At 34.5% G+C, this 60,948-nt stretch overlaps 1 protein-coding gene across 3 annotated transcripts; it reads right to left on the reverse strand.

Annotated features, from left to right (window-relative positions):
• Nucleotides 1-51,823: 51,823 nt before the first annotated feature.
• On the reverse strand, nt 51,824-60,293 carry ATP6AP1_1 (ATPase, H transporting, lysosomal accessory protein 1; the record flags this gene model as incomplete). 3 transcript variants are annotated; one of them, XM_012938614.3, is made up of 5 exons in its annotated part: nt 60,011-60,293; nt 59,644-59,865; nt 59,375-59,606; nt 58,107-58,162; nt 51,824-55,571 (listed from the first exon to the last, which is right to left on the reverse strand). In XM_012938614.3, the coding sequence occupies exons 1-5, from the start codon at nt 60,013-60,015 to the stop codon at nt 51,824-51,826; spliced, it is 4,263 nt and encodes a 1,420-aa protein (XP_012794068.2). In that variant the 5' UTR covers nt 60,016-60,293. The 3 variants fall into 3 exon arrangements, with proteins under 3 accessions (XP_012794068.2, XP_051065975.1, XP_051065976.1); XM_051215470.1 differs by lacking the exon at nt 51,824-55,571 and having other exon boundaries at nt 56,180-58,162; nt 59,901-60,293; XM_051215471.1 differs by lacking the exons at nt 51,824-55,571; nt 60,011-60,293 and adding an exon at nt 59,901-60,010 and having other exon boundaries at nt 57,714-58,162; nt 59,375-59,865.
• Nucleotides 60,294-60,948: the final 655 nt, after the last annotated feature.

Below are 60,948 nucleotides of genomic sequence, written 5' to 3' on the forward strand. Positions count from 1 at the left end.
CGAGCGGGGACTGTGGATGCCTACTTCTGGAGAGTCCCACAATAAAACAAAACGGTCGTCCAGTGCTTCCAGGTTTTCAATGCTGGTCTAATATCAATCGGTTCATGATCTCAATTAGTATGTTCAAAGTTGAATTCACGAGCCAATTTAAGTTAGACCCCCCCATTAAAAACCTAATAGCATTGGACATCTGTTTCTTCCTTGTATGGAACTTTTTAGAAGTAGGCATCCACGATTCTGTGTGCAGGACTTGAACCTAAGATCATTGATTTCAGATGCAAACGCTTAAACACTAGATCACTGATTCAGCATTCAATGATGTTAATGTCTAATCTTACAAACCCCTATTCTAAAAACTGAATAACAACAGTATGTTTAAAGTGTAAGCATAGTAGATGGGTTAGAAAGAAAAAACAACACAGTATATCTCTAATATACACAAAATATACAACAGGGGATAAAACTAGAAAATGGAAGAACGAAATAGAAATATAGACAATCATCAAAGAGTATGTACACACTAAACATATAGGGGTGGTAAATATGAAGTACAACACAAGTACTTTGATTGAGATTATTATCTCAATAGAATTTGATGAATCTAAATTTAATTATTATAATTTGAGACAGTATATTTCAAAACATTTATTTGTTATATGTTAAGTTAATTTGTAATGAATAAACAGTGAAATGAACTATCGAAATACTACAACTTCTGTGATGCGGGCTACTTATATCCAAATAAGTAGTATATAACGATAGTCAGACATAGAATTTATTTCAACAGATGATCGATAAGGAAAGAATGGAAACGGAACGCAATTGGTATGAAAATGCATGAACAATGAACTCTGAGACAATGAACTGATATTTGCAAAAGGAACAGTGAAGTTTGAAATGATGGATTGATATTTTGCAAGCTAACGATTTACTATATGGTTCTCACATTTTAATGAGCCGCACTGTAATTTAGTATCAAACATGTTCAATTGTCCCCACTTATGATTTGTTCACTACACTTCAAACTTGGTTGGTTTATATATATATAAACACTAATATTAACATTAACACCGTTGGATGCCGGCTCGGTGGTCTAATGGTTAAGTGCTTGTGTGCGAGACTGATACGTCTTGGGTTTCAATCTCGCGGGGGGCGGGGACGTCGGTGCACACTGCTGAGGAGTTTCATAGTAGGACGAATCAACCGTCCAGTTCTTCCAGTTTTTCCATGTTGGTCTACCTTCAATTGATGTATGATGTCAACCATTAAAATTACTATAATATTCACAAAACCCATCCTGAAAATAATAATTTTAGTTGAAAAACTAATTCATATAGCTTGGACTTTCATCTGGTCAATCAGTTTTTAGTAAGATCATATAAGAACTAAAATCACTGAAAGTGAGGAAAGATTATGCATTTATGTATTGATATTCATATCCATAATTCGACAATGAATTAAACCTTGACAACTCCATGTTTATTAGCAGAAACTAGCGCAAATAGGCAACTTTTAGCGGATTATCTAAGAGATAATTTCTAAGGCTTCGTATATCAATCACCGTGATAACCGTTAATAATTAATCCCAGTATCATATGAATTACAACACAAGCAACACAACTCACTGACTACAGTTAGTTTATTATTGAATAGTACAAATCACTAAGCCACAAAGACACCAAACGAATACGAGCTGAGAAGTTAATGCGAACGAACAACAGAATACAGATACAAATTAAAAGTCGAATCAATTATCAAAACTCAATCATATATATATGTGGCAAAGCTAATGATACGTCAGTCGATTTCAGCAAATGGCATTTAAGCTAATGAGTGGGATATGTGTGTAGGCTGTAACAGATGACCAAGCAAATACGTTCATTCAGATATGATAATAACATCAAGATGTACAATTTGTCAGTTTTAGTAACATAATCTGTTAAATAAGTCAACTGAAGGGCTTGACAAATCTAAACATATACAAGCTTAAGTGTAAGTAAGGTGTTGTCAACTAAGCTTTAATTCTATGGTCCTATTTGTTTAGATCACTGACCTGTAAAATATCAAAAGGTAGATTTTTACTTCAATTACTTTGGTGTTTTTAAAAAAAAGTAATTTCATAAACATCTGGGTATCGTTATATGTTGAGCCATATCATAAATCTAGTTAACAATGGAGTGATCTCCGTTGCTCACTTTGATGACATATTTATGAATTAATTACCTTCTTTAAAAACGATCATCTAATGGTTAAGCGATCACATGCAAGATCGAAGGTCCTGAGTTCGAATCCCGCATGCAGGATTGTGGATGTTCACTACTAAGGAGTCTCATACTGTGCCGAAACGGCTGTCTGGTACTTCCAGGTTTCCAATGGTAGTCTACCTTAGATCAATTACTACAATCTCCACAAATCCCTATTCCGATCAAAATCGTTGATACGAAATATTAGTGTTAATACAGTAACTTGCGAAAGATTAATATCAGGAACATTGTTGTTTCTGATTAATAACAATAAACTCATGGCATTTCATTGATTGCTGATGTATAGAGACAAAGATTATTTAGCATGATGATAGAAATGGGACTTGATTCAATTATCAATCCATTTCTCTCATGATTTTCAAACGTTCCATTATTCCCATTCTTTATTTTGACACTTCAACCAACACATTTTTCCCTGATCAAAATATTTCGTTGCATTAGCTTTTTAAGTTCTGTTGAATTGAAAATGATCAGTGTCAGAAAAATCAAAACATCGAGACATTCTACAAGATACCGTGGTGTATGCTACTTATATCGACGTAAGTAGTGTATAACACTAGTCAGGAATAGAATGTCTGGCAACAGATGCTCAAGATGATCGAGGAGGAAGGAGCTGGAACAGAAATCATTAGCTATGGAACTGTAGCAGCAATGAAGTCTGAGACAATTGATTGACATTTTGCAAATGAAATATTCACTGTATCCTTTTCAGATGTTCTGTAAGGTCTTGTTCAAATATATTCGATTGTCCCCACTTGTGTTCTCATTCACTACAATACTATCTTATGACTAACAAATGTTGAGTATACTAATCGCCATCTCACTCTGAGATACGAATATGAAAGAATGAAAACAATTGTGAGTTGCTGGTAGTTAATTCCAGATGGTTCAAAGTATTACTTATGTATCTTTAAACCACCTAGTAAATAATAATAAATTAATCCACATGGTACTGTGTGGAGATGCGAAATCAGTTAAAGAAGTTATTAATCTTTAGTGATTGAAGTAACTAAAGTTTGATCTGTTCATGATCATTCAATGTTTAACTGTACAAACTATGCTAGTGACGATGTATGGATGGTAGTATCTGTTCATTGATGTCATTAACGTTTGGTCTGCACTTTATAAAAGTTTACGATCTTCACGATTACTGACCATAAAATTAACTAGTCTATGTGTGGAAATTTCGGATGGAATCTTTCATACCTTGATTTTCTCCATTCTACCCGAATAATGATTTATATGTTTAAATGTTTCACTGTTGTTATAATTATCACTACTTTGATAATATAACCCACCACTTTTGTCAATAAAATCTTCTTTATGTTGATTTGGTATAAGAAAATTTGACATGATACAAACTTATGTTATATTCTAATATAACTATTCCCTTACTTACTTACTTACGCCTGTTACTCCCAGTGGAGCATAGGCCGCCGACCAGCATTCTCCAACCCACTCTGTCCTAGGCTTTCTTTTCTAGTTCCATTCAATTTTTGTTCATTTTTCTCATGTCTGTCTCCACTTCCCAGCGTAATGTGTTTTTTGGTCTTCTTCTTTTCCTTTGGCCATGAGGATTCCATGTGAGGGCTTGTCTTATGACGCAGTTGGGTGAGTTCCCCAATGTGTGTTCTATCCACTTCCAGTGACACTTCCTGATTTCTTCCTCCGCTTCAATCTGGTTTGTTCTTTCCCACAGTTGGTTGTTGCTAATAGTGTCCGACCAACGGGTCCGAAGTATTATATGTAGATAACTGTTAATAAACACCTGTATCTTCTGGATGATGGCTTTCGTAGTTCTGCAAGTTTCCGCCTCATACAGTAGGACTGTCTTGTCATTTGTATTGATAATCCTGACGTTGGTGTTGGTATAAAAATTATTCAACTATTCCCTACCTATATATTATTACTTTGAGTACACAAGTCACGACGGATGAGTGAAATCTGTATAAATATCAATATGGGGTTGTGGAGATTGGATAGATTTTGGTTCAGATCATGAAACGATTGGTGTTTGACCACCACTAAAAACCTGGAAGTAACAGAATGGCCGTATGGGACAACTCAGCAGTATGCATCCAAGATCTCACACGTGAGCCTTGAACCTAGGTCCTTCAGTCTCGCATGAGAACGCTTAACTTCTAGATCACTGAACAGGTAACCAAAAGTGTTAATATCTTACTTCAACCAATCCACAAAATTACGCGACCATCTTCCATCGTCTGAGATGGACACTTGTCTATAACCGGACATAGATTAGCTCCACTGATCACCAGAAATCCGAGGGAATTTTAACTTACAATTCAGACAGAGTTAATCATACAAGAACTAGTAAACAGATAGTATATATGATTACATGAGTTTGTATGCCTATATATATCACTAAATACTAACATCAATACATAGTATATTGTAACAGTTGAGATCATGAGTCAGTTGAAGCAAGATCACCATGGAAAACCTGGGAGCACTGGACAGTCGTTTCATCCTACTGTGGGACTCCTTATCAGTGCGCAACCACCATCCTGCCTCAGAAGATTTGAACCCAGAACCTATTAGTCTCACGCGTGAACGCTTGACCACTAGACCATCGAGGAGTTCCACAGTAGGACAAAATGACCGTCCAGTACTTCCAAGTTTTCCATGATAGTCTAGCTTCAATTGACTTATGATCTCAACTATTGAAATTACTATAATACGCACCAAAAAACCCCTTCTGAAATAATATGTAAATATTTATAATTATAAAAGAAAAAAGAAAGAAAACATGTTTCACAGCTGATTAGAAAATTTCCCTTTGATGTATCCTAGAAACAGTTAGAAATGGTAGTTCTCTGTTTCCTTTTTCTTTTTTTTTTGTTTTTTCTTTGGAAATCTCCAATTTTTTTTATTTAGGATAATACAAATAACTGAACAATATTGGGTGAGACTATAATTTATAGACGACCTTTGAGCGATGCTAGACTGACTTTCAGAGTGTGTATACCTAATAAGTAGGACCAAATGAGGGTTATAAACCAGTACGTGAGGAATTCGAATTATGATTTACAGTTGATGATTAAAGTTAGAAATTAGATTTAGGGTTTTCATCACAAGCTGACATCAGCTTTGATGCTAAAACGTATTCTAGCCAAAAGGATGAATGAATTTCGCGTCAAAATTCGAGACCTATTATCTTATACCTGATTGGTTCGTCTATAAATTATAGTCTCGCCCAATATTGTTTTCGATTACATCTTCATCAAGCTTTATTCTAAGATGCAGTAATGTATTTATTCACATATATGAAATCATTAAACCAATCAAAGTAGTTTATGAGTCAATGATGATAATAGTGGGATAGATTACACAAATAAGTGAAAAGTACAAATTGTATAGTGTGACCGAACTCACCAATGATCAAATGAAATGCCCACTATCACATTAAGTTCCATTGTCCTTGTATGACTATATCTTGTTTTGAAAAGAGCAATGAACAAACATTCTAACAGAATAGCATGAATTCACTTTTTATTTTGTTTAATTCTCATCAGTTGCTTACAATCTGTGATATTTAAGAATCATAATGAAATAGTCGGTTTAAATTACTTACATGAGACGGTTTGATTGGAAGTTATATTAAAGACATATTCATATAGTATAGCAAGGGTGTAAATAAATTGAATAGACTTAATATTGTAAATATACACACCTTATGTGATGAAAGAACATTGTGACAAACAGTCCAAACGGCTAGAAACAAGTGAACATTGATAGGAATAAAATGAGGAGAGTTCAGTTGATAAAATAAGATTACTGATTTGGAAGATAGTTGAAATAAAACTCAATGATGTGATAAGTGCAAAAGAAATAAAATTTTAAGATGCAGAGAAAGAATATTTGTCACCAAGGCAAGGAAAGATTAACAACCGTCTCCGTTTGAACACATAAATCAGGTTTTTGGCGTCTTATAGCATCTGTTTCAGTAAACTTCAGAAGACTGAAGTTTGGCTGCTTACTAATCACCTTGAATGATTGTAGGGTATCGACCTGATGTCCTGTATCAAGAAGATGTTTGGTGATTGCACTATTTAAAGTCATTCTTTCTCTTGTTCAGAGGCTTTTTGGAACATGTTCAAAAAATCTGAAATATGCCGTCCTTTCTGTTCGGCCAATGTAGCTGCTTTGACAGGTACATGTAAATTTATAAATACAATTGGCGGTAACATGAAAAGGATGCTTATCAACTTTTGATTGAGTTATTGAACATATTGTTTTATACACAATTAGAAGTTTGGCCGCCGGATAAGTTCTGGCTAGCGCAGTATTCAATCTCCTGTTGATTGTGTTTGCAACATCATCACCTTTGAAGTTAAGATTTATAGTAATTTTTTATTGATCATAATTACTTCAGTATTTTTTTCTTTACGCTTTTTATATTGGTCAATAAACTTTAGTGGGTAAAAGTTGTCTGGTAGGCGTTTTTCTACGTTCATTAATTCTTCTTCCAGTTTGTCAGTGGTACATATCCTTTCTGCCCTATAAAATAGTGTTTTAACTAATGCCTTCTTGTAACTGAGTGGACAAAAACTGTTGAAATTCAGGTAAAGGCCATTCCAAGTACTTTTTCGATAAAGTGAACGTTGGACTGTCCCGTCTCTCCTACGTTTTATAGCAACATCAAGAAAGTGGAACATGTCATTCTGTTCGTGTTCCATAGTAAATTGTATGTTGGGATGAGCGTTATTGAAACGTTTTAGCAGGCGGATTGCATACTGTTTATTGTTACAGATAATAAATATGTCGTCCACATACCTGGAATATTCTGTCATTTAGCTAATCGCCTGTTTAAGCACCATGTTTTCAAGATACCCCATAAAAATATCTGCCAGAATTGGACCTAGTGGGCTTCCCATTGTTACGCCGTTGAGTTGACGATATATGGTGTTATGTGTGTATTGGCTTGATGAAGAACTTTTCCTAAACGCACTTCTACTGATACAACAAAACGTCAAGGAAATGTAGTTTATTATCTAGTTCCTCTTCATATGTTAATTTAATCCCTGGATGTTTGTTGCTAAATATTTTAAATATAGTTCTTTTTTTCACTGTTCTGATCGACAATAGTGAAAGTATCATCAACGTAACGACAATATAAGTCAAGCTTATCAATAACATCTTTGAGAGTTCCGTTTTCTAGTTTCTCAAGGATAGGACCTAAAGGTGAACCCATAGCAATACCATCAATTTATCTATAATATGTGTTATTAAAGACAAAATAGACATTCATTGTACATTTCAGAAGTAATTCTTTGAGACGAACCTCGGGAATTCCAATATTGATAGAAAAAACCCAAGTGCATTTAAACTTCACCCCATTGCACAAGCAAGTGGTTATCAGGACATAGTAATTAAGTGGATAAAGAGATGGCCTCTGAAACGGATGCTACGTGGTTCGAGTCCAAGGGAGAATATCAACTCTAAGATTCAGGTACATCCAGTTGATGAATTCTAACTAGGGTGAAACGCGCATCATGGATTCCACTTTTAGCCACTATCCACTATAGCATGTATGTATATCTAAAAGAAGATTTCTTTATCATATTTTATTACATAAATCACGGAAATTATCAATGTAAAGTTCCTTTAAAGTTTTTGTTTGAGATCATCAACCAGTTAGTGTTAGTTCACCGTTGGAAACCTAGAAGCACCGGGCGACCGTTTCTTTCTATTGTGGGGCTCCTCAGCATTGAGCATACACGATCCCGCTCGCTGAGGAGTCTCGCAACAGGACGAAACGGCCGTCCAGTGCTTCCAACTTTCCAACGGTGGTCTAACATCAATCGGTTCATGATCTAAATTAAAAACTTAATAATCTCCATAACCCCTATACTGATAATATCTTTAAAGTAATGAATCCAACTTTTTTAATTCATTAAGAATTTCATATAATTACTAAATATTCCGTTATTATTAAAGTGTATAATGTATAACCTCGTTTGACCGCTCACTTTATCCATTGATAGTTTATTGTTCCTATGTAAGATTGACATTCTTCTTCTCCTTTTTCCTATTCTCTTTTTTCTTTTCTCTCTGTAAACTTTTCTCAAATTTCTGACAACGAATAGCAATCATTTATTTATATAAACAAAACAATTCATAAGGAAATTGTTTCATGAATGTTACAATTAACTTTTCTCCAAACTAAAATAAAAGAAAGAAGGAAAGAAACAAAGAAAGAAGAAGAAGAAGAAGAAGAAGAAGAAGATGATGAGATGATGATGATGATGATGATGATGATGATGATGATGATGATGATGATGATGATGATGATGATGATGATGATGATGATGATGATGATGATGATGATGATGATGATGATGATGATGATGATGATGATGATGATGATGATGATGATGATGATGATGATGATGATGATGATGATGATGATGATGATGATGATGATGATGATGATGATGATGATGATGATGATGATGATGATGATGATGATGATGATGATGATGATGATGATGATGATGATGATGATGATGATGATGATGATGATGATGATGATGATGATGATGATGATGATGATGATGATGATGATGATGATGATGATGATGATGATGATGATGATGATGATGATGATGATGATGATGATGATGATGATGATGATGATGATGATGATGATGATGATGATGATGATGATGATGATGATGATGATGATGATGATGATGATGATGATGATGATGATGATGATGATGATGATGATGATGATGATGATGATGATGATGATGATGATGATGATGATGATGATGATGATGATGATGATGATGATGATGATGATGATGATGATGATGATGATGATGATGATGATGATGATGATGATGATGATGATGATGATGATGATGATGATGATGATGATGATGATGATGATGATGATGATGATGATGATGATGATGATGATGATGATGATGATGATGATGATGATGATGATGATGATGATGATGATGATGATGATGATGATGATGATGATGATGATGATGATGATGATGATGATGATGATGATGATGATGATGATGATGATGATGATGATGATGATGATGATGATGATGATGATGATGATGATGATGATGATGATGATGATGATGATGATGATGATGATGATGATGATGATGATGATGATGATGATGATGATGATGATGATGATGATGATGATGATGATGATGATGATGATGATGATGATGATGATGATGATGATGATGATGATGATGATGATGATGATGATGATGATGATGATGATGATGATGATGATGATGATGATGATGATGATGATGATGATGATGATGATGATGATGATGATGATGATGATGATGATGATGATGATGATGATGATGATGATGATGATGATGATGATGATGATGATGATGATGATGATGATGATGATGATGATGATGATGATGATGATGATGATGATGATGATGATGATGATGATGATGATGATGATGATGATGATGATGATGATGATGATGATGATGATGATGATGATGATGATGATGATGATGATGATGATGATGATGATGATGATGATGATGATGATGATGATGATGATGATGATGATGATGATGATGATGATGATGATGATGATGATGATGATGATGATGATGATGATGATGATGATGATGATGATGATGATGATGATGATGATGATGATGATGATGATGATGATGATGATGATGATGATGATGATGATGATGATGATGATGATGATGATGATGATGATGATGATGATGATGATGATGATGATGATGATGATGATGATGATGATGATGATGATGATGATGATGATGATGATGATGATGATGATGATGATGATGATGATGATGATGATGATGATGATGATGATGATGATGATGATGATGATGATGATGATGATGATGATGATGATGATGATGATGAAACAGACTTTTAATATCTTTATTGAGGTATTAAACAACGACAACAATAATAATAATAATAAGCCATTATCACTGCATACTTATGATTTGTTTGTCTCCTGGTATATATGGATTTGATAATCTATATCTAAATCAATTGACTAGATTGAGTAGTTCATTATTATTATTATTATAGTCTACCTTCAATAGTTACGATAACATGCTTCATGTAAGTCATGTATAAGTAAAGCAAAATTTCATCGACTATCATATTGTTTAACTTTAAACTGCGGTAGATATGAAGATCTTTATTATTGTTGATGGATAATCGTTTGGTAGTCAATGAAGATTCAATCATCTCATTGGAAAACTTCACTGTTTATGAATGAAAATGATCAATTAGAAAACAAGATAAAATAAAAATTATGTAAATCATATCATACTGGATAATAAATCAATATTGCGAGGTAATAAAAGATGGGGAAAAAAACGTTTTTAAACATAGAAAGGGTATTTGAGTCTTCATATGGTTAAAGCTTTAATAAGTCTTAGTAGTTACCTTTGAGTATTCCTATACAAAATTTGACTTGATATTAACTTTACAGTCAGTTTCTATAAACGGCGAGACTCTAATTTATGGACGACCTTTGAACGAGTCTTAAGTGACCTTGAGAAATATTAGCCAATCAGCAAACAGTCAGTATAGAGTAAAACGATGTTATACAAAACCAAGGAAATAAAGTGGATTCACTTCTTATACGTGGTTCAAAAACTTGTCAAGGTTAGAAAGAGGTTCAGAGGTTCTAAAGTCGTAATGCATGCAGTAGAGGAAATCATTCACTCGGTTACAGAATAGTCGGCCTCTGTAGCCATGATAAAGTCTCAAAATCTCTTTCAGCCTCGACCATATAGCTTCAATATTGTTTATGTGCACTCCGGTTGTTCAGTGCACAAAATGCTACTTGGGGATAACGACATGATGCACACAACCAAGCCTATGTAGGAGTCTGTACGCTCTCCAAACATCCGTATATATTGTAGTATCTGGCTGCAGCCAGTGTTACTGGTGCTTTTATTATCCAGTCCTAATTTACCTTGGTTAGGTATTATATATAGGGTTTTCATCACGAACTGACATAAGCTACAATGCTAAAAATCTGTTTAGTCAAATGGATGAAAGGCTTTCGCGTTAAAATCCGAGATCTGTTATCTTATACCTGATTGATTCGTCCACAAATTATAGTCTCGCCGTTTTATTTGTTATAGCTTCTCAGTTATCACGTTTTGTACAAAATTCCCTGTGAACCGAACGTACGTTAGTATTAAGCACTGAAGTTGGCGCCGTAACCTTGAAATCTCGCCTCTGATTGGCTTGTCCATAAATTAGAGTCTCGCCCAATAAACTACTCTTCAATACAGTAAGATATTGTTTTGATTAGACTATTATAAGTCTTATCTTTGTAGTTCTGATGAACTCTATCTTTTTGTTGCATTATCCAAGTTGACCAAAAGAAAGTAACTTTTTTTCAACTTATTGTTTCTGATTCATAGTTTGAGTAAATTTTGTAGCTGTCATTTACTTCTCTCTTTGAAAACAGTCTCACTCCAATATGATAGAGCTTCGTATTATTGTCTTTACTCATCCTTCAACTGGCATGAATTTATAGTAACTATCCTACAATCAATTTTGATTATGGTTAACATTGGTTAAACCGTTTTAATAACTTACTTAATAGACAATGTTATTTGGATAGTAACAATTTGTATATTTCTTTGTACCGTTATGATCACTAGAGAGCATATGACAGACTCTAGCTAAAATGTTGATTGCTTAAATATCAGTCGATGATTCATCATCATCCTCCCCATGTATGTATGTACTCAAATCATCGTATAAGCTTTTGCTTTGCTTTACTGAGTCCTTATGCAGTTTGACTATAAATTTGCCCATGTAATTACTTGCATATACATATTCACCTCTCTGTTTCAAATTCGCTCGATGTGATTGTAGCATTGTGATCTCTGTACCATCCCCCAATAAAATGAAGTTGATGGACACATTCCGTCTATTCTATAGTAATCTATTAACCTCTCAGACATTTTGATGAATATTGACAGCCACAACGATGTCTCTGATTGTACTTTTTTGTAGACTAATTGAAAACTAAAGAATTAAATTTTTGATTGAAATCATGAACCGATTGATGTCAGACCACTGTTGGGAACTCGGAAGCACTGGACGGCTGTTTCATCTTAGTATGGGACTGCTCAGCAGTGCGCACCCACGATCCTTCTCGTGGGATTCGAACCCAGGGCCTTCAGTCTTGCACGCGAACGCTTAACCTACTGGATCACTGAGCCGGTATCCAATTGTGTTAGTGTCTAACATTAATCAATCCACGAAATTGCGCGACCACCTTCCATTGTACTGAGGTAGATACCTGTTTCTACCCGACACGGATTAGCTCCACTGGTCACGGCTTCTTACTAGAACTCCAAGAATTTCCTCACGAATCTAGTCACTAGTGAACACATGTTAATTATCAGTATTAAATACGGACCAAGAAATACATATATTGATTGTTACATAATTTTGTTGGAGTTTAGTTCTCTGAGCTAAATGATCGTTTGATCGTGAAACTTTTATCATTCTTCTGAATAACATCATCAAGAAAATCTTCAGATAGAATTGAACTATTCGAATTTCTCCATATATATAGTTCACAGCTTATCCTGTAAACCTTAATGTTCATTCGTCACCTTGTTGATCTTATAAACCATAATCAAACTATTCAGCTGACAAGACAAAATTTCATTCAAATCATTAATCTGAACCATAAATCATCTCTATCATCAGTTACTTAATATCAGAACCTGTTATCTATCTATCTATCTATCTATCTATCTATCTATCTATCTATCTATCTATCTATCTATCTATCTATCTATCTATCTATCTATCTATCTATCTATCTATCTATCTATCTATCTATCTATCTATCTATCTATCTATCTATCTATCTATCTATCTATCTATCTATCTATCTATCTATCTATCTATCTATCTATCTATCTATCTATCTATCTATCTATCTATCTATCTATCTATCTATCTATCTATCTATCTATCTATCTATCTATCTATCTATCTATCTATCTATCTATCTATCTATCTATCTATCTATCTATCTATCTATCTATCTATCTATCTATCTATCTATCTATCTATCTATCTATCTATCTATCTATCTATCTATCTATCTATCTATCTATCTATCTATCTATCTATCTATCTATCTATCTATCTATCTATCTATCTATCTATCTATCTATCTATCTATCTATCTATCTATCTATCTATCTATCTATCTATCTATCTATCTATCTATCTATCTATCTATCTATCTATCTATCTATCTATCTATCTATCTATCTATCTATCTATCTATCTATCTATCTATCTATCTATCTATCTATCTATCTATCTATCTATCTATCTATCTATCTATCTATCTATCTATCTATCTATCTATCTATCTATCTATCTATCTATCTATCTATCTATCTATCTATCTATCTATCTATCTATCTATCTATCTATCTATCTATCTATCTATCTATCTATCTATCTATCTATCTATCTATCTATCTATCTATCTATCTATCTATCTATCTATCTATCTATCTATCTATCTATCTATCTATCTATCTATCTATCTATCTATCTATCTATCTATCTATCTATCTATCTATCTATCTATCTATCTATCTATCTATCTATCTATCTATCTATCTATCTATCTATCTATCTATCTATCTATCTATCTATCTATCTATCTATCTATCTATCTATCTATCTATCTATCTATCTATCTATCTATCTATCTATCTATCTATCTATCTATCTATCTATCTATCTATCTATCTATCTATCTATCTATCTATCTATCTATCTATCTATCTATCTATCTATCTATCTATCTATCTATCTATCTATCTATCTATCTATCTATCTATCTATCTATCTATCTATCTATCTATCTATCTATCTATCTATCTATCTATCTATCTATCTATCTATCTATCTATCTATCTATCTATCTATCTATCTATCTATCTATCTATCTATCTATCTATCTATCTATCTATCTATCTATCTATCTATCTATCTATCTATCTATCTATCTATCTATCTATCTATCTATCTATCTATCTATCTATCTATCTATCTATCTATCTATCTATCTATCTATCTATCTATCTATCTATCTATCTATCTATCTATCTATCTATCTATCTATCTATCTATCTATCTATCTATCTATCTATCTATCTATCTATCTATCTATATATATATATATATATATATATATATATATATATAAATATATATATATATATATATATATATATATATATATATATATATAATAACGTAATAAATAAAATATATATCGGCATAAGTGTATTCTTCTTTCATTAAGAGGTTAGAATAACTTGACTTGTTTTCAATACAATCACTTGATTTACTTCAAACAGATGATTCCTTTGAGAAAAATGAAAAAAATGGTGAACAATCAATCAATATATCTTTTAAAAGTTTTGTTTCCATGTGTATTTATATTGTGTATCCAAGAGATTAGAATAGTTTAAATCTAATTAGTAACAAGTGGTTTCAGGTCATTGATTAAATTAAAATTAAATTTAAATATCTTAGATTAAATTTTCTTTTCTTTTTTAAAATTTTAATTGTTTATTTTTATTTAATGAAACTTTTATTAGTATTTATTCATTAAATATTCAGAATGGTTATGAACCAACAACTTTACCATATATAACTAGACCATCATGGGAAACCTGAAAGTACTGGACGAGCGTTTCATCTTAGTATGAAACTTCTCAGCAGTGAGCATCGAATATAATGCTTAACCCCGAGAGAACTAAGCCAGTCAGTCTGCATCGAACAATGTTATTGTCTAATTTCAACCAATCCACAAAATTGAGCGACATATTCGCCATTGTCTTCAGTGAGTTACTATCTTACAACAGATACGGTTGAACTCCAATGATCACAGCATTTCACTAGAACTCCAGGAAGTTCCTCTTATAGACAGTCACTAGTGAGCATATGATGATTATAAACAGAAAAAGATTTTATGGAGATTGTAATAATTTAATAATTGAATTCATAAGTCAGTTTAAGCTAGACCATCATCGAAAATCTGAAACCACTGGACGGCCGTTTTTGAGTTCTAGTGAGAAGCCGTGACCAATGAAGTTCAACTGGATCTGTTGTGAGATAATAAATCACTGAAGACAATGATGGACGGTGGCTGAATTTCGTGAATTAGTTGAAGTTAGATATTAACACCAGTGAATGCCGACCGGCTCATTTGTCTAGAGGTTAAGCATTCGTGCGCGAGACCGATAGGTCATGGGTTATAATCTCGCGAAGTATTATATTGGATGCTCACTGCTGAGAAGTCCCATACTAGAATGAAACTGTCGTCTAGTACTTTCAGGTTTTCCATGGTGGTCTAGCTTTAATTGAATCATAATCTTAACTTTTGAATTTATACTATCAGTCTATACATTATTTGAATTAAACTGGATACATGGAAAGTATCAATATTATAACGTGTTCAAATCTAAAAGAAGATACCATGAAAAACTTTAAATAATCAGACTTCTTTGAACAACGTTTTCATTGTTTCGATTATTTTGATATATAAACTTCTCATACGTAACGAAAAAAGTATAAATCATCCAAATCTGTTCTGGACAATCCTTTCAAGTTGTTTCAAGTTGCTGTTCATTCTTCTCATGTATGCATTCTATTGTCGACGCAGTGTGTTCTTCGGTCTTTCCCGTTTCCCTTCAGGATTTCAAGTTACCACTTGATTTGTGATGCAATTCTTCTGCATCAGTAGGCCTCAATATACACAAAGATAAAAGCAACATTCTCAAGTACAACATAGAGAACACCAACACAATCACAATTGATGGCGAAACTCTCTAAGATGTGGAATACTTCAAGTATCTTGGAAGCATCATCGATAAACAAGGAGGATCAGGTGCAGACGTAAAAGCGAGGGTTGGAAAAGAGAAGGCCACATTCTTACAATGAATGAACGTATGAAACTCAAAACAACTGCCTGTCAAGCAATATCTATATCAGAATGTTTATTACGAACATCAAGGTAGTTCTACTGTACCGAGCTGAAACGTGAAGAACTACTACAATCATCATCAAGAAGGTTTAACTATTTATGAACAAACGTCTACACATGATATTCAACGTCCATTGACCGGATAGTACCAGCGTCAACCTACTATTGAAGAGATAAAGAGGAAATTAGTGAAGACGTTGGAAGTGGATAGAACATTTATTTCCGAAATCATCAAACTCCATTACGATGAATGCTCCAACTTGGAATCATGAAGTTAAATGGAAACATTCAATACGAAAGAACATACTGTTTTGATAACGATAAGCAGATATAAAAACTATGAATTGCATTTGGAAACAACTGTCCAGGATAGAATTGGATAAAGGGTGTTGATAGTTGGCCAACTCTCTTCCATGAGAGGTAACTGATATAAGTAAGCAAGTACGTCATGATGCAATTTGGTATGTATATACATATATATGTTATCTTCATTTAGAAATTTATTCATATTGAATCTCATGCCAACATAATGTCATGGATTAACAAACCAATGACAACACATCCATACAATGAAAGAATATACATAAATATACTACTCAAAACAATTAACTGTCAACTAATATCAATGTCAACATTTTCAATCATATGAACATCAAAAACAATTAATTCTACAATATAACACTGAAATTTATTCATCCCGAATAAATCATCAATTGAAATTTCATAAAATTCCTTTTTCGAAAATAAAAAAAAAATAATAAAACGGGAAATGAATTTGAAAACATCAAATTTTCTAGGATAAAAATGAAAAAAAAATTTTTTTTCATTTTTTTGTCATAGCAACAAAATCGATTTTGTTTTAAATCTTTAAACATTAGATATGCAAATATTTCAATAAAAAAAAAACTTGTTTCGCCGAGATGAACATTGATTTTTTTAAAATTTTTTCGAATTTTTTTTTATATTTTTGTTTCATCAGCATACTGTTCTAAGATAAATTGATTAATTTTGTTACTATGAAAAATTATCACTCTTTGACTTGATGCCTTTTTCTTCCAATTTGGAAAAATGAAAAAAAATTTTTTAATGTCACCATGGTGAGTTGTCGTCATCCATGTTTTCTTTTCAATCCATTTGTTGTCTCTATGTCATGATGGTTGAGGAGTGTATTTTGTGTGTGTGTGTGTGTGTGTGTATGAAGAAACGAACAAACAAAATTTACCAAATGCTATTCATACATTTAACTATTCATTTGTGAATGATATTTTTTGAGAAAATTCCATTGTGAAATATTTTAGTTGCCGTTTTTTTTTGTCTTTTGTTTATTCGAAAATTAAATTACAAACAGATGCATAATATTTCTTAATTTCATGCAATTGGTTCCCTTTATGAATTTAACTTAGAGCAAGAACAAACATTGATGCAGAATAGTATGAATTCATATTATTTCGAGGTTTCTCGTCAGCGGCTTACAAACCCAAATTGTGATGGAATTTTTTACATGGAGATAGTGTGAAACAATTGACATAAATGAGTGTAAATAACTTGATTACAATAAGAACTATATATATATATGCTAGAAACAGGTCAGAGGTCAAAAGAGGGGGGTTAATCCAGGGTGGGTGGTGTAATAATTTAGTGAAGTTCATAAATTGTGTGATAATTGTAGAGATTAATGGAATTAAATAATGATAAGGTAGATTACGTAATAATAATTAAATAGGGTTTGGAAAGTTAAGATGATTTAAGAGGATCAGGTGTTGGAAATGTGTGAATAAAATTTTTGTTTAAGAATTAGGTAGTAAGGGGGGAGTATTAAAAATCTTAAAATAAGTAAATGAATAAAATAACCAAATAACCAAAACACAAAAAAACGGAAACAAAAGAGATTACCAGGGTAGTGATAAGTTTATTTAAGTCCCTTTTTGAATGCATAAATCCGGTTTCAGTTTCTTAATTGCAATGGCTTCAGCAAAGCGAAGAGTGGTAGAACTTTTTTGTCTATTGATAATTTTAAACGCGTGCAGAATATTGACGGTATTACGGTGTCAAGTAGATGCCGAGCTATTGCACTATTGAAAGCTTTAGTCCCTCACAGCGTCAAGTTCTTCGGAATATGCTAAAAAATGCGAACCTGTACTCTTCTCTCAGCTCTTCCAATGTATGTGCTACGGCACGTACATGTGAATTGGTAAATGCAGTTGGGGCAACTGAGGGGAAAGGACTTGTCGATTTTCGTTTGTTTCAGTGAGCAGTATGTTTTCCATAACGTAGTCAGTTTGGCTGCCAGGTAGGCCACTTTTAAAGCGGAATTTATTCTGTGATTGATAATTCCGGCCACTTCATCTCCTTTGAAGCGCAAGGATAGGAAGCAGGTTTTCTTTTCAACTGTATCATGCTTAATCGAAGGGTTTGTATTAGCATATTTGTGGATGAATTTCTCCGGATATGCATTTTCACGTAGGCATTTGGTGATTGTGGCAATTTCTTCTTCGAGGCTTTCTTTTGAGCAGATTTTGCGTGCGCAGTCAAAAAGGTTTCGCACAATACCCTTTTTATAACTCATTGGACAGAAGCTGTTGAAATTAAGATAAACTCCGCTCCAAGTATTTTTGCGGTGAATGTGACTTTTTAGTGTGCCATCTGATGTTCGCCTAATTCCTATATCTAGGAAATGGGATTTATCATCAACTTCATGTTCCATGGTAAATTCTATATCTTTGTGTACTTTACTGAACAGACTGAGTAGGTTCCCCAAATAATGTTGACTGATTGGTCCTGGGTTCGAATCTCGCCGGGTGTGGGATCGTGGATGCGCACTACTGAGGAGTCCCATACCAGGACGAAACGGCCGTCCAGAGCTTACAGGACTCATATTTCAATTAATGAAATTTCTTAAATCTCCACAGTACCCCTTCTGAAATACATAAGTTGTCAAAAATAAAGTTTATTATTTCTTTCCATATGGCCAGTTATAGAATTTCAACAATTTCACATTATGATTTTGAAATAGATGTTATCAGATTTCTATAAATCTGCTTTTTATTGATTAATATTAGTTAGTTTTCGATGTGATAAGGTTGCTAACCATATGGTTAACCATCCTCCTTCATTCGGTAGTAACCCCAGAGTGTTTTCAGGTGGATATATAAGATGAATGATAGTTGTCATTGTAATATTTTCAACCATCAATCTCTATTATTTGATATTATGTTGTATTTCAATAATAATACGATTGTAACCAGCTAATGAGAAGCCGCCCTCAAATGCCTTCGTACGATCGAGAGTGGCCACTTGCATACAAACACTACCAAGGAAGTTCTAGCCACTGACTTCTCGCGGCATTACTTCTGTTTAAGAAATTGAGTGTTGGAGTGATCCAGAAAATTGCTTGCAAAACACAAGCAAACATCAGGAAACACTAAGAAGCGTTTCGTCCAATCAGCGTTCACTTGAAGTCTTAGCCAAAAATATCAAGGAAGCGAAACGTCACATGCAGAGGCTCTGATTGGTTGGCTGCTACACTGCTACTATGTTTAGTAGCATTCCAGAATATTCTAGCAACCCAACGACATTTAAAATATTATAAAAACCCTGTATTTTCATTATTAGAAGGAACCTTGGAGTAAACTACTTCCCACATGCTCAGGTCGCTGTATATTTCTAGCTTGGGGGTTACAGAATAGCTTAGGAGACGAATATAGGCCTATGAGCGAATTATTGGTCACCGGTTACCATGGGACTGCATCTCCTTACGTTGCTCCACTGCCTTGTGGATCAGAGCTTTATACCGAAGGCTCCGTATGTGATCCCCTAAAGAAACCACCAGTTTCGGTTTGGGCACCCAGTCAGAATCTCAGCCCTCACACAAATCGAATGATTTATGTGGTGAATATCTATTTAATGCCTCCTTGTACCAATGTTTATATTTTTATACAAAATAAATAAATAAGAAACCAAAAAAACAATATAAGTTTCTATTATTCTACTACTTATTGTTACTATCATTCAAATTCATGAAGGAAATAGACTGTAAGGTAACACATCAAGTTAGACTATTGCTGAAAATGTTCAATGATACAATCCTCAAATGAATCAAAATGTTTACATTTCCAGTTAGAGCATGTCCTTCTAATACACGAAATATAAGTTGAGCAAAGCAATAATACTTTCCAAATCAGTTCTTGATCAAACATCTACATAAGGATATATGTTTCACAATAAATATAGAAATGAATAACAAGTGAATAGTAACCATTTCATATAATAACATATCTCTGTATCAGTTAATAATTAAGTGATTACTATCTTGCAAGGAATAATTTTTTCCTGGTTAGCGTTTATTTAGCGAGTTACTTTTCTACAGGATGAAGTCGCTAACCCCATGCACAACCCTTCTCCTTTATCCTGGCTTGCGACCGGCAGCAGCCCTAGAGGGACTCCAAGAGGAGCTGGTCAAACACTATCAGCAAAAACTTACTGTGGGAGAAAACAAGGCAGATTCCAGCGGAGAAAGAGATCAGGAAGAAGCGCTTAAAGTGGATAGAACACAAAATGAGGAAAGCACACAACTGCGTCACAGCGCAAGCTCTCACTTGGAATCCTCAGTGCCAAAGAAGGAGAAGAGGAAGATCAAAGAACACATTACTTGGGGAACTGAAGATAGACACGAGAAGAATGAACAAGAATTGGACAGAACTGGAAAGGAAGGCGGATGACAGAGTAGGTTGTAGAACGATGCTCGGCAGCCTATGCTCCATTAGGAGTAACAGGCATAAGTAAGTAAGTAAGTAATCCTCCAAGGAACTATTGAAATGTATTGGCAACTGAATGCACTATGATTTATTTGGTAGTGGCTTAATTCGTAAGTGAAAATCCTCTATGATTGTGTAGAGTGATGACCAGTAATGTTTTTTTGCTATGGGTTTTAATCGGGATACTCTTTTTATCTAGTATTGTTTGTTTGAATCTTCCCATTGATGTTTAGAACTGTGATTATTGAACTCACTGAATAAGCGAGTATCTATCAGGACTCAATAGCTAAGTAGAGAATGTGATGTCGTTTGAAGCAAACAGTTCTGGATTCGAGTCTCTGAGTGAACATCAACTCTAGGAGTCAGATATTTTTAATTGACGAGTCACAAATAGAACGAAATACTTATCCTAGGTTCCACTGCTAGTCACCATCCATCTTTGCTTACCACAGAATATTCTATATTCCACAGCACACAACACAGGACTTTAGCTTCACTGAATACTACTTAAGCTATAACAAAATAATCTCTGTAATGTAGATGTTCTCTACTTTTACAATTACCCATATCAGTAGTATTAAAAATACAGTAGATCGTCACATCTGTTAACAAAGTGATGAACTTGTGATTCTGTTTCCAGTGAATAGTAGGATCCGTTTTCGTTTACAAAAAAACACCCAATATTTATCAAATCCTATGAAATATAAATATTTAATCAATTCATGTCTGTAATTTTAAAAGTAAGTTTAGCTAGGGCAATGTAAAATTGCTGAATAGACTCAAGACACAAAATGATGGATTAGTCTTTAGATGCACTACGCTTATAGTACTCATCAAGTATCAGATATATCGAAATGGATTCGACCTATCAGTTATTAAGGAACTAAGACATAACTGAGGTCATCCAAGAGCGCACTGAAAGTCTATATCAACTTACTTACTTACTTACGCCTTTTACTCCTCATGAAGGAGCATAGGCCAACCACCAGCATTCGACATCCAACTCTGTCCCAAGCAATCCTTTCCAGCTCCTTCCAGTTCTTATTAAACCTTTTCATATCTACTTCTATTTACCGACGTATGTGTTCTTCGGCCTTCCTCCTTTCCGTTTGCCTTCAAGATTTCATGTGAGGGCTTGACTCGTGATGCAGGTTTATGATTTACATAATGTATGTCTTATCCATTTCCATCGTCTTTTCCTAATTTCTTCTTCAGCTGGAATCAGGTTTGCTCTCTCCCATAGAAGTTTGTTGCTGATGGTATCCGGACAATGGGTGTTGAGTATCTTGCGTAGACAACTGTTTATAAATACTTGCACCTTCCTGCTGGTGGTTGTTGTAGTTCTCTAAGTTTCAGCTGCGTACAGTAGGGCTGCCTTGACGTTCGTATTGAAGATTCTCACTTTGATATTGGTTGACTAACAGTTGTTTTGAGTTCCATATGTTCTTCAGTTGTAGGAATGCGGTCCTTGCTTTTCCAATACTCACCTTTACGTCTGCATCTGAACCTCATTGTTCATCGATATCATCTATATCAAGACAGTAATAAAACAATTACTGTCAACAACTAATCAAATCTTATTTCGGGAGGGGAAAGCTGTAAGCTACCAACAGAAAAGTTGTAATAGCATACTCTATTGAATAGTTTTTGCCTTTGATGTTTTTATGTGTTATGTCCCGATAAGCATAATAAATGGTAACTTTTGGGATCCATTTATGAACTAATGCTATGCGTATACTTATATCGTATAATTATTAAGTAACTAAACTATTCATATTCATGTCCCGCTTATTATCAGCTTTATTTTGACTTATGAATCATTATTATACGTTTTACCATTCATGTATTATGCCCTGTCTATTAATTACTACCTCCCACATTCACAGCCACATTTGATTAAATCTTCTACAAATGTTGTTGCCTATTTTATTGGTACGATGTGGTCTGTCTGGTTGGTATATAAACCCAGAATGTTTGAAATAAATGATTCATATTGCAGAGGTTGAGATTAGTGTTCTGGACTTAACTGGATATGCTATACAGTAAGCAAGATCGATAAGGACTCTAGACTGCTCGTACTTGTTTTAAGCGTCATTGATCCGATCGATAACTTACTGCTCTCTAATTGACGGTATCATTACTTATTCATTAACAGGGCACTTAGGCCACAAGTTATAACATTATGCAATAATAGTTAGTTCTGTCAAAATCACAACCGGCATTAATTCACATGGTAAAATTATCTAAGAGCTTGTATCTAAACAATTTTCAATCAACATGGATGAATGAATCAACCAGTAGAAATTAATTTATCATTATCTTTATGGAAGTATACGATTGGTCAATCAGTCTACTATAATCACTATAGTTCAATCATCAGCAATTTGTTATTATCTAACAGAATAGTTTCCATCCTAATATTTATCATCATTTACATTTCAAATGTAAAGGAAAAAATACAATATGAAGTAACATAAAAGAATGAAATGTTTGGCAACAAACTGTTGATTTGTATTGAACAAGAATGCACAAGTGGGCACAATTGAATGTCTTTGAATATATCAATTACAGAACATCAATGTAAAATCTGTGAATCATACAACGAATATTTCATTTGCAAAATATCAAACTTCATTGTTCCATCACTTCCACGGCAATCATTCTCTATTCTCATTCTGTTTTCTTTGATTTTCTTAGCCTTCTACTGTCAAGTATTTCATTTTCGATTGATGGATGATACATACTACTTATACATCTGTCGTCATCAGTAGCATACATCATGGGTTTATTATTTCTATTTTGTTGCTAAGAGGTTCTATTAGGAATTTATGTATTTCATCGCAAAACCATATACATAAATACATACATATATATCTATCCTCTTAGTATATATTCTCATTCACTATTTACATCAATAAACACTTCATTCCTTTTAATACATAATAGAATCATGATGATGACTTGCCTACACATAATCTAAAGTGGAATAATGACGCTTTAATTCATTATACCAAAGTGTAAAATATAATTGTCTATTCATATGTCTATTCATTTGATTAGATATTACTGTCTAATAACAATGTAGTCTTCATTATTCATCTTCAACTCTATTCATTAAACTATACAACTAAGTTTAAATTATGCCATTTTTTAGTTGCGTAATATGAAATAATATGACAATATATGAATGAATACAAAATAATTGAACTCATGAGTTCATTGAAGTAAGACTATTATAGAAAACCTGGAAATAATGGACGGCCAACTCGTTCACTAGTGACTGTCTCTAAGAGGTATATCCTGGAATTCTACTTAGTAGCTATGACTAGTGGAGACCAACCGGATCTATTATGAGATAGTAACTCAATGATAACAATGGTTGATGTGTGGCTCAATTTCGTGATTTATTTGAAATTATAAATTAACACTGTCGGATGCCGACTAGCTTAGCGTGAGACTGATAGGCTGGGTTCGAATCTGGAGAGGGGGGATCGTGGATGCGCACTGCTGAGGAGTCCCACGATAGGACCAGTCGGCTTTCCAATGCTTCCAGGTTTCTCGTGGTAGTCTAGCTTCAATTGACTCATGAATTCAATTGTTAAATGAATAAAAAATAATTCGCCGACGATATATTTGTCTTTTTTATAAATACAAAACTTTAGTCTCAAGAACAATTCACTCTAAAGATAAAGCGGTAAGATTACAATTTAAGGACGAACTTTGAGTGACGCTAGACTGACCTTGAAACAGCCTACCTAATACCTGGGATCAAATAAGGGTTATAAACCAATGTATGCAATTAGAATTATGATTGACGGTTGATGATAAGGGTTAGGAATTAGATATATGGTTTTCATCACAGATTGACATAAGCTATAATGCCGAAACTTTATATAACCAAATGGTTGAATACATTTCGTACCAAAATCGGAGACTTATTATCTTATACCTAATTGGTTCGTCCATAAATTATAGTCTCGCCGATAAAATTACTAATTCCTTTCACAATATTAAATATTAAATTCTACATTATGAGTTATGTAACTTATTTGCCATTAAGCTCAATTACCATGAGATTCTTTCAAACATTATAAATTATATTTGGACACCTAACATCCGTGGTCATACATCGAACTGTTGAGAAAAGTAGCTTCTGAAACAATACAGTCAGATAATCATTTCTCTCATGGTTGTATTATTATAATGTTATATCTAGAGCTCAGTGGTAACGTCTCTGACTGTCAAGCTGGGTGACACGATGATCGGATCCGTTAGGGAGCATCAGTTCCTTCAAGATTACAGGTACAACTTCCTGACGAATGCCAAATAGCAAGAAACCTGTCAACTGTCTTCAACCACCATCTTATCTCAACATAGTGCACGCAATGTCGAGTCATCTAGACTAGTGGCCGCATTGCAACTTGATCGATGGGATTCGATCTGCACTACGAAGGACCTGTCATACATGACATTCCTCACCCACCACCCGGTGGTCAATCAATTGTGAAGCAAGACTTATAACTGTTGAATCTGATGAGAACTTCTTGAAAAGAATAGTCTTTAATCATATATCTATGATGGGAATTCCTAAATAATCTGCTTTATTTTTAAACAAAGATGGATGGTGGCTAGCAGTGGAATCCAGGATGTGCGTTTCATTCTATTTAGGACTCGTCAGCTGGATGTACTTGCGTCATAAATTCCACTGCTAGCCACTATCTATCTTTGCTTATAAACCCTGTGATTTGAAGCAACATTAAGACAATGCGCATAGGATGCACATTTGCCGACAAAAGACTGATCAATTACAGTCCTAAACAACAATGGGAAGATTCACGTAAAACAACATTACATAAATTTAAACTTTACCCTATTTCATAAGCAGGTGACTATTAGGAGTCAGTAATTAAATAAATAACGCAATAGTGTTTGAAGTGAATGGTACTGGATTCGAGTTTCAAATTGAACACCAACTCTGGGATTCAGTTACACCCAGCTGACGAGTCCTAAATAGGATGAAACACTCGTCATAGATTCCACTACTAGCCACTATTCATCTATGACTTATAGAGTTACATTTAATTTTATGGGAATAACTAATTCTTATTATAAAAAAGGATAATTAGTTAACTTTATAAAGGAATCAAATGTATTTAAATGTTTAACTACACTAATTGAATTGGTTGCCTTGCATTATTAGTTTATCAATGAATTATTCATTAAATGAATTAGCATTATTATTACTATAATTTAAACAAGCCAAATGATACATTATAGATGAAATATTATATTATACTTAATGTATTGTATATACCCTTATGAATAAATAATATGAGTTTATAGGATGTACATTAGTTATTAGGTAGGATCATGAAGAAATTACATTCTTTAAACTAGATAATTTATTCATTCACATAAACTATAACTATGGTATTTAAATTCATTGAATATTGTTTGTTTGAAACTTCTTATTGATGTTTAGGATTGGAATTGATCAGTACAAGTCGAAGTTCATGAAGTCACTGACAAGTGGACTGAGTCATGTTGGAAGGTGTAGACTACCTGGTTGAGGATCGCGAGATGATAGCAACCGATGGTTAAAGACCCTGAATGACATGGCTCAAAATCGTTTGCAATGGCGCAGGTGTATACACTCTTTGTGTTCTCCCAAATTTTAACCTCCTGATTCCTTCTTGTCTCTTTTTTCTCTTCTCAAACTTATTTCACTGGATTATACTCCTGGAATAACATCTTCAAACACTAATCTTTCCGACTACTGCTTATACTTTTACCACCTCTATCACTACTGGATCTGAATCGACAACTGTATCTCTGTGCTAATGTGGTATGGCAATTCGAACTGATGTACGTACGTACGAAGTTCTACGTTGGTAATGACTGACTGACTGAATTGATATATATATATATATATACATCTGGTATATATACATCTTGTAAGAATCGTCTTGATATAGTCTGGATCTGAAAGTTGATGTTCAATCTGGGACTCGAATCCAGTATCGTTCAATTCAAATGACATCGTGTTATCCACTTAGCTACTAATTCCTAGTAGCTACTTGTTTGTACAATGAGGTGAAGTTTAAATTGACTTAGTATTGTTTCGGACTCGATTCTTAGAGTGAACAATAACTCTGAGATGCATGTACATCCAGTCGAAGAGTCCCAAATAGGATGAGACGCGCATCATGGATACCACGGCTAGACACTATCCATCTTTGCATATGGTATTCAAAGATTAGGTTTAGTATAAATACAATAGAATATGTATTCTATTGTATAATGCTTATACGAATATATTTAAGATAAGAACAAGATGTTTGATAAGTATAGTGTGGCTTGAACATGTCATCGAACCTGATAAAAGACAATGATAAAGTATGAACTCCATTCAGTAATATCTTAATGAGTAATATCTAATATCATATTGTTCAATCTTAATTGCTTATTGAGTTTTGTTTATTGGATTTCAATCTAGCCAACAAGTATCATGATGGTTGGGAGTAATTAAGTGAAGTTTAATTACGGAATAAATAGCTCAGTGTAGTAACATCTCTGGTTATAACATTATCTATTTCAATCAATCTTTCAAGATCGCTCACATATCAAACTAATTTATTATGTTTTAAAAGCTTATTAATTGTAACAGATTGAGAAGTGACTATTGCCGTGTTCATTCAGTCCTGTAGTTTTAATCGAATTCTGTTGTTATAATTACAAATTGGCTACTAGTCTGAGTGACTCCACTTCATATTCACTATATCGAGATACCACTCGATTAGAGATGGTCGACAAGGAACTCCAGACTTAATAGAGGTCAGCAAAGTTTACTGGTAATCTTGGGAATGCTCCCTTGATGCCCCCCGTGAGAGTAGAGGCTGAGCAGCAAATGTACCGCAAATTACCTGTTATAGATACTGAGAATTGACCAGTGTCAATTTTGCTTAATTCCTTAGTGTTGATTGAATTCTATCAATAAAACTGCAATATAAGTGATCCAACATCGCATACACTATTTTAAGATATTGGATAGTTGGTTGATTACTGTCGGTCACTTATGATGTACAATGAACAAAAGAAATTTTGTGTTATACCCCGATGAGAATAATGAATGGTAAGTTTTGGGATCCATTTCTGAACTAATAAGACACATGTATTGCATAATTGTTAAATAACTAAACTATTCATATTCATGTCTCTTGTAATATGAGCTTCATTTTGATCTATGAACTATTATTCTACGATTTGCCATTCCTGTATTATACCCTGTCTATTAATTACTACCTCCCACATTCACAGCCACTTTTGATTAAATATTGTACAAATGTTGTTTCCTATTTTATTGTTACGATGTGGTCTGTCTGGTTTGTATATAAACCCAGTATGTTTGAGATGAATGATTCATATCGCAGAGGTTGAGATTAGTGTTCTGGACTTAACTGGATGGGCTATACAGTAGGCAGGATCGATAAGGACTCTAGACTGCTCGTACTTGTTTTATGCGTCATTGATCCGGTCGATAACTCACTGTTCTCTAACTGGCAGTATCATCACATTATGCCTTAACAGGGCACATAGGCCACAAGTTTTAACATTTTGTTATTTTTAAAGTTATTCAAAAAAAAAAAATAAGTAGTATCATAATCAAACTCAATAAACTAACTGTTTCCATGCTACATTTTCCTCGGATTATTTCTAAGCAATCGTTTTTTGGATGATCGTTTAATCAACAACAAGAACAGATATCTGTTATTTCAAAGTGTTTTATCACAATTAATCGCATTGTTAGAATGAGAATAAATTCTTTCACAACATCAACAATATGTAAGTGATCTACATATTTCATTGTGTTTCTAGGCTTTTAGTATTGGTCTAACTTGAATCGCTTTATGATTTCAAATAAATTCAACAACCTTCACAATTCCATACCGTTATAATTTGTGTCCCGTGTCCTTATCATTGTATTACCTAATGATACCGCCAATTAGAGAAAAATGAAGTATCGACCAGAACAACGACGCATAAAAAATTTACGAGCAGTCTAGAGCATTATCGGTCCTGCTTCCCACCCAGACTTGCCTGTTAAGTCCAAAACACCAATCTCAACCTCTGCCATATGAATCATTTATTTCAAACATACTGGGTTTATATGCCCGACAGACAAACCACATCGTACCATGAAATAGGAAACAACATTTTACAAGAATTAGCCAAAAGTGGCTGTGAATGTGGGAGGTAGTAATTAATAGACAGGGCATAATACAGGAATGGTAAATCGTATAATAGTAGTTCATAGGTCGAAATAAAGCTCATAATAAGATGGACATGTATTTGCATGGTTTATTTACTTAACAATTATGCAATAGAAACTACATGTATCATATTAGTCCATAAATGGATCCCCAAAGTTACCATTCATTATTCTCATCGGGATATATCACCTACTGACAATAATCTACATATAAATATTGGATGTGGAAATAATGTTAATGATAACAAAAATTAAATGAAATTAAAAAAGTCGTTTGTTAAGTTATAACCGGCCACGGAATGGATAAGAGGGTTAGGAATTTCTTCTATACACACAAATCGGTGTTATATGTACAAATTCCTATGGTCGCAGCTATATGTAGGAGACGGGAACGAACTCCTTTGGGAAATGATGGAGGTATACGATAGACCATTTGAAATGCTTCCAATTTATCTACAGTATGATCGCTATCAATAAGATATGCCAAGATAGAACTGCGTATTGTTTTTATCTGGCCCTTTATAAACTAATCTAGTATATATTCACTCATTCGTTGGTTAAGTTGCCTGGTAGTACACCCGATATAGTTATCTCCACAGGAGCAGCTGAATTTGTAAATGCACATAGAGGATCTAAATATGTTGATATTACTTTGATTTTAAAGTATGATACGTTTACTGACATCTACTTAACTCATTGTTAACTAGTTACAGAACATAATCACTAATAAATGTGAGATTATTGAAGGCTTATGATATCATCATAGTTATAAATAGAATGATAAACTATATAACTAGAGAATAAGTAAACATATAAATTATAACTATTTTTAGGTAACTTCCCGACTAAACTAATCAATTGAGTACCTTATTAAGATAGATATTTCAAATGTAAGAACAAAATTCAAGTTATCCAATCACCTTATACAACGTCATAAACGTCCTATCTACAAAGTGTATACTAGAACATAAAAGTAATAGTAGATTTATCTATATTACATCATTTATGTATATCATTTTATCTAGATAGTCTTCATCGTTGAGCAGTTAGGCTTTTATGTTTCATTAGTATATATATATATATACATATGTATAATCAGAATGAAGGTTTGTAGAAATGCTAGAATGTTAACAGTTGAATTCATGATTTCATTTAAGCTGGAGTGCCATAGAAAACCTAGAAGCATTAGTTAGTCAACTCGTCCTAGTATAAAACTCTTCAGTAGTGTTCATTCACGATTCTGCACTTGGGATTCGAACCCAAAACTTTCAGTCTCATGAGAAAACGCCTATCCTATAGACCATTGAGCCGGCCGACCGGCCTGCCAGTATCCAACAGTGTCAATGTCTAATTTCAACCAATTCATGATATTGTGAGTCTGTTCTCTATTGTTATCAATGAATAACTACCGTATAACAGACATAGTTAAACTCGTTTGGTCACGATTGCTGACTAAAACAGAGATAAAGGTGAAAGTCATTAGTCTTTGTTCCATTTACAAATACTAAGTTAATTAAAATCTCTAAATAATGTACCTCATAGATACAACAAATATGATTGATCAATAAGAAGATAAATTATGTTTCTTTCATTCATAAATGGATTCAAATTTTATAGATTTTGTTTTTGGAAAGAGCTTAAATCAAACAATTGGTTGAAGCTTTAGAATGATATAATTTAATTATACAAATATATTGTAGTTAGGATAAAGGAGGAAGGCCCAAAGAATACATTATGTCGAGAAATGGAAACAGATAATGAAAAAGATGAATAACAACTAGAATGAACTGGAAAAGATTATCCAAGACAAAGTTGGATGGCGAATGCTGGTGTGCGGACTATGCTCCTTCATGAGGAGTAACAGTAGTAAGTAAGTATGATAAAAGATCAATTGAATACTGTAAAGATCATTAGTAATAGCTTAAATAGTGATGTTGGAATTATTATCCAACAATGTGAATCACTTCTAACCCAGAGCTCTAGGTACACTTATGATTTAAAGTTATTAATTTTACAGTACATTGGGTTTATAGTGGTTTCTTTTTCATTATTGATTTACCATTAATTAGGTCGAAATAGAAATCAAATACCCATTGGCTCTCAATTTGTTCTGAAATACATATCATATTGTGTATGAAACTCACTTCAAGTAATAAGAACCTCTCTATAAATCACCTTATTAAATTGAGTTTTTTATTACTATCATATATATTCAGATAGAGGGGTGGTGGATATTATAGTAATTTAATGGTTGGATTCATCAGTTGATTTGCGGTAGATATCCCTGGAAAACCTGGAAGCACTGGACGGCCGTTTCGTTCTAGTATGGGATTCCTCAGCAATGCGCATCCACGATCCCGCCCCTCGGGATTCGAGCCTAGAACCAATCTGTCTCGCGCTCAGGTGCTTAACCTCTAGACAGTGGCGCAATTTCGTGGATTAGTTGGAGTTAGACATTAACACAATTGGATGACGATCGGCTCAGTGGTCCAGAGGTTAAGCATTCGCGCGCGAAAGTGATAAGTCCTGTGGTGGAGCGGGGCGTGGATGTGCACTGCTGAGGAGTCCCATAGTAGGTTGAAACGGCCGTCTAATGCTTCCAGGTTTTACAGGGTGGTCTAGCATTAACTGACTAATGAATCCAACCATTAAATTATCATATATATGCTACTCTATTAAAACCGATACATGAGAAAGAATGAAGAACTTAGATTAAAGTAAATCCATTAGGAAAAACTGTGTGGTTTGTTAAAATGGATTCACAAGACAAGCACTCAATTGAGATCTTCAAGGCCAAAGAAGAAGACCAAAGTACAAATTACACCGAGAAATGCAGACAGACATGAGAAGAATGAACAACAATTGGATAGAACTAGAAAGGAAGACTCAAGACAGAGTAGGTTAGAGAATGCTGATCAGTGGTCTTGACTTCATTGAGAGTAACATGCGTGAGTAAATAAGTACCATGATAATCACTACTGGAGGGAACAATTATTAAAAGTTGTTGTGATCGTTTAGATAGGTTGCTAAGTGGCTTACTACTACTAAATTGTAACTTCGTACAAAGCACTAAGATTTTAGTCATGAGTTCATCTATCTACAATGTCGACTATTTCTATAAGCTAATGTAATTAAAATAAATTCAAAACGATTTTCATAGTTTGATAACCTTAGTTAGATAACTATTGGAAATCAAAGAACACTAGATATCTTTTTTGTTCTACTACAAGACTTCTACTCAGTATTCATCCACAACGTCATGAGATGTTGACTAAAAAGCCTCAGATCTCACAAAGAGCACTGGACCTTCATACTACTGAGTTGGCATCCGATAGGTTACATTTCCGATTTCAATTAATTAGCAAATATTTTCGCTACAAAAATAAGACAGCAGAAGTAAATTCTTCTAACTGACTAACTACTGTCCACCATATGAGTTTCTATGATCCTAGTCATATTTAAAATGGAAATTTCTCGAAGTATAAATGATGTAAGTTTTGATGAGATAATGCTTATATAACCCCTCCTTCTGTTTGCTGAATGTTAAATACAGCCTAGATGTACAAATATATTATTAGTGTACAATGGTTCTTTTTGATTTTCGACTGACTTGAAGATGTCAAGAGATTCTCTACTAGGTATCTGATCTAGAATTATGGTGATCCCACTGAACTAGTAGACACATCCGGTCCACTCACGACCAGAACACAAAAAGCAAACGACAAATATCATGATTTATGAACGAACGTTACTTGAAAATGTAAGCTGATTCTGGATAAAAATGAAAATGAATAATCTATTCACGTCAGCATGTGTAACATATGCACTAAAATTTCATTCATAATATAAGCACTTTTAATATGGCGAGCAATGTCATACAAATCAGATACTGTTACAAAGACACAATAAATGAGAAATGCACTTGTGGGCGGTCTAAATGTACCTAGAGCATGTGGTGGTCGGTATTTGATATAATCCTTAAACTTCGTATACAGTTCGTCGCGATAACCATTCTATATAACGTACCAACGGTATATTAATCAGAAGGCAAATACGAAGTGTCGATTACGTTTATTGCAAAACCACACACATATATCCAAATGTACAGATGTGTTAAACAAGCATAGGAGAGTCGTGCCGAAAGGCAAGCAAGCGAACGAGAGCCAGAGCAAGAGCGTGACGAGACCGTGCGAGCGAGTGAGCGATTGTGAGTCCAATATGAATAACATGGACATATATATACCATGTGAAATGAATGAGTAATCGAATAAGCGGTTAGTGGTAAGACTAGCAGAGTGAATAAATGCGTAGGCAGTAATCAATATTCAAGCATACGTATTTCATACAAGCTCAAAATAATAATAAGGATACAATAAATTGGTATAGCGCGGATGGCTTTGTCCGCTAAATAAGTTAACAAAAAGGGCTTAACTGGGTTAAATGAAAATAAACCCATTAGCACGTGAGTCGCTATAATAGCTCCCCCCTGCAAACAAAGATATATGGAAAATGTCTGTGTTTGCATAAAAAAAATAGAAGACTGAATAGGGTAGAAAAATGGCTTATACAAAATTAAGATGAAGTTGGTGTGTGCTGTACATTTGGCTTGCGCCCGTCCCTGAGGTTACATAAAATAATAGCAAGAAATAGAAGGAAAGCGGTATTGTCTTTACATTTTAAACAAAAATTATACGCATAAGTGTAAGGGTACATAAGATACGTTGAGTTTTATAACGTATAACATGAGCTTAATAATGCATGTGTATACGATGAGGTAGAAGTTATAATTAATATTCCAAATAGTAGATTATTATTAATAGAAAATTGTAGCGACATAATGTTGGGGCCATCTTACTCTGCGGCCGGATCTTGTTGTTATCGGAGTCTTGTCTTTTTGTTGAGTTAACGTTGTTGATTTTTGGGACTCGTGTTTCGCTGGTATGACCATCTTAGATGAGTCTGTACTTGTTGATTGATTATCGCTATCGATGAAAGCTGGCTTTACTCGATCGATGCTAATTACATCTGTCTTCCCAGCTTTTTCTATGGTAACCGTTTTATTTGTCCTCTCTATCACTTTAAATGGTCCGTCGTAACTCGGTTGAAGAGGTGGTTGTACTTTATCTCTTCTGATGAATACGTGAGAGCTGTTATGTAGTTCCTGTGGTATGAATATCCGTCGTTGTTGTAGTCTGGGAGGTGTTATTTTTAAATCGCTCATGTGCTTTCTCAGGCGTTGCACATAGCCGGTTACATCAGTCGGGACATTTTTACTTGAAGTGAAAAATTCTCCGGGTAATCGTAGAGTAGTTCCGTAAACCAACTCGGCTGGACAACATCCCATGTCTTGTTTAATTGTTGCTCTTAGAGCTAACATTACTAGGGGAAGTTTATTAGACCAATCGTTGTTAACGATGACGGCTGTAAGGGGCGCTTTTAATTGCCTATGTAGGCGTTCAACCATTCCGTTTGCCATTGGATGGTACGACGTCGTTCGGATTCGTTTAATACCGAGGAGTTCAGTAAGCTGCTGAAAGAGTCGACTTTCAAATTGTGCTCCTCTATCCGTTGTGATAATCGTTGGTACACCGTAGTAAGAAATCCAATTTTCAACTAGGGTTTTAGCTACCGTTTCAGCTGAGGTGTCTTTTATCGGCACTGCTACCGGCCATCGTGTAAACCTATCGATGCATGTAAAGATATAGTTGTATCCATTTGAAACGGGCAGTGGTCCTACAATATCGATGTGTATATGTTCAAATCTAGTGTCCGGGTGCGAAAACGGACCTACTGCAGAGCTAGTATGACGATGTACCTTCACTTTTTGGCACTTCATGCATGCTTGTGTCCAATTACGTACATCGTGATTCATGTTTGTCCATACGAATCGTTCACTAATCAGTTTTATCGTGGCTTTTATTCCTGGGTGCGACATGTTGTGCATGCTTTCGAATATTTTGTGTCGCAACGTTTTCGGGATAAATGGTCGCGGTCGGCCTGTTGATGTATCGCAAATTACTTTCGTGTTACCAAACCGCACCTCTTCGAGTACTAATGATGTTGAACCACCGGATCTGAGTTTATTTAGCTCGATGTCTCTCTCCTGCAACTTTGCTAGACCGTTATAATCAATTCCACTTGCCATAAGTGTGCTTATCGTTGCTCGTGACAATGCGTCGGCCACATCGTTTTCTTGTCCTTTAACGTACTGTATGTCGGATGTGAACTGTGAAATGAACTCTAGTTGTCGGATCTCTCTCGGGGAATAATTGTCTTGCTTTGCGCTTAATGCTTTCGTTAGCGGTTTGTGGTCTGTATAGACGGTAAAACTTATGCCTTCGACCATATGACGGAAGTGTTTTATTGCTAAGTAGATTGCTAATAATTCTCGTCCAAACGTACTATATCTCGTTTGGGTAGGATTTAATCTTTTCGAGAAAAATGAAAGTGGCTCCCATACACCGTTTACTAACTGCTGCAAAACGGCTCCTACTGCTAAGTTCGATGCGTCTGTCATTACTGCTAATGGTGCTTCGCTCTTTCGTCGTACCAACATCATCTCATTTAGCGCTCGCTTAGCGTTCTCGAAAGCCTGTATAGCGTCCGCTGAAAGACGGAATGTTCGAGTATGTCCTCGCAAGGCGTCCGTCAATGGCTGTAATATTGCTGCGCAGTTTGGGATAAATCGTCTATAATAGTTTATTAGCCCCAAGAATCTTCGTAATTTTCTTTGTGAATCGGGCAACGGATAATTACGAATAGCAGCAACTTCTGTCGGAACTAGCGTGATACCATGTGAATTTATCATATGACCTAGGAATTGCAATGATCCCTTTCCAAATTCACACTTTTCCACGTTAATAGTGACGCCATGTTCTTGAAGTCTCGTAAACAACTGTCGTAGATGCTGTAGATGTTCTTCCCTGGTAGAGCTAGCTACTAGTATAACATCGATATATGCATGAACTCCTGTCAAACCCCTGACGACCTGGTCGATGAATCTTTGGAAGGTTTGGGCTGCATTAGTTAATCCGAAGGGCATTCGCAAAAACTCGAATAACCCAAATGGAGTAATTATAGCCGTTTTAGATATATCTTCTGCCGCTACGGGAATATGGTAATAAGCTCGAACGAGATCGATTTTCGAAAATATCGTGGCACCTTCCATATTGGTAGTAATGTCGTGGATATGTGGTATCGGATATCTGTCTGCTATCGTTTGTTTGTTAAGGGCTCTATAGTCTCCGCATGGCCTGATTTCCCCATTCTTCTTCGAAACCATATGTAATGGGGACGCCCAGGGACTATTAGAAGGTCTTATGATACCAAGCTTCGTCAACTTTTCGAACTCTCGTTTCGCGACATTCAACCTTTTCGGGTCTAGCTTTCGTGGTCTTGATTTAGTCGGTGGACCTTTCGTTATAATATGGTGCTGTACCGTATGTTTAAGATCTCTGTTATCGTATGATACCTTCGTCAGATCGGCATATTCGTTTAGAAGCGATCTATATGGCTCGCTTTTGTCTTTTGACACTACTAAATTCATGGATGCGTGATCAGTCGTCACTCCTCTTATCACTACTGAATGGTCGCCGTTCACGAGCCGGTTTCGTCGGGTATCCACTAGTAAGTCAAAATTCTTTAAGAAATCAATACCAATTATAGGTACGGATACATCTGCGATAATGAATTCCCAGCGGAATGAGGTAGTACGACCGAAATTCAAGGTTACTTTTCGCTTGCCATATGTTTTTATATCGGATTTATTTGCTGCCTTAAGCGTTAGCGCTGTATCGATATTTCGTGTTTCGTTACTTACTGGAGGCACGACGCTTACTTCTGCTCCCGTATCCACTAAGAATTGAGCGCCTGTTACTCTATCCTGAACGTAAAATAAACGACTGTTTCTAGGAGCTGTTGTTGTTGCGGCAGTTATCGACAATCGGTGTGTTCGTTTGAATTTACATGGTGATCTACAGTTTCGAGCTTTATCGCCGAAAGTTTGATGGTACCAACATATTGTAGGAGCTGAGCGTCTCCTAGAACGTGATCGACTTCTTTCCCTTGATCTACTTCGTGACCATCCTCTTTGCCTATCGCTCTGATTTAGTTTCATCAGCTTGTGGCATAAAACATTAATCTCCTTTTGTAATGCATCGATTCGTCCATCTATTGTGGTACTATGCCCTTGCGGACTCGTTTGTTTCATTCTTTCATAAATCCTATCGGCTATTTTAGCAATGTTGTCTATATCGACATCGTTGTCCTCAACCGCAAGAATCTGCTGCACGTTCTCTGGGAGTCGTCGTAACCACAACTGATAAAATATGTTTTCATCTACTTTTCTGTCTTCCATTACGCTTCTCATATAGTTTTTTAACTGCGATGGAGTCTTATCTCCTATCTGCACTTGACTGAGAAGCTGTTCGATGGCTTGCCGGTCGCTTAATGAGACGGCTTTAATCACTGCCTGTTTTAATGCGTCGTATGGCTTTTCTATGTCTGGCTTGATTAAAATCTCTCGTACATTATCTGCTACTTCATCTGGAAGTAGCGAGCTCACGTGGCCAAATTTATCTCGCTGTGTATGAACACGATTAGCTACAAAGTAATGTTCAAGTCTGGTAAACCAAAGTTGAGGATCTGTGACCTTAAAAGGAGGAATAGTTACATTAATGGACCTCACGGACAGCGTTTGGGAAAGTTCTATTGTATCGTTGCTTAAAGACATATTCATAAAGATAAAAAAATTACACAAATATAATGAATGTCACAGAGAAAAGTGAGTCGATAAAAACAATGATAAAAACAAATGGTACAATTTATAACAAAGAACGGACTTACTAAATTGCACCAAAATATCAATTGTTTGTAAAAAATATCGCTGTTTACTATGAATATTATCGTTATGTTCAATAATGTTCGTGAGATAATGTACGTATAATTAAAATAATGAGATAATAAATCCACAGTTATAATTATAATCCAAATGATAGTTACAATTGTAATCGAGTACGTTGGATTTTAGAATTGGATTACGTCGTTCAAAATTGTTTCGTGTTCGCGCGTCGGGATCGCCAATTATGTGGTGGTCGGTATTTGATATAATCCTTAAACTTCGTATACAGTTCGTCGCGATAACCGTTCTATATAACGTACCAACGGTATATTAATCAGAAGGCAAATACGAAGTGTCGATTACGTTTATTGCAAAACCACACACATATATCCAAATGTACAGATGTGTTAAACAAGCATAGGAGAGTCGTGCCGAAAGGCAAGCAAGCGAACGAGAGCCAGAGCAAGAGCGTGACGAGACCGTGCGAGCGAGTGAGCGATTGTGAGTCCAATATGAATAACATGGACATATATATACCATGTGAAATGAATGAGTAATCGAATAAGCGGTTAGTGGTAAGACTAGCAGAGTGAATAAATGCGTAGGCAGTAATCAATATTCAAGCATACGTATTTCATACAAGCTCAAAATAATAATAAGGATACAATAAATTGGTATAGCGCGGATGGCTTTGTCCGCTAAATAAGTTAACAAAAAGGGCTTAACTGGGTTAAATGAAAATAAACCCATTAGCACGTGAGTCGCTATAAGCAAAACAGGTCCATATGTAAGAGGTAGTTATGTTATTCAGCTATTGACAATATAGTATTATTTTACTATGTAGCGTAGTGGATTAAATTAAAAGTCTAGCTATCATACGTTAGTCACTTACTTACTTAAGCCCGTCACCCGTCGTGGAGGAGCATATGCCAACCACCAGCATTCTCCGTCCAACTCTGTCCCGAACAATGTTTTCAAGTTGTTTCCAGTTGATAATCATCTTTTTCATGTCTGCTTGCAATTCCCGACACAGTGTGTTCTTTAACCTTTCGCTTTTCCATTTCCCTTCAGGATTTCAAGTTAGCGCTTACTTCACAATGGTGTTAGTCACCAAAAAGGATTATATATTTTCAGTCGATATATTAAAATTTATAGAAGGTCTATATATTGTTTTTCAATATTCATTCAACCGTAAAACGTTTGAAATAGTCTGAGGTAAGTAAATCAGTCCGTATGTGGAGAAAATATAAAGATTGAAGTGTAAGATATTCTCATATCTACTACCCATACTACTGATTGGTTCTTTTGTTTCCAGCCTCCAAGAATCAACAAAGCAGATGAGAATTAACATTTAACATGTTCTAACTTAATAAAAATAATGTTTCCCATATGACTTAGCCAAATTATATTCCTTTATAAATGTCGTGGTATTATTTCTCAATTAGAATGAAGTGATGTATCATGATATTGTTTAACGTGGTGATTTGAAGTAGTCTATAGGAAATATCTGAAACTAGATTTCATGCTACTTGATACTCATCATTAATGTGTGCCTGTAAGAAAGAACTAGAATTCATGATATTAGTTACTAGTCAGTGATCAATCCATTATCAACAGTATTGTTCATATGAACAATCCAACTTACTTTACTTATGCCTGTTACTCCACGTGAAAAAGCATAGGCCGCTCATCAGCATTCTCCATCCAACCCTGTCCCAAGCAATCCTTTCTAGCTCCGTCCAGTTGTAATTCATCGTTTTCATATCTGCTTCTATTATCCGACGCAATGTGTTCTTTGGCCTTCCTCTTTTTCGCTTCCCTTCAGGATTCCAAGTTAGGGCTTGCCTCGTGATTCAGTTTGACGATTTGCGTATTGTATGTCCTATCCATTTCCATCGTCTTTTCCTAATTTCTTCTTCAGCTGGAATCTGGTTTGTTCTCTCCCATAAAAGTCTGTTTCTGATGGTATCCGGCAAATAGATGTTGAGTATCTTGCGTAGACAACCATTTATAAATACTTGTACTTTCTTGATTGTGGTTGTTGTAGTTCTCCAAGTTTCAGCTCCATACAGTAGAACTGCCTTGACATTCGTATTGAAGATTCTTACTTTGATATTGGTTGACAAACAGTTGTTTTGAGTTCCATATATTCTTCAATTGTAGGAATGCGACCCTTGCTTTGCCAGTCCTCGCCTTTACGTCTGCATCTGAACCTCCTTGTTCATCGATGATGCTTCCCAGGTATGTGAAGGATTCTACATCTTCCAGAGTTTCGCCATCAAGTGTGATTGGATTGCTGTTCTCCGCTTTGAATTTGAGGACCTTAGTTTTCCCTTTGTGTATGCTGAGGCCTACTGATGCATAGACTGCTGCTACACTGGCTGTCTTCATCTGCATCAGTTCGTGTGTACGTGAAGCATATTTTTTTCTTCATGGCCACAGTAAAATAAAATTTCCCCTAAAGCTAGCCATTATTATCCAACTTGTGTCCAATATGTTTCGCTGATTCCAAGAACCTTCATTTCTGCAGCAATTTGGAAGGCTTTCTCGGTCTCCCACATTGCACCAGCATTCTATGTACCTAAAGGAATGATTGCTCTGGTTGTCAGAAGGGGTATCAGCCTCGTAACTTACAAAGAAACTCGACTTTCACCATGAGGCGTCGTAACTCTTCTAAATGTAGAACTTCTAACTCCCAGGGCAAAGTTTAAATGGTTTGAATTGTTTTTTTCTTGTCAGCGTTTTTTTAATGATTTAGTTTTCTACGGGATAGGGTTGCTAATCCTATGCCCAAACCTACTTCTTTATCTGGGCTTGGGACGGGCAGTAGCTTAAGAGGAGCTCCAGGCAGTGTTAATTAAGAAATACTTATCTAGAATCTGAATAATTTGTAAGACAGTTACTCATCAATTGATTGATGTTTCATGGAAAATTATTAATAACTATCTAAAAGTTAAACTAATTGCCTCATTTTATTCCTGATTCAAACTGACATTAATTTAATCAAAAAAGGCACCAGTTGAAGATTCATAAACATCATCTATTGAGTTCAACAAGTCATCTACATAGTCGTTTCATTCATATACAGAAATAATATTCTTTACAAGACATGGCGTCAGTCTTAAATGGTGTAATACATAAACATACCTAGATGAGTATAGACATTTTGAAAATAATGTGAGTTTATGACAAAAAATTCGTTGATTTCACTAAAACTGTGTATTTTCCCTGATTGTATTTAGGATAATAGACAATCCCTTTTTCCCCTATAACATTTTCGCCAGTGAATTCGTTAGAAAGTTGGGGAAATCAGATTATAACATAACGATAGGTGAAGCTAATGCTTAGAAAAAAAAATAGAACTTATTTCAAATTTAAGTGAAGTTTTGTTCTCTAAGCTGGATGGTCTAACTAGATCCTCCACCTGAGCTACAAATCTTCTCTACTTATTTCAGGTTCTATACGATATCAGACAATCACTAATAGTTTTTTGATTGAAATCATGAGTCAATTGAAGCTAAACCACCATGGAAAACCTGGAAGCACTGGATGGCCGTTTCGTCCTAGTATGGGACTCCTCAGCAGTGACCGGTGGAGCGAAACCGTTTTCGGTAGAAACAGGTGTCTATCTCAGTACAATGGAAGATGGTCGCGCAATTTCGTGGATTGGTTGAGGCTAGACACTATCAGTGGTCTAGTTGGTTAAGCGCCTGGCGCGAAACCAATAGGTCTTGAGTTCGAATCTCGCGGGGTGCAGTATCGTGGATGCTCACTACTGAAGGGTCCCATACTAGGACGAAACGGCCATCCAGTGCTTCCAGGTTCTCCATGGTGGTCTAGCTTCAACTGACTCATGATTTCAGTCAAAAACTTAACAATCGCCACAACACCTAACCTGATAATCACTAATATGATCATAATGATGAGAGTGAACCTATAACCACCTACAGAATCGAGTTGGAAGGCTTTGGTCTCCAAACAAACTCTCCATTTTCGAACCACCACCTTATAATTGAATGATTCATATATACAACTTCAGGCAATTTATGTTGTTGTGTCAGCGTTATCTGTTCTCCAAGGTGAAAACTGTCTCATTTCAGACATGGCCACAGTTTTTCCCTTTCAAAGAAGGATATTAGTAAGCTAAAGATTTGTGAATATTGTCCATCTGGAGAAATCTTGTACTTCGAGGTTTTCACTCGATGTCTGGTAAAAAATTATCCCTTTTTAAAACTATCTCCAAGTCAAACATATAAAGATACATATTTCAGTTCTGAAAAATACTTCCACGATCTATAGTTGTAGGCTTCCTCTATATAGAGAAAATTTGCACTTAATTCTGAACTTATTATTACCTTTAACATTCCATGAAATGGTAATTTTGGGAAGATTTAATCGGAATTTCCAACCTTTTCATACAAGAATACTACATAGATGTATTTATTTGCGTTATGACTTGGATAAACTGAACGTGAAACAACAAGAAACTGAAATTTTCACGAAACAAAAAAGAAGACAAAAGTAATGACAGGTAAAGATTTAATCAGCCCACTATTTATTATCAGTGGTATTTTAGTAATTTTATTAGTTGAATTCAATTGACTAATAATCAATTAAATCTAGACCACCCTGGAAAACCTGGAAGCATTGGGTGGCCGTTTTTTCCTAGTATGGGACTACTCAGTAGTGTGCATCTACGATCCTGCCTTGCGAGATTCGAACTCAGGACCTATCGTTCTTGGGCGCGAATGCTTAACCTCTAGACTACTCAACCGGCACCAGTTAGATAATCGCTGTCATATAAGTTGATCACTCACCTTATACCAGACTAATTAATGAAGTGAAACATGCAGCAATATTTCTAGTTAATTGATCCCTGTGAACGATTTAGTCATAACTCTACACATGATCCACTTGGTATTATTTATCTTGTATCTTCTCATTGAGGTTTAAGACTGCAATTGATCAGTCTGTTATTGGCACATGTGCATACTGTGCGTATGCCTCGATATTTCCTTAACTCACAAGGTTTTTATAAGTAATGATTGCACAAGCAAGTGGCTATCAGGATTCAGTAGCTAAGTGGATAACGCGATGGCGTTTGAAGCGAATGGTACTACTGAGTTCGAGTCCGAGAGTGAACATTAATCCTGAAGTGGGGGTACGTCCAGCTGACGAGTCTCAAATAGGACGAAACGCACGTCCTGGCTTCCACTGCTAGACACTATCCATCATTGTCTACACATGATCATTCGTACGATTTATATATTTACATTTGTTACAGTAATATATTTGTTTGTTTTTTTGTGAAAATGAGCTTCATCTTTTGATTTGATTAGCTGGATATAGTTATTAGTTCACATACATGATTATTGATAGTTAAGTGTATGGATTGACATTGGGTCAAAACATAGATATTTCCTTGGTAGTGAATCTTGCTTTTTTAATCATAAAATACAGAATATTTAACAATCTATACTATTTTAATGACCTGAACTGCATTGAAAATTGGAGGTAGACATCAAAATATTGAATAGCTGGAAACGTTTGTACAGGACACAGTTGGATGGAGAATGTTGGTGGACAGGCTATGCTCCTCCACAAGGGGTAAAAGGCTCAAACAATATATATATATATATACACCCACAATAATGAAGATAATAATAGTAATATATTTTTAGGAGTAATGATAAAATACACACCGCAATAGTCATAAATATTGTAAACACACTAAGAAGGTTGTTGTAATGGGTGAGACTGCAGATTTTGATAGCAGCGTATTATCGATCGATTACAGTGACACGGGAAACACGTAAGGACGGCCTAGGGTTCTGACTGGTCCCGCTTCGCTGTCTATCCCAGCCAGTTGAGTCCAGAACACAAGTCTTAGCCTCTGAGTTCTGAATCATTATATTTCAGACATGTTCTGTTTATATACTAATCAAACAAATCACATCGTACCATAGAATAGAAAACAACATTTGTACAATATTTAACAAGTGAAATAAATACTGACCAATAGGGAATGTCCGTTTAGAGTCCAAGGACACCATTAGACTTAACGTGATAATTATTGGTGTCTTTTTCTGCACATCCTAACAAAGGTGACATTGTAGTGTATGCTACTAATACCGATATAAGTAGTATATAACGCTAGTCAAGAATAGAATGTCTGGTAGCAGAAAGTCAAGAAGATCAAGGAGAAAAGAACGGGAACAGAAATTAATTGATGTGGAAATGCAGAAACAATATAGTCTGAGACAATTAATGGACATTTTTTGCAAATGAAGTATTTACTGTATTTTACTTAGGTTTTACTAAGATGTTCTATAACTTTGTATTCAACTACATTCGATTGTCTTTAATTGTATTCTTGTTCATTAAATGTAATGTCACTTCCAAGATTTGACTTTCAATTAATGATACATACTACTTAGATCTGTTGATACCAGTATGAAAAATGTAAACATACTAAGAAGTTAGCATAAATACAAAGAATGAATTAATATCGTAGAAGTATACTTACTTTACTTACGCCTGTTACTCCTCGTGAAGGAGCATAGGCTAACAACAAGCATTCGACATCCAACTCAGTCCCAAGCAATCCTTTCTAGCTCATTCCAGTTCTTATTCATTCATTTCATATCTGCTTCTATTTCCCAAAGTAATGTGTTCTTTGGCCTTCCTCTTTTCAGCTTCTATTCACGATTCCAAGTCAGGTCTTGCCTTGTGATGCAGTTTGATGATTTGCGTAATGTATGTCTTATCCATTTCCATCGTCTTTTTCTAATTTCCTCTTCAGCTGGAAGCTGGTTTGCTCTCTCCCACAGAAGGCTATTGCTGATGGTATCCGGCCAATGGATGTTGAGTATCTTGCGTAGACAGCTATTTATAAATACTTGTACTTTCTTGATTGTGGTTGTTGTAGTTCTGCAAGTTTCAGCTCCGTACAGTTGAACTGCCTCGAAATTCTTATTGAAGATTGTGACTTTGATATTGGTTGACAGACAGTTGTTTTGAGTTGCATATGTTCTTCAATTGTAGGAATGCTACCTTTTCTTTTAATATCCTCGCCTTTACGCCTGTATCTGAACCTCCTTGTTCATCTATGATGCTTCTCAGGTATGTGAAGGATTCTACATCTTCCAGAGTTTCGCCATCAAGAGTGAGTGGATTGCTGTTCTCCGCGTTGAATTTGAGGACCTTGGTTTTCCCCTTGTGTATGTTGAGGCTTACTGATGCAGAGGTTGCTGCATTATCTAATCTATAATATTGTTATTCATTAAGATATATATATTGTGAACATTATATTATGGTATTGATTAGTCGATAATATATCTGAAGCTCTCAGCATGAATTCCATAATTAATGGTACTTATTAGTTAAATACATTTGTAGACTTTAAGAATGTTGTACACTTGGATCATTCAGATTCATTGCACAGTGATTTATGTTGAAGATAAAGTTGTTCACAGGTTGATATCATCATCGTTCTTCTTAAAAATAAATTGAAGTATCAATTCTCTCATATTTGTAAATACTCATTTGTCAACATAGAAAAGGGTACAATAAACGTAGAAAGTTAAAACGTACTTAGTCCGATTTTAAAATATTGACTATTCTAACCAATGCCCCCAAATGTCTTGGTACGGTCAAGAATGGGAAGAGTTATCTTTCCCACTAGAAATGCTCTCATATGGCCACATGTATACAACCACAGTAAGGAAAGTCTTACTCACTGCCTTCTCGCGTCACAAGTGTTATTTACAAAATTAAGAGGATGAAAAGCGAATGTTAGGCTCTTTTACCGAGTTTGTGAATACGTCGATTCCACTTAGAGGACTTGTAAAATCCTAATTTCAAACCAGTGGTAAACATGGGCTACCAGAATCCTGAAAGAACAAATGGTATATGAACCAATTGTTGGTCACCGGCTACCATAAGACTGAATCTCCTGACGTTGCTCCACTGCCTTGTGGATTAGACGTTTAAGTTAAAGGCTCCGAGTGTGACCACTTGTTTCAGTTTGGGCACTCGAGCAGTATAATAGCAGACACACAAATCAAGTGATTTATATGACGCATATGCATTCAGTGCCCTTTTGTATCAATATTTATGTGTTCAAATAAATAATAAATACTCTAATCAATATTGTTAAAAAGTAAAGAGATGAGTATTATGTTTTGTAATATTCATGATTTCAATGAATCAGTAGGCCTGAACATACACAAGGAGAAAACCAAGGTCCTCAAATTCAAAACAGAGAACAACAGTCCAATAACTCTTGATGACGAAACTATGGAAGATGTATAATCCTTCACATGACTGGGAAGGATCATCGATGAATAAGGAGGTTCATATGCAGACGCAAAGACGAGGATCGGCAAAGCAAGGGTCGCATTCCTACAATTAAAGAACATATGCAACTCAAAACAACTATCTGTCAACCAATATCAGTCAAGGCAGTTCAACTGTACGGAGCTGAAACTTGCAGAACTACAACAACCACCATCAAGAAGGTACAAGTATTTATAGATGGTTATCTGCAGAAGATACTCAACATCTATTTGCGGGATACCATCAGCAACAGCCTTTTATGGGAGAGAACAAACCAGCATCCAGCTGAAGAAGATACGTAGCAGATATGAAAATGATTTCAATCAAAAATTCACTAATCACAACTCTATATTGATATTCTAATCACCTGGATAACATAAGTAATTCTTATATCCATCTATTGACTAAGTTTTCATCAATTAAATTGACGATATTCTTTAAATCAATCATTACCTAGTTACATGATATATAACTTAAAATATTGAAAATAAACTAATCCTTTTCTAATACCATAACTTTCTTCAAGAGTAAAATATCTCTCACAAGTAACCCTCTATCTTCAAATCCACTTGAAGGTGGGTTTTTCTAGATTATTTAGAATATTAATCAATAATCAATCAATAAACGAATTGGATTCCAACATTGATAGGATAATTTTTTTTGTTGTTTTCATATTGATTTTTAAAAAGAAAATTAATCCCCATGACTATTAAACACCATAGAGTTATATGGCCTTAGGATATTTATTTAATCATAATAATTAAACATATAAATTGTAGAAAGTAGGTAAGTTAATGGTAAGGAAGTAAATGATAGACTATCTATGTTGTTTTAATTTAAAAGGAATTAATAATCACAGTTTTTGAAATCATGAGTCAGTTGAAGCTAGACCACCATTGAAAACCTGGAAGCACTGGACGGCCGTTTCGTCCTGGTATGGGACTCCTCAGTAATGCGCATCCACGATCCCGCACCACACGGGGCTCGAACCCAGGACCTACTGGCTTCGCGCGCGAGCACTTAACCACTAGATAATTGAGCCGGCCGGCATCAAACGGTGTTAATGTCTAACTTCAACCAATCCACGAAGTTGCGCCACCGTACACCATTGTCTTCAGTGAGTTGTTATCTCACAACAGACCGGTTGAACTCCACTGGTAACGGCTTCTCACTAGAACTTCAGGAGTTTTTCCTGAAGTCAGTCACTAGTGAGCAGTTGATTATTATTATCAGAATGGGTTTTGTGGAGAATTTTAGAATTTTCACAGTTTTTGAAATCATGAGTCAGTGTTGTTGTGAGATAACAACTCACTGGAGACAATGGTGTACGGTGGCGCAACTTCGTGGATTGGTTGAAGTTAGACATTCACACCGTTGGATGCCGGCCGGCTCAATTATCTAGTGGTTAAGTGCTCGCGTGCGAAGCCAGTAGGTCCTGGGTTCGAGCCCCACGTGGTGCGGGATCGTGGATGCGCACTGCTAAGGAGTCCCGTACCAGGACGAAACGGCCGTCCAGTGCTTCCAGGTTTTCAATGGTGGTCTAGCTTCAACTGACTCATGGTTTCAAAAACTGTGAAAATTCTAAAATTCTCCACAAAACCCATTCTGATAGGAATTAATTATACCAAACAAATTGACTAAATAGAGTAAATATGATTGACATTTTTTTTGAAAAACAAAGGATCATTGAATGGTTGAATTATATTTTCTGGTTAGTATTTTAGTTTTCTAAGGGATGGGGTCGCTTAACTCATGCCAAACTCTCCTCCTTTATTCGGTTTTGGTATAAGCAGTAACTCTGGAAGAGCTACAGGTTAGGCTATATATTTAGTACTCGGCTAGGAGTGAAGTTCCTTACATTGATATATCTAGATCCTAGTTTAGGTGTTCAGGATGAAATGGAGAAACTCTGGAAGATGTGGAATCCTTCACGTATCTGGGATGGAGGAGGATCAAATGCAGAAGTAAAAGTGAGGATTGGCAAAGCAAGGGCCGCATTCCTACAATTGAATAACATATGCAACTCAACTACCTGTCAACCAATATCAAAGTCACAATCTTCAATACGAACATCAAAACAGTTCTTTTATATGGAGCTGAAACTTGCAGAGCTATTACAACCGTCATCAAGAAGGTATAAGTATTTATAAATAGTTTTCTATGCAATACACTCAACGTCCGTTGACCGTATACGATCAGCAACAGTTCACTGTGGGAAAGAACAAACCAGATTCCAGCTGAATAGGAAATTAGGAAAAGACAGTGGAGATGGATAGGGTACATATTGAGGAAATCATCAAACTACATGACGAGGTGAACACTAACTTTGAATTATGAAACGTAACGGAAAAGTGGAAGATCAAAGAACACGTGATGTCGAGAATGGTAAATAGACACAAATAGGATGAATAGTAACTGTAAACACGTGGAAAGGATTGTTCTGGACACAGTTGGATACTGTTAGTGAGTGTCCCATTCTCCTCAACGAGGGCTAACGGGTGTAAGTAAGTAAGTTTCATGTAAACGCAATCAGTGTTTAATATTTTTCAACACAACACTATCAAATGAAAACACCTGATGAGCAATTTTCCCCCTCCCATTTTAGTTTCTTCTGATACTGATCATTTCTACTCTGAATAACTCTTTTTCATCTAAATGATGATTGTAATTTCAATCACTGAACTGGCATGTAGTGGTTTTTAACCTCGATAAATCCATAACATTGTGTAACCATCTTATACTGTCTTCGATAGATAACTGGCTCATATCTGACATAGTTTAACTACACTGGTCATGGATTATAACGAGAACTCTAGAAATCGCCTCTCAAGTCAGTCACTGGTGAGCACAATATAATTGTGGAGATTATTGAATTTCATTAGGATCATAAATCAATCGGAGTTAGACTACCACAACCCTTATACTAACAATCGCTGACTTCATTAAATTATTGTTAACCATTCCTTTCATTTCAAACTGAATCAACTTTAGATTGATTTAGAAAATTGGAAAAAAAGAGAAACATTTCCTCCCACAAAATTGTTACCACAATTAAGTTATGATAACTTTTTTCCCCTAAATGAAACACAAAAAATTGATAAAACAAAATCTATTCAAATCAACCTAAACTAAAACTTCTTAGTTGAGAGCTAACAAAAAGCAGCGGTGAACTCCAAGTTGTCTAGCTGGGAAGCTGCACTTAGTGGAGTGTCTCAGGGTACAGTTTTGGGGCCATTGTTATTCCTCCTGTATGTAAACAACCTTCCTCGTCTCCTATGATCATCATCATCATGTCTTGCTATATGCTGACAATGTCAAGATATGGTGAGCGATACGAAGTAAGAGTGATAGCTTAGAACTTCAAAATGACCTGGAGTGGTCTCAAACCTGGCATTTTCCGGTTAATACTTCCAAGTGTACTGTGATGCATATCGGTCATCAAGGTACAGATACATACATGATTAATGACACTGGGCTATCTGTTGTCCAGACACACAATGATTTAGGAGTCATCGTTAGCCAAGACTTAAAGACTACTGCACTAGCCATGCAATAGCCGCCAAAAGTTTTAAAACTTTACGGTCAATACGTAGGACCTTTAGTCATGTCGATGCTAAAACGTTTTTGACTTTGCATACAGTGTTCGTATGTCCTAAACTTGAGTACTGCATACAAGCTGCTAGGCTCTGCTTAAAAAAAGACAGTGAGCTTTTGAAAAAGGTGCAGAGAACACCAACTAAGCTGATTCCCGGAAAAGCGAAGGTCCCATATGATGCTCAATTGGCTAAACTAAACCTATTCCCGTTATCGTATCAAAGAACTGGAGGTGACTTGATTACAGTTTTCAAATTACTTAGTAATAAATTTACACCTAATATGTCCTCATTTTTCTTGTCTTCCAAAACAGAGAATTTACGAAGATACTTCAAAAATAGTTCACAAGCCCAGAACAAATTACTTGTCAACTGACTATCAACTTTCTCATCAAATCATCAACGAATGCAATTCATTAATTCAACACGTGATTGAAGCTCCATCTGTCAACTTCTTCAAAAGAAAGCTGGATCAACTGACAGATCATCATTTCCAAGACTAATACAGACCATCAAACCTCCTATCTGTTATATCCCGATAAGAATAATCAATGATAATTTTTGGGATCCGTTTATGGACCAGTACTATGCGTATATTTTTATCGTATAATTGTTAAATAACTAAATCGTTCATATTCATGTCCCTCGTATTATGAATTTTATTTTGACCTATGAACTATTATTATAAGATCTACCATTCTTGAATTATGCCCTGTCTATTAATTACTACCTCCCACATTCACAGCCATTTTTGGTCAAATATTGTATAAATGTTATTTTCTATTTTATGGTACGTTGTAGTCTGTTTGATTGGTATATAAACCCCGTATGTTTGAAATAAATGATTCATATCACAGAGGTTGAGATTGGTATTCTGGACTTAACAGACAGGTCTAGGCGGGAATCAGTACCAATAAGGACTCCAGACTACTCGTACAAGTATTATGCATCATTGGTCCGATCGATAAATCGCTGCTCTCTGATTGGTGATATCATTGCGTTATACAATAAACAGAGCACACAGGTTCACAAATTATAAGACTATCTTTTCCAAATTGAAAATAAATAACAATTTCAATCGAAATCAAGAAAGAGAAAAACAAGAAGAAAAAAAACATTCTCCAAAATGTATATTTTCATTTCTTTTTCTTTTTTTTTAATCAAACATAAAAGAGAGAATAAAAGAAAGAAAAACAAAATGTATGTACATGATTTCATTAAAATAGTTTTAAGTGTTTACATAGTTACTAATTATAGAATTGTTTATTTAATAAATAACTTCTTTATTAATCGTTGTTTACTGATTTGCAATAAAAGTAGTATGGATTGTTCACATGTCAATACATTACTATTATTATTATTATTATTATTATTTAGAAAGAATATTATGAAAATTAATCTAATCTAATGTTGACAAGAAGAAAAACAAAAAAATCAATATCCCCCCTTGTTTAAATATAATAATAAGTACATGATAGCGAATGAAATTTAAAATGTGGCGGCAATTTTTTTTTAAAAAAAGACAATTATTAATTACATCATAAACATTTACATATATATATATTGGTATCCGGGGGGAATTCCCTATGTATATGTATATATAGGGAAATTTCCCCACCCCGGATACTAATACATTTTTTCTTTGTACATATTAAATAATAATCGATAAAAATCAATAAAATTAGAAATTATTTTCTTCTGATGTATTATTATTATTATTATTATTATCGGAATCACTTTCTGTATCTAATTTATGTTTAGAACCGGGACGTAGAATAGATTTTTGTAAAGATTTATTAAATTTATCTAAACTTTGTGTAGTAGATAAACATAAAGATGATGAATAATTTGATTGAATAGTATGTTGACTAGCGAATTTTCTAATGGAAGCCATATGATTAATTATACTACTATTGTTATTATGATTAGTAGTACTGCTACTACCACTACTACTACTACTACTACGATTATTATTATTATTATTATCATTAATATTATAACTGACTTTCCTGAATCGTGTTGGTAAGGTAGTAACTCGAAGTGTACCTATGTTATTATTATGATCATAATTATGTTGACGCATATTTTCACGGTGATTATAAGCATCATAGAATAGTTTATGTGGTAATGATCTACGGTTTATTGTTAAGGAATGTACAGGACATTTCAAATTATTCAATATATCATAATGATTTCGATGACGTGAATAACTATTTGTACTATTCGGTCGATTTCTTAATAATTCTGGAGAAGGACAAAACTCTAATGAAGGTGGAGATTGTTGTTGTACTAGATCAGTAGTAGTATTAGTTGAAGCAGCAGCAGCAGCAGCCGCCGCTGCTAAATTGATTTGATTTGATAAGGATGAACAGATTGAATTAAGTCCTGTTTGATTTGATGGATAAATATATTTGAAATGTTGATTTATTGAGGAAGTTGAATTTGTCGAAGATGAAACTGAAGATGTACATGAATGATCACTATGTAACGATTTTTCAGAAAGAGAACTTTCACCTTGAGATTCTGTTTCATCATTTGATGTGTAAATGATTTGTTTTGGCTTGATAGAAGTTATTGATAAACCGTAATGGTCATTATGAACACTGTTTAACTGAATATTGGTTTCTTCATTATCATTTGTTTCATTAGAAGAGGAAATCGATGCTTCTTGATTATCTACCGTTCCATGGTGACATTGATCTATGAGATAACTGGATTGTTCACGAATGATAGATTTACTTCGATGATTTCTTTTTAAATTTTTGCGATTCCCTAACGTAACATCTTCCTTATTAGTGTGTTTTAATTGATTATTTCTTCGTGTTAAAGTCTGATTTCCATGCACTGGACAGGTTCCTTGAGATCGTGAATCAGTAGGCCATTGTATATTAGATTCGTTTAAATTAGCTTTTTGTAATAAACTATAATCCTTGATATTATGATATGAGGATAAAGTTTTTGAATAATTTTGCATAACTTCTATTTCATTCTTTTGAGGATCACTATTTCTATTACTACCATTGGTAATAGTACCATAATTTTGAGAATCTAAAAATACACAATTTGATAAGTTATAGGATAAGTGAGGATTAGTTAAAATCGCTGAACTATTAGAATGATCCCAATATATTGAATCGATTTTTTTATAATTTGGCAATTGTTTAACATTTGCATGATTACTATCAATAGTAGTATTGGTAGTTATATCACAATTAATTTCCATCGGTTTCAAATTCATAATTCCATGTACTGGACACGGTTTTGATGTTTCAATAGTTATTTGACTAGATGTATAAATTCCAGGGAATTGTGGGGATGAATAACCACCACTAGTATCCCATCCAGTACAACTTGGTTGAGGTATAACATTCAATGGTTGTTGTTGTTGTAAGCAATTAGAAAAATCTAATGTAGAAATATTAGAAGAAGGTGTAATTCCATTTGTAGCAATGAATAATTTTGGTTCTGGACTATCACAAGATACTAGTACATGATTTTCATCAGTAACAACTGTTCCTTGTAGAAATGATCCATCTAAACATGTAACATTAGTTGATGAAGAACTAGTTGTAGGTATAGTTACTAATTGAACATCACGTGTTGAATTTGTAGGACAACAAAATATATTTAATAAACGATTCTCATCTATATTTCTACTTGATAATATATCATTATTCTCTACATGATTAACATGGATATTTGAATTGGGTATAGTAGTCGTTGTTATGATTTTGGTAGAAGTTACAATTGTATCCTCTTTCATATGGTTTGTTAATTGTAATTCATTTTTATCAATGATTTTTTGTTCATCATTTGTTGTTACTAATAGACTACTTATTGAATCATCTTTGATCTTTTTATTGTTACTATGATGATGATGATGATGATGATGATGGTGACTGCCATTGATACATTTCAATCGACGTCTACATATAGATCTTGATTTATTCATCGATATACAATTCTTCATATTGATTTCATCTATAGATCTATTAGTTAATCTTGATGATTGTGAATGATAACAACAAAATATTCCTATACTAATCAATATTAAAATAACAAATAATATGATGATTATAATACTACCATATATCCAATGATTGATTTGATTATTATTATTACCAAATAATGTAAATACTTTATATAGAAATGAATCCTTATTCTCATTGTCATTGTCATTGTTGTTAGGGTAAAGTATTTCACCATTAGAATTTATTATAGTAACATGAAATAATGTACGATATTGATTATTTAATATACAACTCCATAATCCAGTATCTTGTTCCGTTGTCATGGGGATTAATAAATTTGAATAAAAATTCGCGCCTAATTGACCATAACTAATAGAATAGTGCGTTGTATTTTGTTTAAATAATTGTTGATTATTTTTATACCATAATAAATCATTTATATTAGTAGTATAATATTCACATGTTAATAACATTTGTTGATGATAATAAAAGGTAAGATTTTGATTTAATGTAAAAATTTGTGGAATACAATATAAATCATGAAATTGTAATGAATTCAATTGATTATTGGTTAATATCAATTTGCCTTTTAATTGATCTGGTTTATAACAAATTGGTTCAATCAATTCAATATGACCATTGGAATTCGTTTTATTTTGTTGATATTGAATCTTATTTGATGATGTCGATGATGATGTTGCTGATGAAGAGCTTAACATTGCTGACGAAAATGTTGATGATCTATTTAAAAACCATAATTTTAACCAATTTAATTTACAATCACATAACCATGGATTACCGCCTAAATAAAATTCATTTAAATAAATCATTTTATTCAATGCTATTTGATTCAATGAATCTAATTCATATAAACCTGTATAACTTAAATCTAATAAACGTAATTGTATTAATGGTTTCATAAAATAATTCGATTCAAATTTTATACCATTTATTGATTTCATTGAATTTAACCATAAATATTTTAATTTTAAATTATAATGTTGTAAACTATTGAAAAATGAATCTGGTATAAAATCAATAAAATTTTCAGCTAAATTTAATGAAATTAAATTAGGTAAATTATGAAATATATCACTATGGAAACATTCATCACTATGGTAATAATGATTACATAATTTTAATGAATTATTACGTAAATTAATTGATTTTAATGAAATTAATTGTTTAAATGTATCCGATTCAATATATTTTAATTCACTTGATTCAATATGTAATAATTCTAAATGAATTAATGAATATAATGATGAATTTTTTTTAATTTTTTTAATTGATTGATGAATAATACGTAATTCAATTAAATTAATTGGTAAATCAAATGGAATTTCTTGAAGTTTATTTAATTCAGAATCACATAATGCTTTTTTCCATTTAAAATCTAATTGATAAAAAATACTACATCCTTGTACTGCATCAACATATTGATATTGAAATAGAAATCTATTCAATAAATAAAATAGAATATATAATGAATAAGTAAATGAGAAAGATGACGATGACGATGAAGAGGAGGACGAGGAGGAGGACGATATTGTCGTTGTCGTCGTCGTCGATGTCAATCGGAATAATGCATAAGATGATAATGATTGAATAAAGTAATATATAGATGAAATAATTTTCAATAATAATAAATTGGAATCAATTATCATTGAATACAATTTGAGGTATACAATTAGGATCAAGTAAACAAAAACAAAAATTATGATTACATTGAATAAATGATCCGTTTTATCATTTGGAAGTGAATATCAAAAAAAAGAGTTTTATCATAGAACCAAGAAATAGTTGTGTGTTTTAATGTTTAATACCATATACTAATATAAATAAACCACAAAGTTATCCGATTAGGATGAAAATTTAATTCACAAGTAAAGAAGTATGTAAAATTATTAGTAGACTAGACAGATATAAAAATGACAGGTTATACCTGTGTCTATTTTATAGAATTGACCAATTAAATTGATTGGGAATATATGTTTATTTATCCCTATAAAAGATTGTGGAGTGAATAAACCAATGAAAATTAAAAATTCCACAATTCTAGCCTACAGAAACAAACTTAATCAATAACGAGAAGAAAATAAACAAACAAAAAAAAGGAAGAATTCACTGTCTCTATGACTAAAAAAAAATGTAGTTGTCATTCTGGAATCGAATGAAAAATGAATATTACAACATCTTGAAAGGTGTTTCTGAATGAGAAGACAATATCACTAATCATCTTGCTGTTTATATCCATGTACGCATACATGTGTTGTGTGCTGTCAAGTCGCGGTTGACTATGTCTACAGAAAGACTACGTGCCGCTTAACCGATAAGATCCCCCGTAAAACAAATATCAGAAGGCAGTTGATGGCTGTAGTCCAGATATATTTGCTGGCGATCTAGTGGTATCGAAAGAATACCGACTTCGTGCCAATGGAGTACAAGTGTGGTTACTCAGCGTAACCAAATCCGTGCAACGTCACAACCAACGGAAGGAAGAATGTCTTTAGTATAGTTAAACAAGCAAGTACAGTAAAACAATCACTGGTATAATTGGTCATAGTAATAATTGTTTCTATTAAACTAATCGCGTTCTCTTGATTAAAATAGGTTACTACACATGTGTGAACAATGATTGAATTCTAAGAATGTTTCAGTTCAGCTAATAACTAATTTGGATTTAAAATATCAAAGAACCTCAATTCGCTTCAGTGAATGAAGACATTAAGCAGATGGTGGCAACCGAAAGGAAGCACTACTCGACTAGAGTTACGTGGTGATCAATAACGTTTATTTGCAAATATGTGCTTCGAACCTGTCACCTAGTGTCGCAGTACTGGTTACAAATCTGACTGTAACTAAAACCCCATAAGCACTATTATAAACCTAGTATTATGCTTGCCTAGTTCTTTGAGGTAATCAGTTCTCGTAAACCAAGTATTATTTTACCTTATGGCTTTAATAACTAGTACGCTAACCTTCACCGCCCGTCAACGTCCTCCTACGGGTTGATTAGCGACAATAATTCTAACTACCAAGGTATCTCAACTCTTAAAATGAATGATGCAAGTACAAACCTACAAACCACGTCTCACCAATTATTGATCACATTTGACTTTGAAACCAAGGTCGATGAAACGAAATCAAAATGTTATGGAATTATCCAAATAACTTTCCTTGGGGTAGTCGACACCTTCGGAGCTCGGTACTTCAGATGTGACCAATCACACATCCGCAAATTAACTTTACAAATAACTTAATTACTGACTAGGCAACTTCGCCCTTCAAAAACCTATTAAGGTAAAGGGTACGTAGACAACATTAACACACTTGTCCATTTAATAAACACATGAAGACTACAATACTTTAAAAGTACAAATGGAAATCGCGGTCATCCATCAAACTATTTCCAGCTGACTTTGTAACCACTAACTCTCGTTTGAGTCTAATCAAACCTTAAGCCTAATGGTTATTAGCCAAGCATTTTAACCATCAAATCACCGCGTATGATGCATTAATAAACTATGCTAATACTATTGAGGTCGGAAAGGCTATTTGATAAGGATAATTATAAGATGTTTGGATAAAAATTATAAATTGACTCGATTCTTTTATATTTCTGATCAATCAACAGTGAGAAATAAATAGAAGACAAAATGGAGCTTTAATAAATATATGACTTGTACACAACACAGCAACATTATTGAGAGAAAAAGAAAATCAAGAACAATATCTAGTTTTGTATGTAAATACAAAAGGGATTATGCTTGAAAACACAGAACCAAAATCTATATTAGATAAATATTTATCACCCTTTGAACAAAACTTGTGTTTTTTTAGTTATCAGCACCCAGCTGAATCATTTTCTTTTTAGGATCTTCATATATTTCACTAGGCTGTACAGATGCCAACATAACTAAACCATATGTTAAAATAGAAACCAAAAGAATGGAAACAATCAGCGATGACCAAACACCAATACTGAAGTACCCGACACAATCTGTGACATCACCAAACACACCATCTTTTACGCCGAATGGTTGAACCTAAAACAAAAAATGTAGGTAACTATAGTGAATAACCATGTCGGAAATAATATCAAGCATTTAAGTACAGGCTATCTGGACACTGCGGAATTGAGTAATCTAACGACAGGCAACTACAGTTTCTTGTTATTGTTTAGCGAGACATCAAGGCAGATTAGAAATGTCAGGGTCTCCAGATGAGATTAGATGGATCGTTGTTGTGGACTGACAGATAAGATACAGACGTAGTATTTCAGAGTTTTAATTACAGATCGATTGGAAACACTAAACAGAATCAGACTTTATAGTAATAACCCTGGGCGTTCAATTTCCAGTAAGAGTCAGGTTATAACCCCGTCAAATTTACTTTGGTTTTGGGAAACGGACAGTATTGCTATGTCATACATGTATTGGGCTTGTAGCTAAGTTTACGACTAGGTATTAACTAATGTCATGTGTATCACATCCTTCTTAGCGAAAATCGAATCACAATGATCAAGTTACAATATAACCACTAGCCTAGGTGACTCGATATCACGTGTACCTAGTTGATGTAAGATGGTAGACGGGACCCATAGCACAAGAAACCATTCGATAAAATATTCCACCTGAAACTTACTAAACGCATGTTACAAACTATAAACCCAAATTACACCACTTAAGTAAATAGAAAATATTGAGTCATATTTTTCTGCTTATATAGGATCATGACAATCCCCATCACGATGATAATTAGGTCCCGACTGGAAGTATAATGAAATGAACACATTTCTAACACACGATGACAGATTTGTGTTGTAATACACAGACAAGGCCAAGAAACTTAATTATCGATTTCAGCTGCCCTCAAGTGACCAAAAAAGAGATATTTTCTCGTTAAGATCAAAACACGGTAGGTTTATGCAGGCTGAAAGTATTCTGAGTATTCAAAGTACGGTTGAACAAAAGAAATTAGACGTGGTACAAACAGATCAGGAAAATAAGAATCAACCTCCTATCTCCAAAGAAATATGTGAATAATAATCGAAGGTATGAACCTGGACCCGGCTTCCTAAATTCCTATACAGTAAAATAGTGGAGAGTGGTAACTGTATCATTGTCAGTAGAATATAATCGATCAATACAGTTGTTATCAACTCGATGGTAGGTTTTTCGTTAGTCGAGAAGACATCGCATTTGTTAAATTTTGATAAGAATATCATTATGGAGAAAAACAACGAAAATATTACTTACCTGGATGCTAGCAAACTGAAGAGAAACTGAATTCCCAGAATCTGACGGTAAGATTACTGGTGCAGCTGAAGGCTTAGTGCACTTGTAACCAAGATTGATAGGGGCTCCAGCCCATTTCATAACCAAGGGATTTCCAGCTACATTGACGCATGATTTGGAACCCGATTGACACTTGATACTAACGGATGATTCAGACACACTCCAATAACGACCAGACTTGATAAAACCCAAGCTGTTAAATATTATCAAATATGTATTAGTTTGTTTACCTGACATTAAGGTCGGAGATTTCATTAACATTTGATGATGTGAAAACGAGCAACGATTTTAGATCAGAGCATTTACTGAGTGGAGAAAGTGACAATGAACTTGCCGGTATAGGGACGATACTGGCTGCTTTACCGCTAACGAATTTTACGGATATCGAACGAGCAAAGAATGCCAAGCAACCAGATACATTAAAATAGATGTAGTTATCCTTATGAATCAGACTTAAAAATATTGTTATATATATACATATCATTACCTCTGAGCTGTACACGAACTAGTAAACCCACATACCACTACAACAAACAGAAGTTTTAGAGAGCTCATATGAAGACGCATTAAACAAGCGCCTTAGATTGGGCTACATACGGCATTCAATGCTTAAAAAACTTCCAACATCATACATCAGTATCATGGATAGTAGGTTGGTTAACCTGTGTTAATCCTGACAGTTTGTCTTCCAGCGAAGGTTCAGCTTCTCCTTGAAAATGTTAACCAATGGAGCCGGTACCACGTATTCGGCCAAGGCGTTCCAGTCATTGACCACTTGCTGAGAAAAACCGAACATCACTTTAAGTTTATTCGATCGCCATTCGTGAACACGTTTGCTATGACTTCCGAGATTATTAGTGCTAGAAAGAGCGAAATGATGAGACATTAACACCTAAATCATAATTAAAGATACGAAATGCCAATATAAGGTCATCTCGTGTCCTATGACACGACAAGGGGAAAAGGTTTAGGCGTTTTAAACCCTCATCGTAAGGGAGTTTAGAAAGACCATTCACTAATTTTGTTCCTACATGCTGAACACGCCCAAGTGAGTTAGTATCCTTTACCAGACATGGGCCAGTTGCTTGGATACATTACTCTAAGTGTGGTCTTACATAGGTGGAATATGAAATTCAAAACATTTTCTCGTCAAAGCATTTGAACGCTCGGCGAATTGACCATAACGCACGAAAAATTTGGCGGCGGCGGCGTTGCAATGCGTTGTTCTCTTCAAGTCGTGAAAGGGACATGTTGAAGAGTGTCGCGAGCGGTTTTGAAATAATATCCGCAAGAGATGACAGCAGCCGCGGATGTAACCCGTCAGGGCCTGATATCTTACAAGATTTGAGGCTGGTTATCAACGGAAGGACAGTTTTCTCAGTCACCTGTACAGATTCAATGGCTGATATCGGTGTGATTGGTACAAGAATTCGTCACAATAAACGTAGAGTAGTTTTCGCTAAAACAGTTTGAAAACGTCTCAGCTATTGCCCGACCTGATTCAGCTAGTAAATGTGAATTTTCGTGTAACAGCA

The sequence above is a fragment of the Schistosoma haematobium genome, chromosome 4 (genome assembly GCF_000699445.3).
Source record: "Schistosoma haematobium chromosome 4, whole genome shotgun sequence".
Taxonomy (NCBI): domain Eukaryota; kingdom Metazoa; phylum Platyhelminthes; class Trematoda; order Strigeidida; family Schistosomatidae; genus Schistosoma; species Schistosoma haematobium.